Genomic DNA, 72089 nt, shown 5'->3' on the forward strand with positions numbered 1-72089 from the left:
TTTCCTGAGGGTATGGGGTGTTCCATGGAAGTGACTTTTAAAACTAACAGGAACTCAGTGTATATTTCTTTTGAATATCAGGCTCCAATATTCAAAAGAAATAACTTTCTCTTCAATGGAAGTCTTTGTGAAGACTGATCATCGTGGAATGCACTTTCTAAATAGCATCCTCAATACATAATGCCACTGGAAAAGGGAGGCAGTGAATTTATCTGAGTTTAGCTCTGCCAAACTCTCCAGGGACAAGGTAGGAAGATTTGGGAAGTTATTTCACTTCTCTGAGACTAAGTAGCTTCATCTGAAAAATGAGAGCTTTAGCTCCATGATGCATTTCTAAGATCTCTTCCAGCCTTGCTAGTCCGTGATTCAACTTTAACTTTTCTGTTTAAATTGTTCATGGTTATTATGAACATTAGTTACTATTATAGTGATACATTCAGGCCTGGGGTTTATGAAATAAAACTTTTCAATAAAGAAATAAATGGATACATGAACCTCCATAAATGAAACCAATATGCTACCCTATGTAAAATACTTGTATCTATCTTGGCAATTTTTTAACCTTCTTATTCTGCAATTATTTACATCTTTATATGTCTCTCAGCTCACTTTTTATAGCTTTTTTCTCTGTTTTCCAATTTGAGGTTTCTAACCTGCTATGTGTTGGAAAGTAAAAATCACCATACTTGCTATAAATGCGCACAAACTGTCAATGAGTTCTAGATAATGAAATGACTTAGTGTTATGAACAGCATGCTTTTGTATTGTACATTTAGTACCATTTCTGCTAATTTATTTGTACTAGAAATATTTCAGATAAATGAAGTTGCCAAGTAAGTAGATTCTTGTATTAAAATATTATAACACTCCCACATTTAAGAAGACTAATACATCCTGGCAAGCTTTACTGTTTCATTTTAAATAGAAGTTAGAACCAATTCTAAAAATAGAATCAAAGAATGTGTACAATATTTGTTTAAAAATAAGCATCATAGTCACAAAATATCATGTCTAAAATTCAATTCTAACCCCCTTGTGGTAGAAGGAGAAGAACACGGGCTCAGGAATCTAGCAAGAATATGTTGAATCCAGATATATGTTTGCAAAGGGGATTAATCCTAGGCAACTACCGAAGGCCTCTGGATTCCCAGACTTGCCTGTGGAGTGGGGATGAGAGCACCATCTCCCAGGTTGGTGGGTGAATTACCTCACTTATTAACACACACAATTTATTAAAAATATAGTATTTTCTTCTCATTGTCACTTATTATTCATCAAAGACATTTTGATTACCTTGAAATTGCTTGCAGAAAGCAATTTAATTTTTTTTATCAACTTTTATTTGCAAATCAGGATACACATGCGGGTTTGTTACAACGGGATATTGCATGGTGCTGAGATTTGGGGTATGACTGAATCCGTCACCCAGGTAGTGAGCATAGTACTCATAGGTAGTTTTTTTAGCCCTTCCCCCACCTCCTTTTCTCTTCGCTCTAGTAGTACCCAGGGTCTATTATTTCTGTCTTTATGTCCATGTGTACTCAATGCTTAGCTCCTACTTGGGAGAACATGTAGCATTTTGCTTTATCTTTCTGCATTATTTCCCTTAGGACAACAGCCTCCAGCTACATCTATGTTGCTGCACAGGGCAAGATTTCATTCTTTTTTATGGCTGCATAATATTTCATGGTGTATATGTACCACATTTTCTTTATCCAATCCACTGTTGATGGGCACTTGGGTTGATTCCATGTTTTTGCTATCGTGAATAGTACTGTGATAAACATATGGGTGCATGTGTCCTTTAGGTAGAACAATTTATTTTCCTTTGGGTGTATACTCAGTGATGGGATTGCTGAGTCAAACTGTAGTTCAACTCTTAGTTCTTTGAGAAATCTCCAAACTTCTCTTTACAGTGGCTAGACTAATTTACATTCCCACCAACAGTGTATAATTGTCTCTTTTTTTCTGTAGCCTCACCAATATCTGTTATTTTTTGACTTAAAAAAAAACTATTCTGACTAGTGTGAGATGGTGTCTCCTTGTGGTTTTGATTTGCATCTCTCTGATGACTAGAGATAATGAGCATTTTTCATATGTTTATGGGCTATTTGTATGTCTTCTTTTGAGAAGTGTCTGTTCTAAAATTCATATGGAACCAAAGAAGAGCAAAATAGCCAAAGCAATCCTCAGCAAAAGAACAAAGCCAGAAGCATCACATTACCCAACTTCAAACTATATTACTAAGCTGTGGTAACCAAAACAGCATGATACTGGTACAAAAACAGTCATATAGACAAATAGGACAAAATAGAGAATCCAGAAATAAAGCCACACATCTACAACCAACCTGATCTTTGACAAATTCAACAAAAATAAGCAATGGAGAAAAGAAAAGACTGTCTATTCAATAAATGGTGCTGGGATAACTGGCTATTCATATGCAGAAAGAATGAACTCCTATCTATCACCATATAAAAGAAACTCAAGATATTTGATTAAAGACTTAAATGTAATACCTCAAACTATAAAAATCCTAGAAGTAAACCTAAGAAGTATTCTTCTCAATATTGGCCTTGGCAAATAATTTATGGCTAGGTTCTCAAAAGCAATTGCAACAAAAACCAAACTTGACAAGGGGGACCTAATTAAAGAGGTTCTGCACAGAACTCACAAGTTCAGAAACTATCAAGGGAATAAACAGACAACTTACAGAATGGGAGAAAATATTCACAAACTATGTATCTGACAAAGGTCTAATATCCAGAGTCTATAAGAAACTTAAATCATCAAGCAAAGAGAAAATAACCCCATTAAAAAGTGAGCAAGAGACATGAATTTAAAATATTTTTACAGGTCATAAGGAAGTTTATGAAAATGAACATGCTAATTATGGATAATCCATTAATACAGACTTGAAAGTGAGTAGGTTAACCAATGTGAATGTAATCAACCCATCAGAAAATCTAAACAAGCTCAGAATCCAAAGTTACCTCATCCACCAAGAAAGCAGTGCAGTGCTTTGAGAGAAACTCAGATGTGGACTAATAGACATGGATTTGAATTCCAGCCAGACAACACTTTACTAATTGTGTGACTTGGAACAAGTCTCTTGATCTTTTGTGACTTAGTTTTCTCATTTACCAAGTAGAGGTATTAACATATTAATATTTTGTATCTAGGCTTCACTAGCCTATTGTAAGGGAGTAATCAGATGAAGTAAGTCATAGGTTTCAGAAACTAAAAGTGCTCTGAAAATGCAGCAAGTCATTATTACCACAATTACATTCTACCTTAGTCGACTAGTATCAGTATATTTTCTAAATATTTAGTCTTAAGAGTAAATATTCCCCTACTTTTACAACACTCTGAATAACTTACAAAAATAATTCACATATATATTTTTAAAATTTTTGTGGCTTCTCTTTAATGTCTAGTTCTATATTATACAGAGTGGATGATTCAGAATAATACAGGATGCAGATTTAAAACATAGATGGGAAAATAAAAAATAAACAGAAACAGAATAAACATTAGTCCCACATTTTGAATTTATGGTCTTCATCCTCATTTCACACCAAGAAAAATAGCTCTGTTGGGTCAAAGAACACATGCAACTCTAAATTATATATAACTTAGGTTTCTAATAGATATTCACTCTTTTCTAATAGATATTCATTCTTTTTTCTCAGTCTCTGTGGACCAGACATCTGAAAACTTTCTTCTTAAGGATTGCCCACCTTTTGGAAAGCCGAGGTCATCAGTTGAGGCAAAGAGGAAAGGTCACATACAGTGAATGGCTCAGGTCAGTTCTCCTCTTAGGGGGCAGCACAGCAGAGTGGTTGCAAAAGCACAGCTGTACAACCAGAGAGGCCTATGTTTTACTGCCTATATGTGAAATCTTGAGTAAATGCCTTAACAACTCTTAGCGTTGGCTTCCTAAGTGAAGATAAGTTTACGTGTATATCTCACCAGATGAGTGTTAGTATTAAATGAGATAATCATGAAAAACTCTTGATTGGCACACTCTAAACATTCAATAATGACAGCTGTTAATAACTGCTAAGCTTTAGAGAAATGAACTCTCCCTTTTTTAACTGTAAAATAAATAAAATATGAAGATACTAAGCAGGACTTGGTTAGACCCAATGAAAAAGGAAGCCTAGCCTAAATAAACTGAGTCAGTCTCTTTTCTAGGTCTTAAGCTAAAAAAGCTTAGACTCTTAGAGGTCCATACACTGTACAGTTCAGAGTCCAGTTGCAAATAATTTTATACATTTCTTATTTCTACCAGAGCATTTTTGGATATACTCCCTAATAGATAGTTACTACTTTTGCTTTAAGAAATCAATTATTTTTTCAAGAAATAAAAGTATTAATTTTTACCTCCAAAAATTTTTATACCTTCAATTTCTTTTTTAATTTCATGTTGTCTTTTATATTATTGAACTTGTGAGTCACACTTAAGAGTCTCTGTTTCAATATTCTTTTCTACTAATTCCATTGCTTCTACCATTTGGAGACATTTTTCTATGACTGATATTTTTTCCTGCTTTTGGTTCTTTTATTCAGCTCTTTGGTCTGCCTTGTAATTTTTTATTGAATAGCATATATTTTGAATTTTGCATTGTTGGGTGATAGATTTTGATATATTCCTTTAGGTAGTATTTGTCTCTGTTCTGGCACACAACTACTTGAAATCACTTGGGTCATTTATATATTTGCTTTTAAGTTATATTAGGGAAGTTGCAATGCAATCTTTCTTTTCAGGTTAATTTAGTCTCACTAGTGAGATGATACCTCTGTGGAGACTCTACCTGAAGCCCCTTATATTATGGGGTCTTTTTCTGTTGACCAGTCGGAACATGATTTATTTCCAGCCTTCTGAGAATTTCAAGACTTGTTTAGCCTGCTGCTTTTTGCTGTTTCCTTCCAAGACCTAATGTATGTGCATATCAGTACTCAAAGATGACTGAGGGGACATTTCTGCAGAGTCTGTGTAGCTTGCTGCTTTCTATGAAGCAACTTCCTCTCCACTGCCCCTCAATTTGAGCCTCCTTGGCCTCCACAAACTCTTATCTGTATCTTTTCAAATCACAAATACTACCAAGCACTTCTTGGGGCCACTTCTCCCTGCACTGTAGCCTAGAAACTGCCTCCAAGCAGAAAATGGGGCAGTTGTTAGGCTCCTCTCATTTGCTTTCCTTCTATAATACTAAGGATCCTAGTCCTGTGCTGCCTTTTGTGAAATGTCTGGAAACCATTATTTTATGTATTCTTTTTCTAACTTTGTTGTTGTTTAAGTCAAGAAGGTTAAGCCACTCTTCGTTACACCATCATGGTTGGGAGCAAACATCTACGACTCTGTCTTTACTCTTGAGTGACTAATTCACTGTTTTCTTTAATAATTTTTGCATGTATTATTTTATGAACTTACTGCTATTGTGAAATTTACTGTCAGTGCATTTGTCATTTTTTCATAGGTAATATGCCTCTTTTTTTCCCCCAACCCAAAGCAAGAGGGCAAGCGAGCTCGTTCATATAGTTCACACAGGTAGGAAAGAAAACCATCCAAGTTTGCCTGAGACTGCTCTAGTCTTTGCAATGAAAGTCCTGTGTCCAGGATAGGTGGTCATCCTACAATACAGGTCAGCATCTCAGGGTAAAAAAACATGGTGAAGAAGGGTGTAAAGCGGATTGAGAGGGACAAATAGAAGGTATCTAACACACATGGTCTTGATAATGTTTTCATATTAATTCTCCTAATTCTTAATCTTTAAAAATATCACTAATTCTCTAATTAGTAAAATTTTAAAATTTCACTACTTCTCCCTTTAGTTGTGTCTAGCATGCCATTTAACCTTTCCTAAATCTTTTTTTTTTTTTTTTTTTTTTTTTGAGACGGAGTCTCACTCTGTCGCCCAGGCTGGAGTGCAGTGGCCGGATCTCAGCTCACTGCAAGCTCCGCCTCCCGGGTTTACGCCATTCTCCTGCCTCAGCCTCCCGAGTAGCTGGGACTACAGGCGCCCGCCACCTCGCCCGGCTAGTTTTTTTGTATTTTTTTTTTAGAGACGGGGTTTCACTGTGTTAGCCAGGATGGTCTCGATCTCCTGACCTCGTGATCCGCCCGTCTCGGCCTCCCAAAGTGCTGGGATTACAGGCTTGAGCCACCGCGCCCGGCCTAACCTTTCATTTCTTTTTGTGCCATATTTTTCTTTTATACGATTTCTGTTTCATGATTTTTCAAATTGGCTAATGTATGTTCGTTTGTTCTTTTTTTATGGTTCTATGTTATCTCAGATTGGGTTCTCCAAGAAGCAGACTCTTGGAAGTACATGAGCAAGCAGGACATATGCTAAGTAGTGATTGGGACCGACATCTGCGAAAGGGATAGAGACAAAACAGGGTTTGAAAAGAGTGAGAAGATGAACTGCATGACAGTCCCAATGAAAGCTTAGCTGAAGCCAGGTGGAGCTCTGGAGATGGAATGGCCTTTCAGATTTATACTGAATTGGACCGGGGGTTAGGTTATCATCTGTCTCATTAATCACTGGAAGTGGGGTGCCCCTAGAAGGTGGTGTGACCTCGAGTGAAGCAGTTTCTTTATTTGAGGCAACCTGCAAAGAGGACTCATAGCTGAAAGGCCTATCCTGGAAGCCCTCACAGCAGCTGGGGAAATAAACATGTTACTTCCAAAGGAGAATCTGAGTCGTCTCTCACAGCAACCACCACACATGTTATTTTTTCTTCTCTTTCTTGCATGCCTCTACTTATTTTGATCATAAATGGTTAGTAAGCTTTATCTGTAAAGTTTTTGAATGTCTGTGTGGTTTATTGTGTCTACTGACTTCAGCTGATGTGAATGACACAAGAACTGCTTTTCTTGGTGTATTTTGTAAGTGTGCACGAGTAATTCTTTCCCTGTGGGAATTTAACTGTGGAAATTCTCTGTAGCTTATATTTAAGGTTTGTCTTTCTAGAGTGTTTATAATTTACTCTCCTGTAGGTTTTCTTAGGTTTTTCTTTTATGTTAACTTTTAACTGGCATATTCCTGTACCACAGGGTTACATTTTAACTCCAAACCCATGTGAGATTCAGACCCAGGATATCAAAGTTTAGAGAAAGCCTCTGATGTTTTTGTTGTTATTCCTCCAGCCACAGCTCAGGTGGAGAACAAAAAGCTTCATTATTGTCTCCTTGTGATGAACTTTTGTTAATCTCTACCTTTTCTAGATTATATGAACATTATTCGGGGATTATAGCTTGGCATCACTTTCTTACAAAGGCTCAGAGTCTCAACTCCTATTTCTGTGGGATAATTAAATTGCAAATTTAGGTAACCTTATATATTAGTAGTTAATGTCAGCTGATGTAACAAATGACCCCAATATCTTAGAGGCTTAACACAACATAAGTTGATTGTTCACGTATCATTCAATAAAGACTGAGCATCTCTCTTGGATACTTTTCTCTAAATAGCAGTTGGGGGTCTAGATGCCTCCCATGACATAGCTTCCCTATTTTCATTTGCTTCCAGATACATGGATGAAGGAGAGGGTGTGTAGAAGTTTGAATAGGCTATATTTAGGGAAAATCCCTCCTACCCACCATCCATTGGCCAGAACTCACTCACACGGTCAACTTAACTGCAAGGGAGGCTGAGAAAGATACAAAGACACATGATTATGGATAAACACTAACAGTTTCTGCCATATTTTGACAGAAAATTACCACAGTATAATTCTTGTATTACACATAAGCTCAGTGCTCTGTTCTAGTTTTCCATTCCCTCTTTTTTTTTTTTTTTTTTTTTCTCCTTGTGAGCTCAGCTAAGCATTTAATGGGTGTTAGCCTATATTTCTAAGTATTTTGCTCTTGCAAAGCTTTGAGGTTGTCTGGTTCTCCATATTGCAGAGAACAGAAGTCCAAATTTGCCAGTCTAAATGCAGCTGTCCTAAATATGCTGTTCAGACAGGATATTGTCTGAACAATAATTGAAAATTTCCAGAATGTAACACAGTGCCTGACACATAGGAGGTGATCAGTAAATGTTGGTTACATTGTAAAATTATAAAATGTAGCACTCTACAGAAATCTCTATGCAAAATATCAAGAATCCATGAGTTGCAAAATCCAACAAGGAAGTGTTCCTGAGTTATCATTGGAATTGCTTGCATGTTACAGCAAATGGAGATATCCTCTTTCTCATTCTATGAAAATTAGGCCTCTGCTCTCATAATGCCATCAGTGCTAAACAGACCTTAACTTTCTTTAATGTTCATAGCTTCCTAACATAATTTTGAGTGAGGGGACTTTGCCTTACTCATCTTGCCTAGCACCATATAAATAAAGTGGTTTTAGTGCTTATGGGTTTTCCATTCTCCTTGTTTTTTATTTGAGGGTTAAAGCACATAGAGCTTGGTGCTCTGTGTCTGGATGTAATGACCTAGGAGTCCCCTCATCATCTGCCATTATCTTTTTCAGCAAGTAAATGCTGTATTTTCACCTTAGTCTACCCCAATATTTTACTGCATCTAGAGATTTATAAAGGATACAAGGTTGAGGGTAAAAGACAACAGAGGCCTACTCTGCAACTCTGCAACACTGTTTGCACACACAGATTGTGCAGTCAGTATTTACGTACCTTGGAAAACCAGGTTGGATGACAGCACCTACAGAACAGCTTTGTCTTTCATTTTGGTTTCATTTCCTGGTGTCATGGAAGATGAGTGCATGTTTCCTTTGCTCTTGGCAGGTGTCGTACCCAAATTCAGCTGCATTTTCCTTGTAATTTACTTCTTCTATTCTTCCTGTAGTAAATGTCACTCATAGTTTCTTGTAGCTCCCATTGGCCTAATGTATATAAAATGCAACCCTCAGTCCTGAACTGATAGCTAATGTATGGATGTTACAAAAACCAGATCAGTAAGATCATGCCATGGAACTGAGGGCAAACCTTGGGAATAACCATAGACAAGTCCATTAACCTGTTTTGGCCTCAGCTTCTTTATTGGTAGAGCACACATGTTAATCTATATCATCCTTTCCACTATGACATCTTGGCATTCTAGCTTTTGTGGATGTTTTTTATTAATGGTTAGTTTCTGCATTTCTTAGTGAATTGTTTAAAACGTTTTCTTACATGTACACTTAATTATTGGTCTAGGCCATTAATTGCCATTTTGTGAATCTATGTATTAAATATTAAATGTGGATGCATCGCTGTGAGTGCAATTTCAGATGGTGTTGCCTTGAAGAAAACATAGATTACAAGTAACTCAAATGTTTTCTTGAAATCCTCAAGACTAAAAAAATTCTCCAAATAGTGTACAGAAATATTTTTTAACATCCCTTGCTCTTTCTACACTTCTCTATCTTCATAAACTCTCTGCAGACTCATCCCTCCTCCAAGTGCAGAAGAACCTCTTAATCCCTCATTTCCTCTCTTCTTTCTATCAATTTCTCTTAAATTATTTCATTTCTTACAGAGATTCATGCTGCCTTTCTTAGTCCCCAGAGAATTATAGTTTATCTTCTGTCCTCAGTCTATTCTTACCCTTCTCTTCATCATCTGTCTCCATCCACTTCTTGGGCAAAGGATAAAAGACAGGGAAGCAGATAGGGAATGTTTTCCTTTTTGCCATATTCATCTCTAAGTGATGATTTTTTTTTTTTTTGGAAATGGTTATGAAAGGGCAGGAATGATAATTCAAGGAAATAATGATGAGAAACATGAGAAGGGTGTATTTCAGCTCCTTACCTGTGGTGTAGGAGAGACCTGAAGAAGAAAAAGAATAAACTTCCCAGTAACAATCCCTTCTCTTCTCTTCTCTTACATTGAGTTTATTAAAATGCAGGGGGTCATGAGTCCTTGGAATATGAATCTGGGCACACTACCCATTATTACCTTTCCTCCCAAATACTAGGAAACTGTGGGATCTTTGTGGGCCAGTTCCAAAATTATATAATATTCAAGTGCTCACTTCAGGCAATAATTACCTCTGAAAGCCCATTATAAGACAAGTTAATTATGGGATAGAAAAATAGACAGGTAATTCATTTTTCATTTTTTTAAATTCAAACTTTCTTGAGTTGATTCTGAGTTGGTCAGTTTCTGATCAAGTTTACTCTTATCTAATCTAAATGTCCACAAATTGGTATAAATTATTGAATATCTGGACTGGCCTCCCAACTGCTGACCCTGTAAGAGAAGGTATCTTATATGATTTAGAAACCATTGACTGCTAGCATTAAATAATAAAGGTTGTTTCTATATACAAAATGTCTCAAGAGATGCAGCTGTTTGCACTATTTTGGTGACCTATGACATCAGAGCTGGCATCTCTGTGATTAATCTGGCCATCCTTTTATCTTTCCACATCATGACCACAAGATGACTTCTGTAGACTTCGCTTTATGTCTGCACTCAAGCAGAAAGAAGGGGAAGAGAGAACTTTTCCTCCCTTTAATTAGGAAACTATAAGCAAGCACTTTCCCCAAACAACCCTACCCCACCCCTACCCACTGTCATCCCAGTAGGCATGTCATTTGATAGAACTAGATTTTGTGGCCATTCCTGACTGCAATGGAGGCTAGAAAAGAAGAGAAGGAGATGGATGCATGAGCCACTGCCCAGGGCTGTGAATACCGTGGCTCTGAAGTGATTGGGGTGCTTCTCTCAAGGAAAATGGGGCAGGGGCTGTGACAGAGCCAGTCCTCACTTGTTCCAAGATACCTCTCAAATAAGTGGACATCATCTTTTAGAGACCTTTTTAAAAGAAAAGGGCCAGTAAGGTTTTGTAGAAGTTTACTAGTAAGTGTTGATCAAATAATCTTCAATATATGGAGACTTGTTCCATTACACCTCTCAAAGAAGTAGAGCATCATCTTTTAGATAACTTTACCTTAAAAAAAGAGTAGTAAGCTTTTGCAGAGGGTTTTCTAATACATGTTGATAAAATATCCTTCAATATATGGGAGCAGGAAAGAGAAAGAGGAAAGGGAAAAGAAAGCAAGAATATCCATGGGGAAAGTCATGGAACTGAGGCATTTTTCCTGGTGAACCCAGAGTGTAAATTTATATTTCTCTGTAGAATTCATCATCCATTCTACCTTGCATTTTGCTTCTATGAAATTATTCGTCCACCCCACCTTGGTGCTTCTAGATATTCTACTTTAATCTGAGTTCCTCAGTACTAGCATGACTGAGTGGTACCCAGTGACTATGGGTATATCCCCTTCCTTTAGTTTTGTGAAGATAAATGAAAACCTGAATGTATAACTCCTGAGAACCTGGCAGGCACAGTGGTATGCAGAAATCACACAGTCAACACGTGCATGTGGGAGAGTTTTTCCTCTCTTGGGGAAAGAGAGTTTCCCCAGTGCTGAAGAACTGGAGGCATAGGTATATTCAGAAATACTTGCACACTGAATCTGTGTTTACAACTCAGCTCTAGATAAAGCCTTGCTGCCTTTGGATGTGTCTGAAGAACCGTAAGAACCCAATGTTTAAAAACATTTCTTTAGATGTAGTGAATAAATGTATTTCATAATTTCTTCTGGATGGAGATGCAAACCTCAAGTATAAAAGACTGGGGAATCAACAGCAGAGTGTTTCAGGTCTGGTAAGACACTATGTGTGTGCAATGCTACTGCAGCCTTGCATCCCCTGAAGTTGAAATCCCTTAGGACTCTGAGGTTGAGGAACACTTTGCTGAAATATGGTTTTCAGTTCCAGCCCTATGTGCCCTCTCACATCCATTAAAATACTTTACCGTGAGGACTTAAATGACAAAGTAAATCTCACCTTATGGTAGATCTATGCATGTGGTTCTTTCTCTCTTGCTAGCCTCCAGGAAAGCAGGTTTCACAAGTTAAGACTGATGACATGGAAGACCGTGGTCCTGTTTGCTCTTCCCAGTGCTGGGTTTTCCTGCCACATGACAACAGGGCTGTCTGGGGAAAGACTGCACTAATGTGGAACAGGTTGCAACTATTGGAAATATACCAGAAAGAATCTTGTTGACTAAAATTACCTGTTACACCAGCCTCAGCTAGTGCATTAAATGAGTTCCAAGGAAAAAGAAAACTGAAAAAAATTTAGGAGGCACCTGACAAGGCACTGATAGCACATTTATTCCTATCAATTACCAAAATCCTAATAAGAATTGGTAGTCTGCTCACCTTATTGAAGCACTGGGAGAAATCTGGGAAACATTACACCAAATACACGTCTGCAGAGGTATACTCCTGAACCCCCAAAGGCAGGCCTATGTAGAGAAGTAATTTCTGAATTCGAAGGTTGCAGCATCTGTGGCTGATATATGGAGAGAATGGTTATTGAATCCCAGCAAAGTCACCCTGTTCTTCCAGTGTGGTTTCCTCCTGATAATAAAGGAGCAGCCTGTCTCTATATGAATGACTTCGCACCCACTTAGCTGTGAATTTGGAGCAGAAATAACTTGGAAGAATCCAAGAAATGTGGGCTTTAACCATGAGATGCCAAAAACCTGTGGGGATAACACAAGATCAGGAACCTAACCAAGCAAAAAGCTACAATTTTTATTATAAAGCAAGTAGCAGCCACAAATTGAAAGGCATGAGCTATATCAACCAGTTATAGATACAGCAGAAAAAGAAGCCACACAGAAGGATGCCATGTGGAAAATGTTCTGTGAGCTTCTTAAGGAAACACAGAGCAGAGAGCACGGTGCGGAACTAACATCCCACAGGCTAATTCTTGCTGTCAGATTACAATGCCTTGATTTGCAGTGATTGTCAAAAACGTGAGTCACTAGAGTTCATCCCCACCCCCACACTTCAATACAGATTTCCTAGTAACTTCACTGACAGTAAATATAGCAATAGCTGCCATAATCTAAGTCCACTGCACTGGGAGTAGGCGCTGCTTCCAGCCACTGAGGGTCTGAGGCTTTGCTGTTCCACACGGTGACTTACAAGATTTCCTTTGCTCTTCTATCTGTGGCAATAGCACATACTTAAGCACAAGCAAGCATAGAGTATCTGGGAAAGGAGCACTAAGGAAAGCCTTTAATTACTTCATACATTTGCATGTGGCCAATGTTATAGTCATGAAGAAGAGCAGAACAGGTATTTTGCTAAATATTTTATTTTGGTGTCAAGAACAAAACAGACTCTAGACATTGGACTGCTGAATAGCTGTGCTTTTTCCTAAAGAAATGATATCTGAAAACAAACAGCCCTAAATACAATTAGCAGTTTACAAATCACTCTAGGCCTTGGTTTGAATGACTTTGCTCTGCCTGGCTATAGTTAAATAGAGTTCCAATTACATGTAAGTACCATGGGGCAGAGCTGCTGCAGCTACATGGAAGACTAGAACTGTTCTGTACAGAGTGGCTTTCTGACTTGATTAAAATTCTTTTCTCAATTGAAATGTTATTAGAAACCCAAATATATAATACATTAAAAAGCTGAGTTTTTTAAACTTACTATTTTAAAATCATTATAGACTCATAGAAATTTGTAAAAATAGTACAGATAGGTCTCACATATCCTGCACCTAGCTTCCCTCAAATGTACTATCTTACATAAAACTCTAGTATGACATCACATATCCAAACAGACCTTCTCCATTATTACATTGTCATGAGACTTTGTAAACACTAGCTTGAGTAAAAAAAAAAAAATCTCAAAACATAATTGTATGTATTACATTCTGGTTGCTTGGCTTTTAAATGTTTTGATTACTGATGCCTAGATACTACCCCTTAGTTAATCAGCCAATAGAAAATATGCTCTTAAAACAAGGTTCTTCATTTATAATAATAATTACAAATCTATCTTTCAAAGGATCTCATTGATAATTTTGTGTTTTTAGGCTGCCATCTTATGCAATCTGATTAGATGACAATTTTTTTTAAAAAAAATTGAGATCTAACACTTTCTTAGAATAAATTTTTGCTATCTATCCATTTGACAAAGGGCTAATATGCAGAATCTACAAGGAACTCAAACAAATTTACAAGAAAAAAAAAAAGCAACCCCATCAAAAAGTGGGCAAAGGATATGAAGAGATACTTCACAAAAGAAGACATTTATGTGGCTAACAAATGTATGAAAACAAGCTCATCATCACTGGTCATTAGAGAAATGCAAGTCAAAACCACAATGAGATACCGTCTCATGCTAGTTAGAATGGCGATCATTAAAAAGTCAGGAAACAACAGATGCTGGAGAGGATGTGGAGAAATAGGAATGCTTTTACACTGTTGGTGGGAGTGTAATTAGGCTTTTACACTGTTGGTGGGAGTGTAATTAGTTCAACTATTGTGGAAGACAGTGTGGAGACTCCTCAAGGATCTAGAACTAGAAATACCATTTGATCCAGCAATCCCATTACTGCATATATATCCAAAGGATTATAAATCATTCTACCTTAAAGACACATGCACACGTGTGTTTATTGTGGCACTATTCACCATAGCAAAGACTTGGAGCCAACCCAAATGCCCATCAATGATAGACTGGATAAAGAAAATGTGGCACATATACACCATAGAATACTATGTAGCCATAAAAAAGGATAAGTTCATGTCCTTTGCAGGGACATGGATGAAGCTGGAAACCATCATTCTCAGCAAACTATCACAGGAACAGAAAACCAAACACCGCATGTTCTCACTCATAAGTGGGAGTTGAACAAGGAGAACACATGGACACAGGGAGGGGAATATCATACACTGGGACCAGTTGTGGGGTGGGGGCCTAGAAGAGGGACAGCATTACGAGAAATACATAATGTAGATGATGGGTTACTGGGTGCAGCAAATCACCATGGCATATGTATATCTATGTAACGAAATGGCACCTTCTGAACATGTACTCCAAAACTTAAAAGTATAATAATTAAAAAAAAAGAATTGTAAGTAATCGCAGTGCTTCCCTTTTAGTGTTTTACTTGAGTGCATGCATCGTTAGTATCATCTTCAACCGGTGAGGGACTTTCAGAATCCAAGAAGGTAGATTTCTGGAGCACTGCTGTCTATGGGATGCTACCTAATGTACTCAGTCATGAACCAGAATGGTCACTACAAGTAATTTTCTCCACACTGTAGTGTCCTCTCATTCCAAATCCCTGGAAGTTTGCCTCTATCTTTGTTTTTTACAAAACATTCAAAAAATTGTTAATACAAATTAATTCTTTACATTGTGGTGTGTACTAAGCACAGATTACATAAAGCCAAATATAAACATAAATATATTCAGTGAGTGACAGAGGCCACACAGAAATAGCTCTATTGTTAGACAGCCTTAAACATGCCATCATAAACATTCCTTAGGGATTTTCCATGTGTCATATATTACCTCATTTAGTCTTCCTAACCTTTCATTGGGGTAGGTGTTATGACTTTCTGTCATAACTTTGTAACTTTTCAGATGAGAAAATTGAAGCTTTAAGAAATTAAGTTGTGCTATATCACAAAGCTAAGTGGAAGATTCAAGATCTGAACTTCAGTTGAATACTAAACCAGTGCTTTTAAGTGCTATACAATGTGTTCTCATAGGACATTGTGGAAACCCTTATTCTGGAGGGACTAACGATCTCTCTAAGGCCCACACAGGATCTTGCTGATCAGGGAACATCTAGGTGCTGATACTGTCAGACTAATCATAGAATTATGATTAATGAAGCTTTTGACAACTGTTATTGTTCAAAAGTCAGACTTTAACTTCAACCTTCTTCCCCAGCTATAAATAACTTACCTGTATTTTTTATTCGGTTTCCAAATGCTATTGCATGTAACAACAGCTGACAGGGATTTCAGGAAATATGAATTATTTCATGTTTCCTTCAATCTGGAATGCCCCCAGTAAATACTGTCTACCTAGAAATGCTGATTTTTTCAGCTTTGTGGGACTTACCATCTTCCTAGTAAGGCACTATCGGCATTAATTCGTCTGAAAGGAAGACATTCTCCCGTACACTAAAATGGGCTCTTCTTCCTGTCATTTCCAATATTCTAGTGACAAGCAGCTTAGGGGAAAGCCTGGGTGTTTTCCTCTTTTATGAACATTCTCTGCTACATGAGGGTATATCCAGCTTTTTTGGGTCTTAAAACTCATACAACTTGGCAATCCCTTTTTAAGAAATGTAATACAGAAATAGCTTCCATTTTTACAACAGGTACACATTGCTAAGGCCCCTTCCAGATCTTAGGAAGTGGCCCATGCAGGCACCCCTGGGAAACTTAAACTCCAATAGCTTCATGATGCAGACAATCTCAGCCTCTGTGGGGTAATGCTAGTCTTCTGAAGCCATAGAAGAAAGACATCACGACACAGGTATACTAACATCTGCTTCAGAACCAGAGAGAACTTGAGACACCCTCAGAGTGCTGGGAGGGAGGTGGGTAAATGGAAGGGCATAGGAATCTCCCGGGGAAGGCAACACTCAGACTCTATCATATACCTGGCATCTGGCAGCAAATTTTGTGTGTTATTGACTAAGAAAATGAGTATAGAGGATGTCCTCGACAGGTCTCACAGGTGGATTTTTCTGATCTAATGAGCCAATGAATTGGTTCTGCTTTAGTAAAATTAGGATATTTTAAATTAAGATCTCTTTAAAAACTCTCTATTTATTTTAAATATGAGGCTAGGACTTTGACTCTGTGATCATACTTGGTATCCAGCATGCCAGATCAGTTTTCCTTGCCACTCCAGAGCAATCGAGTTCATGACAGAAACGTGCAAATCCATGTCCACATATGGTCAGACAAGCCTTGTACGCAGAAGGACATGGCGAATTAAGAAGTGCATCTGTCCCAGGCAAAATGCGTGCCCGGAAAAAGTGGATTATGTCCGAGCTTTAAGATACTGTGATGTCCAATTTATTTATAATGTGTTTTCAAGGCAAAAATCCAAGGATGTGTAAATGTAAGGAAGGGAAGGAATAAAAGCAACATTTGAAACTCAACGAGCTCCAGATCATTTTCATCAAACTTATTTCCAGTCACTGTCACTCCCCCGAGCAGACATTTTTGTCATAAGGCACCAGGCCAATGCAGTCAGGTTCCTGACAGATTTCTTCATCAATCCAGGAAATATATAGTGGGCTATTTGTGCCATCTGTCACCCAGGTGTCAGTCATTGAAAGGCAGCGTGGAACCCAGGAATGGCATTTGGAAGATTGCTCAATGCTGCTCTGAGAGAGACTGGGAGCACATCAAGCATGATAACGAAAACGACCACATCAGAAGAGCACACAGGAGACAAAGACTTATGTTGAAGCTCTGACAAATGAGAGGAAATTCTACTGTCTCTCAGCCAATTGGATAAGAGTCTTGTTTTAGAAATCATAAAAATTTCAATATTTCTCAGGCATTTTGTAGTGGTTATAAACACTCTTTTTGTGTATACATATCTCCCTTGTAATAATATTTGCACACCCTTCTTTTTGGAGAGTGAGAACATGAGGGAAGAAATTTCTGTTAGAGACATCCTAATCGGGACCTCATCTCAGCCTGTAATAAAAAAGCTTCACTGTATTTATGATCCTGAAATAATTATGATTTTCACTTGGAAACGTATTAAAGTCACAGCAGTAGTCCTCTCTTAACCATGAGGGATATGTTTCAATACTCCCAATGGAGGCTTAAAGCCACACATAGTATCAAACTCTAGAGATACCATGGCTTTTTTTTTTTTTTTTTTTTAAATCAGATAGCCAAGATGGTTACTAAATGACTAACAGGCAGGAAGGGAGCAAATGCCCTGTGGATCCACGAGACAATGGGAGGATTCACATCCCTGGAGGGACAGAGTGGGGCAGTGGGAGATTTCATCACACTACTCAGTGCAGTGTGAAATTTGAAGCTCATGAATTATTTCTAGAATTTTCCATTTGATATTTTCAGATCATGGTTGCCCATGTGTAACTGAAACCACAGATATAGGGAGGTGCCATTGTACTGCAACTCTTGCACAGTTGGTGTTTTAAGCACTGGAGTCTTGGGTTCTAAGAGGCATCCATTTTATTTGCCTCAAGATGAGACTGTCTTAATTCTCAGTTTGGAAGGCTTAATACAGGCCACTGAGTTTTCACGCAAGGTGGGCCTATAATGGAACTGCACCCAATGTCATCGAAATGGTCACTGTTTTGTCTGTCTTTGTATACTGCTCAAGTATCTGTGTGACTGGTGCCGTTGTAGGTCTCAATTATACTTATCCTGTCTTCAACACTGGATCATGACGAAAGAGTGTAGTTGGTAAAACTTCCCATTGGTATCATTCTACCTTTTTAGTGCTACTTCTGCTTTTGAAGGGGTTCTGTGTTTCCTTCCCTCCCTAACCCCTTTACCTGCCTCTTGCCTTCCACTCAAGTTGCTACCTGTTGCTTGATTCCAACAAAACCTAACCCGGGGCTTAGGAGCATTCATAAGGACTTGGGTTGTGTTTCTCAAACTTGAGTAATATGTGTTTCCTTTTAAAGAGTAAAACAAAATACTTCTAGATCTTGAAAATTAACTAATGATTTTTGCTACTTAAGTATGTATGAGCATAAAGCTAGGTATAATCTCCATCTGTTTAAAACGGTTATACAAGAATACAACTAAAACAAATTTATATATTAAATACAAAGAAAAGCTATAAAATCAATAAAAAGTGAAATTCACAACATTAATTTAATGTCATGGAGAAATCTGTTTTGCTAAAATCCAATCGACTGTCATATTATGAATACTCTGTGCTATGGCTCAGGCTCTTGAGTTTGACATGCATATAACTATTATATGTCCTATGGTGACTATATAGGTGTGCAGGACAATTGTCATTTTGACATCAGGACAGGCCAGTATAAGGACATTCCCATACATTAGAAGAATTACAAGATTCTACTATTTTTAGATGTCTTCTTTAATTTTATAAATAATCTTCGAATTTTTAAGAATTCCATTCAAAACAATGACTATATTGGTGGTTAATTATAACAAGTTTTCCTATTGTGTACTACTGTTATTTCTATTAAATAAAAAATCTCTTGAGAATTTATATGCCCTAGTTTGAGTTTCTTTTGTATCTAATTTTTTTCATGTATTTAATTATCGAAATAGAATTCAACAAATGCCAAATCTGAGACTTGTTAGAAACATCCACATTTTTTTGCAACTCTACAGGAAACCTTACTCACTGCATAATTTATTGCCATTTTTTTCCTTCAAACCTTCAGCAATATTTTGTCTGTGTCTTCCCAACATCTTTGCTGATAGAGGAACATGTTTTAGTTTATTTTCATATGCTTTTCATGTTTTATTTCAGTCATTTTTACTACAAAGAGAAAAACAGCTATTTACTCCAATGGTAAATGGCTTGTTTTGTTTTTGTTTTTTTGTCATTAAGAAAACTTAAAGTCCGCTTTCATATATACATAAATCATATTATAGATATATACAGATATAAAAATCACATACATACACATATAAATCATATTATATATACACACATATAAATCATATTTTTATATATATACACGCATATATATATACACCAAGCATTAGAAAATTAGTATTGAAAAAGTTATAGCCTCGCAGGCATTTACAAAATTAGTCTAAAGAGGTTCCAGGTACCTTTCACCTGGCTTCCCTCAGAGGTAACATCTAACATAACTCTAGTATAGCATAAAATATCAAAACTGGGAAATTGGCATCAGTATACAACCCACAGGCCTTATTCATTATGAAATGTTAGTAAAACTTTGTAAATACTGGCTTGAGTGTAAATGACTTCTATTACCAAGAAAACAAGCATAATGTGTCCCATGATCCAGGTGCTTAGTCAATGTTTTGGTGCCTATCATGATGTTTTCATAGTATCCATGAGCTAATCCTGTGAGGGAAAACAGGTAGTTGGGATGAGGCTCTTCATTTATAATAATGTAAATCCATGTTTCAAATCCTTTTGAGGCAGGAGAATAGGGTCTGGAGGCAGGGAACCTAAGGCTGTTTCATGCTGACTTCCTAGAACTAAATTGAAAGGAAAAACCTAATTTTGCATGCCTAAGTAACAAAAAGACCAGGGGCATTCAGGTCCTTTTGACCTTTTTCTGGTTGTGGATGGGAAATTGGCTGTCTGCAACAAATCATACCGAGTGTGCGTGGAATCTTTGTTTGCAACTTTGTAACTTTACTGCAGCCTCTGAATGGTTGTTGTCCACAACCAGTCAGACTGATTGATCACAGAGTCTTCATTTGCATAGAAGTATAAATTCGTAACTTCACTTCAGCCTGTGGTTGGCTGCTTTCTGCAACCAATCACTGATTGCGGGCTGTCACTTCATTTACATGAAGTGAGCATGAAGGTGGCCAATGGAAAAGTTCTTGAGGATATTTGGACCCAAGAAGATTCTGTATCTGGGCTCTTGAGCTGCTGCTGGGGTCCACTCCCACACTGTGGAGTGTACTTTCATTTTCAATAAATCCCTGCTTTCGTTCTTGTGTTGCTTCCTTCTTTCTTTGCTTTTCTGGGTCTTTTGTCCAATTCTTTGTTCAAAATGCCAAGAACCTGGACAGCTTGCAGTCATGACCCTCTACCGGTGACACTTTTATTGATAATTGTTGTTTCTAGGCCCTATTTTGTGCGATCTGATTCAAATACGCTTTTTCAATTTAATATATGGCTGATAGTTTTTTTAGAAATAGAAAATGTCAGTTCTCTCCTTTTATTGTTTCGTACAAGTACATGCATGATTATTATCTTCAACCTAGTTTCTCTACAGGAATCTTCTTTCTAATCACTTCATTTTTTAAGTATTTCACTAAAATCAGATATTTATGTAGTAAATCTACCTAACTAGGTACATGTAAGTTACATAATCACTTAAGATAAAAGAAGGACAGAGGCACCAATTCCTCTCGCCCGACCTTTATGTTTAGGAGCACTGTCTCTTCATTCAGGGTTACTTTATATACTTCATGTGACACCTGACCTATGACTTCCTTGTGAATATTTAGAAAACATGAGTTGAAGTTTAAACACTCAACTGATCCTTGTATCCCCTCCTGGAGGTTATAAATTCCATTTAAACTAAACTGACCGACAGGATATAAATCCTTCCTGGTTTGTTCCTTTCTAGCCTCAGCTTTGAGTTTACATGCTCACAATACCAAACTACCGATAACTCATCACATACATCTTGGTATTTCACAGATCCTCTCCTGTATAAATGCTTTTCCATCCATCTGGAGTTTTCTTCCTTCTTTTACTGATTGAGAGGACTTCTCTTCTTTGAAAGCCCAGTTCAGGTGTCTTTTCTTCCACTAAGATGTACCACACTCTGGGAAGCTGAGGTGGGCGGATCACTTGAGGTCAAGAGATTGAATATCCTGGCCAACATGGAGAAACTCCGTCTCTACTAAAAATACAAAAATTAGCTGGGTGTGGTGGCACACACCTGTAGTCCCAGCTACTCGGGAGGCTGAGGCAGAAGAATTGCTTGAACCTGGGAGGTAGAGGTTGCAGTGAGCTGAGATCGCTCCTCTGCACTCCAGTTTGGCGACAGGGCAAGACCCCGTCTCAAAAAAAAAAAAAAAAAAAAAAAAAAAAACACACACACACACACAAAGATTTTCCTCTTTCCTTCTTTGTATTTCATGCCTGTTCCATGTGAATCAACCTGTGTCCTAATAGCTCATTAGGCTGCAATTTCTTTCATTATATCTCTACTTTTTGAAGACCAAGAGTTAAGGTGTATTCTTCTTCTCAGTGTTTAGTATTTTGGACTACATTTATTTTAGACTGGGTCTTTCCCCCGCCCCATCCCCCAAAAAACAATGGCTTGTCTTTATCATGTCTTGATCATTTGGATCACAGGGAACCACTAGAAGAATCACAATGATGGTGAGGTCAGAATATTTGCCAATACAATTTTTAACTGTGATTTTCAGAACTGATGCAGCTGGAGAAAGGAATTACCTGTAAAATAAATAACAAATTTTTCTAGGATGGGTTCAGTTTTCTGACTATTGTGAAATAATTTGGAGGACAATACACATTATTTCCCTGTAACATTTAGGATTATTATTTCAATTGTGAATTAACTTATTATTTTCTTATTCATAAAGGTACAATGAATATTTCCTAGGTATTTTGTGACCTTGCCTCCATAATCCCTCAGATTCTAACCTGTATTGCAGCCTTCAGGACTGTAAATTATATTGTGTGGGGTAAGGGGAGGGAGGTGTCTCAAACTAGACTTTAAAACCCGGTCTTTATGGTCTCATGACCTTTAGGAAATGAACCGCAGCTTATACATTTCTAATTTCTGTCCCTTCAGGAGGATGCGAAACTCTTGTTTAGGCAAAGGGGAGAGAGGCTGCTTTGGGCTCTGCTTTTCTTCTCTGAGACTTGCTTTATAAAGGAACTATTAACAGGCTGAAGGTAAAATTTCTCTATTGCATAAGCCTGAGTATGTAATAGCCACCCATTGTACCCTCTATCAAGTGTAAAATCAGATGCCAAGTTTTATGGTTAACTGTTATCTTTTCATTGGTTGGGATTTATAAAGTGTTTGTCTCTGGTGCTCATAGGGGAGACAGTATCTCAGATATCCCAGTGATCAAAAGAGTATAGTCAGAGGCAATGGGGAGTTAGAACAAGAGAGGAAGGCAGGACTTAGCATATCAGACACATGAGGAGTTATGGTAGATGAAGCCTTGATTTGTTTTTCTTCATATAACCTGGTCCATACTTGAACCAAAAAAAAAAAAAATAAACAAAAATAAAACAGGAAGATAAAACAGGAAAGCCAAAACCGGCATGGCATGGCATTGCCAAAAAAGATAAGACCACAGATGGGACTAGGCCCCAAAGAGCTGGAGTTGGCAGTTTGCTCTTGTCAGGTTGTGAGAAACAGCATTGCATATCTGTTCCCAACTCTCCTTCAGAAACTTATTTTGGTAAACTGAAACTCACCATAGTAGGAATATTTACACCACTGCAAGTGGGAACTCTGTTACAAATCAGGGCTTTTTTTTTTTTCCTTAAGAGCTGATTGTGGAACATTTGCCAGGTCACCCCTGGGAGTAGATTAAATTCAGATAAGCACAAAGATACACATCGGATCATCGGGTCTATAAGAAGGACTTTTTCTTTTAGGTTGCTGTGCCTAGTATACATACAATTGCTTACTACTTGCATAATAATTCCACATTTCTTAACAGCATCAGCTAGAGTCCTGGCCAAAACAAAAAAATAGTTCATTCAAAAACTATTGAGTGAACTATGTGTATTCTGATCAAGGTTTAGGGCATGATGAATAAAAACCAAAAGGATTAGTACAAATAACAATGAGGATCCTTTACTATTTTTTAGCCTGAAGAAGAGAGAACAAGAAGCCATTATCAGAATCTGGGGACACAGCAGCTGTGTACAGAAGTGTACCTGATGGGACCTGTGACCTTTGGAAGAAAGATGTAATTAGCCTAAGGGAACCCCTGGGAAGGAGTCATGGGAATACTATGATCTCACTCTTCTCCCTAAGAAATCTTGTCACTTTCACCATTGGCCCAACCCAATGGTAAGCCAGAGAGCAACGGAGCCTGTCGGTGGAGTTCATACAGGTCCGAGTCATAGGGAGAGAAGAGAGGTAGAGTGACTCTGGAGATATAAATGGAAGATATCCAGTATAATACCCATGGATGTTGGTTTTATGTATCTTTCCGGTGTGTGGGTTTGCAACATGAAAGATGCTAGGTTTCCGAGAATTGTTTTTGCTGATTCATTACAAAGAGGCAGCTAGCAGTAAACTGTAGGTTGCCCTGTCAAGGACTGAACCAGACATTGGTAGTATGGCTGTGCTGGGTCCAAGAACTCAGGTCACTTGTGTTGCTCTTTTCTCTAATTTGCAGGATAAGTGGCTACAATTGGATAAAGTGAATACTAGATATAGATGTTTTCCTCCTGAAGGAACTATCCACAGTAAATGGCTGATGGGAAGAACTGGTGCACTTTTCTAACCGGGGCTTCTCTGTGCTCAGTCTCTATTTCATGGTGGTCTCTGCCCAGTGGTGTGGTAAAGCAGGTTTCTACCAACTTTGTGAGAGACCAATGCTTCTAAGTCTTCCTAACTTCAGTTCAGTGACATCATGATGATAGCTTGAGATCTGCCATGATGCGAGAGTTTACACGATGGAAATCAGCAAACAGTATAAATAATTTTATTTTCTTCTCCACAAAGTTTGTTTTTAAACACTGAGCAGCATACCACTGCCTCTGTATATGGAAATTCTGTATAACAAGTTACTGAGTTCTATGAAACAATTTTTTCTTAGGTCTCAGATCTGAGTTTCTGCCCTTCTTGTTTTCTTATTCTTCTCTCAAAATTTGATTTTAAGTTTCCCCCAAAATTTGAATTCTTTCCCCATGCAGAACTACCCGCTCACTAGAGTATCAGGAAATTTATGGAGTGAAAAACCATCACATATGAATAATTGTTCCTTTTTAAATACTTACTCCAAAATATGAAGGATTGTTGAGGCAAAGCCAATTAACAAGCAAATACAAAAAAGGCCCCCATTCTCCTTCTATTTTTCTGAAAGCAGGACATAGATTTAAAAATAAAAAAGAGGCCGGGCGCGGTGGCTCAAGCCTGTAATCCCAGCACTTTGGGAGGCCGAGACGGGCGGATCACGAGGTCAGGAGATCGAGACCATCCTGGCTAACACGGTGAAACCCCGTCTCTACTAAAAAATACAAAAAACTAGCCGGGCGAGGTGGCGGGCGCCTGTAGTCCCAGCTACTCGGGAGGCTGAGGCAGGAGAATGGCGTGAACCCGGGAGGCGGAGCTTGCAGTGAGCTGAGATCTGGCCACTGCACTACTCCAGCCTGGGCGACAGAGCGAGACTCCGTCTCCAAAAAAAAAATAAATAAATAAAAAAATAAAAAATAAAAAAATAGAAAAGGTGTCCTGTCCCTTCACCTCAATCCCTACCAAGAAGAATAAAGGTTAACCACTGAAGACAACTTTAGGCCCTTATCATCCTAGCGATGGTACCAGAGGAATCTGTATCAGCAAGCTTTGCTACGTAGCCTCTACCTGCCATTGATTTGCCTTCTCGCAAGTTGCTGCCCCGAGATACTTGGCCCATGACTTCTTTTCTTCTGTTTATTGCATCCGAATTTCATTGCCATGCTCTTCATTGTTGCTCTCAAATAAAACAGTTATTTCACATACCCCGTTAAGAGTAGCAATTTCTTCTGTTTCGGGAGTATTCCTGCAGTTGAATGTATACTCACATAATTGTTCAAAGCATTTGGAAATATCACTATGGCTATAAATATCTCCAATATTTCCAGAATATGGAAAGGCTACCAACAAATCTGGCAGAGTACAGTCTGTTAACAGCCCAAAGACTAGCACTTTCACATCTGTTAAATGCTCATAATTTTTAAACTAATACATTCATTCCAGAAACAGCAGAACAAAAAGATATCCTGCTAGGAGATCTATTTTCATATCAATATTTAAAATGCTTTCAATATTCACCATTTCACACTCACTAAATCTCCAGTGACTTTTTGCTTCCAAGAAATCCATCAATTACAAACCAAAGAGAACATCTAAAAGGACCCATAAAATGGAATACACGTTGGCAGGAAGGGAGTCCAACGCTCACCAGAGAATGCAATTAGCAAATTTTTTTCCTAATTAATGCAACTGAATAAAACGTGTCACCATCTAGAAAATCCATATTTATTATTACCTCAAAGAGAGTCACTCAATATCTAATTTTAGAATCTAGCCTTCAGAGGAAAGTATTCCTCATAATTAAATGATGAAGACACCAAGGGACATAAATAAAAAATTCACATGAAATATCCAAAATATTAAAAAAATTAAAAATGAAAAAATAAAACGAAAAAATATTGGCCTCATTAATAAAATTATGTAAAGTAAAAACAATAACTTTTTCACATTAACAAAAACATTTTAGTGGAGTATACTGATGAAAGCTATGGAAAAATAATACTGTGTTGTGGTGAGAATCACAATTTATGGAAGTCACACTGCCTGGGGATTTACATCCCAACTTTATTACTAATTGTGGAACCTTGGACTTAATCTGGTTAAGCCACAGCTTCTTAACCTGTAAAACAGGAATGATTAGAATATGCCTTATGGTGTTGTTGAGAAGATATAAAAATATAATGTCTACAGAGCAGTTAGAATAGGGCCTGCCACAGGGTAAGTCCCTAGTGGCTGTCAATAATTATTATTAGAGCTATGATGAATGAAGATGAGCTGTGGTATGGAGGACAGTGAGTTAGGCAAAAAACACTTGCTTATCCAGTAATGACAGAACTGGCATAAATTTTCTGGAGAGAGGCTTACCTGTATGCATACAATTTATTTTCAAGAATGTTTATTTTAGCATTATTTACAGAAAATCATGAGAAATGATGTATAAAAATGTCAGTATCAAAATCATTCAATGGGATATTATGTAATCAATTGTACTTTTGAGTATTATTTAATATCTAAGTATATAATATATAAAAAAGCAGAATATAAAATGTATTTCTGCAGCTGAATTCCTTAATGTTTGTTTAAAATATGAATTTTATAAGTTATATATGTGCACAAAAATTATACATGTATGCACAGGAAAAATATCAACGTTAATTCATCAAAATTGTTGATTTTGAATACTGTTATAATTGATTTTTGTTGACTTCTTTATATTTTTGTGTTTTCTAAGATTTTTATTATGAGCATTAATTAGTTTCAGGATTAGAGAAAAAAATCTAGTGAAAGTCTCAAGTGCTTTATATGTAATTAACAGATGTTCAAGTTAGAGCAATTCTTGATAGTCTGCTACTCATCTTCCTTTCCTGACAGATGCATGCTCAATTAGATGCATATCTAACTTCATGCACAACTGAAGGCCTTTGTCATAAGTGTGACTATAATTACCTGACCAACAATCCCAACACCAATTTAGTAGCCACACATGTACGTAAGTTATCTCCATTTTCAAGGCTCTTAATAACTAGCATTTACTGAGAATATACTTTATGCTAATTATTTTGCACGCATTAGCTACTTTAATCTTTGTAACTATCCCATGAATTAGGTACACCCTTTTTCTATTTAACAGAACAGAGATTTGAGGCTCACTTAGATTGACTTGCCCACAGTTGAGAAAGTCCTATTGAGAGGTGACAATGTGCTAGCAGCCCTTGCTCGCTCCTGGCACCTCCTTGGCCGCCGCATCCGCTCTAGCCGCGCTCCAGGACCCTTCAGCCCACCGCTGCGCTGTTAGTGCCCCTCCCCGGGGCTGACGGCCGGAGGCCCTCGCAGGCCAGCATGGTTCCGGGTGGCGCCTGCTGGGCTTGAGCTGGGGAAGAGCTCCCTCTGGGCTGCCGGAGCACTTGGCCTAGGTGCTGCAAAGTCCTGCCCTGGACTGCCAGTGAGAGGTGAAGCATGCTCGGCTTCTGGGACTGGTGGGGACTTGGAGAACTTTTCTGTCTAGCTAAAGGATTGTAAATGTATCAATCAGCACTGTCTAGCTAAAGGTTTGTAAATGCACCAATCAGCACTCTGCCAAAATGGACCAATCAGCTCTCTGTAAAACGGACCAATCAGCTCTCTGTAAAATGGACCAATCAGCTCTCTGCAAAATGGACCAATAGGTAGGATGTGGTTGGGTCCAGATAAGGGAATAAAAGCAGGCCACCTGAGCCAGCAGTGGCTTGCGGGTTGGGTGCCATTCCACCTTGTGGAAGCTTTGTTCTTTTACTCTTGGCAGTAACTCTTGCTGCTGCTCAGTCTTTGGGTCTACACTGCGTTTTATGAGCTGTAACACCCCCAAAATGGGCAGCTTCACTCCTGAAGCCAGTGAGACCACGAACCCACTGGGAGGGACAAACAACTCCAGAGAGAAGGAACGAACAACTCCAGAGAGAAGGAACGAACAACTCCAGAGAGAAGGAACGAACAACTCCAGAGAGAAGGAACGAACAACTCCAGACTCACTGCCTTTAAGAGCTGTAACACTGAACTGCGAAGATCTGCAGCTTCACTCCTGAAGCCAGTGAGACCACAAGCCCAACAGAAGGAATAAACTCTGGACACATCCAAACATCAGAAGGAACAAACTCTGGACACACCATCTGTAAGAACTGTAACACTGCGAAGGTCTGTGGCTTCAATCTTGAAGTTAGCGAGACCAAGAACCCACCAATCCCAGACACACTATGACTGGAATTTGACACCAAATCAGTCTGACTTCAAGAGATTAAGCTCTTAATCGCTATGTATACTGGCTCTCAATAAAATACGTCATACTTAGCTTCTTTGCTTTGCTTTCACTATTGAGCTGAAAGAAAAAAATACAACTTATTACAAAGTATAACCTAAGTTCCTGATGTCTGTAAAGTCAGTATAAAATAACTTGGAATGTGACAATTGTAACTAATAAATAAACCAGGCAAGCACACAGTAAAGATTAGTTGTACACATTTTGCCAAGATAATGCACTTAAAAACATAAAATAAAAAGTTCTTAACCATATATAGGAAATGCACATCACAGTATTCTTTTTTCAAGAAAACAAGTTTTTAAAAGTCTGCTGAATAGGAGTTAATTTCTTAAGAATGAAAATATTTCCTGTTTTCTTTCATTTTGTCTTCAGGGTGATAGTTCTGGTGGATGAAAAACACAAGGGCAAGGCAAATGATGCGGTTTTCATATAGAAATACTGAGCTGGGGTAGAAACTAGATACTGTTTCCGGTTCTATCACAATTTGCTACAAGTGCCTACCCAGAGAGGGTAAGGGTCAGACAGCATTTCTTTAATTGTGTAATGAAAGAAGTATTCTATTATCTCAAACACGCCTTTTGACTATATCAATCTATGTTTCTTGTAGTGTCAGAACACCATAGATATACAATAAATATTTATCAAATGAATACATATTTTTAAGTTACTACCTAATTCTATGTACAAGGCCTAGCTGCAGCTTCACCTCCTTAATGAAGTCTCTGTTAATTATTCAAACTGCTTCAACTCATACATAGTTTGTGCAGTAATTACATATTATTTTTAAACATGGCTTAACAATGGCACATGTAAAACTCTTTCTTAAAATAAGCTGTAAATCAATTTGGCAAAGATAGATGTTTGATACATAATTTTAGGTACTCCTTGCGTTCTGTCACAGTGCTCCTTGGGTCTCACAGTTGATGCCTAACAAAGTCTTGTTGAATGAATGCAGAGTAAATTTGAATCAGCAACTAGATTCAGAATTTTTGACGTGAGGACATTTATTTCATCAAAATGAGGTTCCTCCAGTTGCAGTCCGGGTCTTCTTTAAGCCTGTTGTGGTTTTGTCATCACAAACATCATCATCTTCATGATAAAGAAACGTTTATTCAGTCCTTCTGCAGTGAATGGCAGCAGCCCAAGCTCTATCCTTGAGTGAGATGGGAAGCAGCTGGCCATCATTCTCTTTGTAATAATCTTTCATATGTTTGAAGACTATTTCCAGAGTCTAAGATCATTAACCTTAAAAGAGCTTTGAATATTGGACAAGGTCAATTGCTACAAAAGAGGGAATCAGAGGAATGATAGGGAACTTGTTATGGGGAGAGGAGGCATCGTGTGTGTTACCAGCTTGCTAGCCAGCTCTTCAGTGTAGTGAAGGCAGCAAGCGTGGGAGAAGATGAGCTGTCAGTCTTTTGGTGCACATCATTTGTCATGGGTCCTCTTATGTCTGCAGTGGCAGGGACAACCTTGTTAGTATGCAGAGCTTGTCATGGGACCAGGAGTATCTATACACACTGAGTGCACTTCTATTCTTGCCAGTTAATGTAGCTGAGAATGGTTGTACTGCAGGATTGCAATTTTGCCAGTGCTTTTGGCAGTTGAAATTAAAATCAAATTCCTGAATATAGAATTTTAAAAAGATAGATGGCTGTCCTCATTCTCCAAAGAGGTGAGGAATAAATTTACCACACTCTTTCAGCAGTTATTGTTTACATTTAACAACTCTCCTAAAGTCCAGAGTATGACTTTGGTGTAGAACTACATTTTGACATGGGAATTGGACAAAGATTAGAGATCAGCCTGAAGAATATTCATGTGACTTCCACACTGAACTGCATAATTCTAAGGATAAACATTTTGTGTCCTCACTCACACATCACCTCACAAAGCAGTAGTTGTTTAGGGAAGTTAGCATAGAAAATCTAAAGGACAATTTCAATAAAAATCCAAATTTGGCCAGGATCCTCCTCTGAAAGGAAGGAAAACCATATAACTTCAGCTTGCAAAATCTCTTTTATTTTCTAGTTTATTTGCCCAAAGTCTAAGCTATATACTTCTTACTGTATCTCATCTTTAGTTCTTTCTATGTCCTCTTTTCATTTGACTCAGGAAAGCATCTTTCTATTTGTGAAATCTTCCTAGAATTTTGCTTTTTAGCTCAGGGAATTCAATTAAATTAATCTGAAATATGAAAAGCTGAGGGCCATAAGGCCACCAACACATACGAAAAATAATGAGAAAGATGTAAAGATATTCTGATTTGGGGAATGGGTAGTATAATTGTACTAAGAGGTTTTAATTATTATTATTATTATTTTTTCCTGGCAGCCATTGCTTTTATTTTTCTAACCCCTTCACTCAGGCACTGATAAACATTCTTTGGCCAGAATGCTGATGCTGAACCAAGCAGGCTATGAGGGGTTCTCCCTCATGGGTGAGACTAATGTCATTATAAAAGTGGCCCTCTTTTACCTTTTTGATTTGTGCTCTTCTGTCATGTGAGGACACAAAGATTGTCCCTGCATCCCCTTCCACCTTCCGCCATGTGATGATATGACAAGAAGGCCCTTGTCAGATACCAGAGCCTTGATCTTTGACTCTCCAACCTCCAGAACCATAAGCCAACAAATTTCTGTTCATTATAAATTATCCCATCCTAGGCATTCTGTTCTAGCAGCACAAATGGACTAAAACAGGTATCATAACTAAGAAATCATAGACTAATCAAGGTCATGAAGATTTACACCTATGTTTCCTTCAAATAATTACAACATTTTGCCTTTTACATTTAGATCTTTGATCCATTTATTTTTTATATGACATGAGTAGAGGGCCCAAATTTATTCTTTCACATCTGGGTATACATTTGTCCCTGAGTAATCTTTTTTATATGCTCCTGGAATCAATTTGCTAGTATTTGTTGAGGATTGTTTCACCTGTGTTCATAAGGGATATAGTGTTCTACAGTTTTCTTTTTTAAATGTCTTTGTCTGGTAGGTACTATGGCAATAATAACAATATGAGTTGGGAAGTGCTCCTTTATCTATTTTGCAGGAGTTGTTTACATATTTGTATTCATTCTTAAATATTTGCTAGAATTTATCATTGAAGCCCATCTGGGCCTGGGGTTTTTGGAGAAAAGTTTCTAAATTACTAATTCATTCTTTTCACTTGTTATATGCATTCTGATTTTCTATTTTTATTTAAGCCAATTTTGGAGTTTGTGTCTTTCTAGAAATTGTAAAGTTTCATCCACATAAATTGACGTGCTGCCATACAACGTAAGTCATTTCTTATAATTCTTTTTTACTTTATAAAGTTGGTAGTGATACTCCCTCTTTCATTCCTCAGATTAGTGTTTGGGTGTCTTACTCTTTTTTCATGCTTATTTTAGCTAAAGATGCTACCATTTTGTTATTCTTTTCAAAGAGTCAACTTTTGGCTTCATTGATTTTATTTTTGTGTCTATTCTCTATTGCATATATTTTCTGGCTTTTATGATGCCTAAAAGGCTTTCCATTTTCTTATTCCAAACAGACCTTGTTTCATGTATTAAAAAAATATATTTTAATCTTCAATTGAGCACTAGGAGCTGTATGAGGCTCTGCATATATTATGGTGAGCAAAAACAGACACGGTGTCCAATCTATAGATATTATAGTCTAGATAGAAGATAATCACATTATGAGACCAACAAATGCTTAATTTAACACCAACAATATTCTTAAGAAAAACAGCATGCTTTAAAGAGAAGATATAAAAAAGATACTGGACTTAGAGAAAGGACAAAGATTACTCTCTAGTGGAAGAAAAGAGAGGGAGAAGTTAAGATCAGATCTGAGCAGGTAGATAAATAGCATCATAAACAGAAGATACAGTATTTGCAAAAGCTTTGATTGTGCAAGGATCTGGAAGGCGAAAATTGCGGCTGGAATATGGAGAAGGTAAGGAGTCTTTGAGAGGCAGGCTAATACCTAACATACCACACTACTGCTATCATAATGGATTGTCTATCGTGGTGAGGATTCATGAGAGAGAAGAGAGGATCAAAAATATCTGGTGCTATTCATGGAACTAGGAGCATGTGGAATGTTTATTGGGAAATTTCATAAATTCAGCCAGTATATGTTGCCTTGAGTTTAATCTACCTGACAATAGAAATATAGAGTAAGCAACTGTATATAATCATGGTAGTAGTCTTAACAACAAGTAACACAATGTAGCACTTATTTTTTCTGGGTAATTTTCTCAAAGCTTCATGTAACAATTCACTTAATTCTTCCAAGAAACCTAAGAAGAACTATTATTATTTCCATTTTACCAATAACACACAAAAAGGTGTGTTTGTGCATGTGGGTGTGTGCATGCATGCATGTGTTTATATGGTGTGCAGAGGGAAGACTGCAGAGAATTGAGACAGCAAGAGATCAGAGAACTGGGTAATATTGCCAAACAGCTTTGATGGTTCCTTTGAGGCTACTGAACTAAAATTTATAATAATATCAATAGGCTGCGTTGTGGGGCACTTGATTGCTTGAGTAGAGACAGAAAGCAAAGTGTGGGCTGCCTAAGGGATAAAGTTTTGCCTTACAAAGTGTGATGAAGTGTGATGAAAAGGCAAACTCAACAGTGTTTATGGTGTGGCTAAGAATAGGATTGAAATAATGCAAAAGAGGAAAATTGGGAAACAGTGGAGCTAGAAATTGGCAGAAAATTGAGGAGTCAGTGAATTTCCTTTCAGCCAATTTTCAGCCCCCACAGCATCCTTGAAAGTCCAGAAATATGATCTTTTTATGTGATGCTAGCCTATGAATTACCTTGGCTTAACCCTCATAAAAATACTGTCAGTGTTCTCAAAGTCCAGAATGTTGTGCTTGTTCTCCCTGAGTTAATCCTGACTCAGCGTTTTTCTTAAAGTGCCACGGATAATCTCCATGGCATCCAATCTGCAGAGGTCTGTTCCTTTAAATTCAATAAATCTGAACACAATAAATCTATCCACAATAAGATAATTTCTCACATTTATTAGACTTTCACTTTAGAGGTTTATTTCTGATTTTGTTTTTTAAGTTGAAGTTGAGACGACAAATCTAAACCTTAAAGAACAAACCTTTTCTGTAGGCTCATATGTTGGAAAAATTATTGCTGAGGTAGCTTGGAGGTAGCTTAAACAATCAATGCTTACTATTAACAAATAATTTTGGACAACACAATCTTGGGGCATATATTTTAAGCATCAGTGGCTCTTCACTATTGAGACATCTAGAAAAATGGGGATGAAGGGATAATGAGATACACTGGAACCTTCAGGCAGAATGACACTGAATGAAAAAATGTCTCACAATTGTGTGACTGTTCTGTTATTTGGATTTTCTTGGGCTCACCAAATCAATGTGAGGAATTACATTTCTGTATAATCCAAGTTATTTACTTGCACATTTTTGGGACTGTAAATGATTCTGACCTTTCCGGAAGTATTGTGAGCAGAAAAGACAACTGTCCCTTTAAAACTTGCCTCTTGATGTTAATAAATTAGTGACCTCTCACAGCTCCATGCCAGACTCTATTTGTTGTAATGTTGAATTGAAGTCTCCAGGTGAAATGAACAACTGCCAAGCTAGCCTTTCAAGAAGTTGCCTTTGGGAACATAATACTTTATTGTCTGTGTTGTGCCATTCTATGCTGAGTAGTAGTTAAAGTAATGAGAGATCTGACTAAGTGATCTATTTCAAGGTCTATTTTCTCCTTGGCCAGTGGAACACCTTTAGACTGTTCCATCCATCTGTTCTTCCTCAGGGCACAAGAAGTGAGCCAGTTGGCTGGAACTAAAGTCTTTCATCTGTTTTTCAAAAATCTAAATGTGTAAACTGAATTCAGTCCCTAATATGTTTTTCTAAAGCTAAGCTTTTGACTTCCCTAAAATTAGCATCGTTTTTCACTAGTTTTTTTAAAAAATATTTTTTCATTTGTTGGAGTTTAAAAGACCCTGCAAGTTCCTATAACCAGTAATAAAGGGCAGGTTTTTTTTTTTTTTTTTGGTATTATCTTTAACCCCCTCAATTCTCTCGTTCTTGAGAGATAATAGAACCAAATTGACCTTTATTCAACAGTCCAGTTCTATCTTGTTCTGACAGAACAAAATTTCCTCTTAAAAGCTTTTTGAGGAAAAATACAATAATCTTCAAAATTTGGCTTGGACATGAAGTGGCTTTTATAAGCAACATGTTGAGTATAAATAAATTAAAAACATATTTTAAGTAATAGAGGAAATGCATTTGGAAAACTTTATGTGGGATCTTTCCAAAAGCAAAATAATTGAAAATTTATTATGATACTTGGTAAAATTGAGGAAAAGTATTCATTTTTTCTGAGTTTGCTGGGAAGAACTGTAAGGAATTCAGTGGTTTGAGATGTGGAGCTCTGTCTTGTCTTGAACCAGGATAATCTGTTAATATATTTCTTATCTCCAGGAATAGTAACAGAGAAGGTTATAGGAACCTACCATCCTACATATGGAATTATACTAATAAACTGCACTGAAATTGATTTTTTAAAATAAGTTTTCTACGGTGTCACACAGAACTAGGGAGAATGAAATAATGCTAAAATTCTAGACACTATGACAGGCACTGAGCAGCCTGATCTGTATCAGGGGGCCTATTTGGCACTCCTAGACACTATTTAATGGCATCCTATATTTGTCCCTGCAGCTGGAAAAAGGTTGTAACCTTGCACATCCTGCTTCCTCTCATAGCTTATAGATTGTAAACTGGAAGAGCCTTTTGATGACCTCTGTCACTATCGTAATTTGACCTCAGGGTACAGGCTGGTTTCTCAGCAAGGTCTTTTTCTGACTTTTTCCATCAAAATTAGGTCTCCTTCTCTTGTAGTTTCTTTCTCATAGAACCTATTTATTTTCCTTTCTAACCTTTATTGCAATTGGTGATTTCAAATTTATTTAAGTTTGTCTAATGTCTACTCTCCCATTAAACTGTTAGCTGTGGCTTCATGGTACACTTCCCACGTCCAGACAAATATCCTGACAGCTCCCCTCTGATTTCAGCCACTCTCTTCATGATGACAGTGTCTTCCCTCTAGGGGTATTTAATTTTATCCCTGATCTTCTCCCATGCTGCAGTCTTGTGGTACCCATCCATCAAACAGGCATTTACAACCTGGAATACAGGGAGTTAATGTCTCTGGGGATGACTTTCATCCATTGGGGTCCAGAGCTAATGAATAAATCCTTTGGTCTATCCTTGATGGTTGAACTACTGAACTCACTCATATACAGAGTGCACCACTGGCTCCAGTAAGCACTATACAATTGTGAATGTAGCCCATTTTCCTAGCTGTCTTGACCAAGGTGTTCACATTCACATTGAAAAGGCCCAATACTTCCTAAATGCAATTAACCGGGTCTGTAGAAAATTAACTGTAGTAGTGAATGCTGCATCCTCAGATATAGAGTGTGCCAGAATGGTTTATCCTGCACTGCACTGAGGATCCTTTTGCCCTTTGTCAACTAATCAGCTGACCTCCACACTTCATTCTCACCTTTCATTGGACTCTGTCTCCAGATTCATTCCCAGAATTCTTTTTCAAACAATGACAGGGCTAGTTCTTACTCCTCACTCCCAGGTAGAGTCTGTGGAGACCCAGGAATGTCAGTGTTGTTCTGGACCTTGGTGGCATCCACCACCTCTTCTCTATGAGTTCTGACAAGGACATCAGAATAATCCACAGCCATCTTTTTTATAATCCTCTTTCTAAAGGATCTTTGTTTTATCTCAAAATTTCACAGCAATCTGGCATCTAAGTTTATACATAGCTCTCTAGTAATTGTTGTGCCTTCAGTGATTGGACATTCAAACCAGCTGACTTTTGAAATTAGTATTTCAATCCCAGGACTTAAATTACTTAGAGATTTTCAAAACCAACCCTACCCTTTGAATTACGATTTGAAGATTGGGAGGAAAGCTTGGTTTTAGAATCTAAGGGTTACTTGCTAGAGCCAGATAGAGCTCTGAGGAAGACAAATAGTCCACTGGTGGTCTCAGGTGCAGAGCCATATGGGAAATGGGAAGCCATATGAGTTTGAGGTTCCAGTCTAAAGCTTCCACATAAGCTTAGAAGGAAAAACTGTTCACCAGTTCTTAAGTATAACATTTACATTAAAATGTGTAACATGTAGATGGTAACCACAATGTACTTTTATTTCTACTTTGCATTATCTCTTTAGAATTTTATTTAGAGGTATATAATCTAGCCCTTCCTCTAGATGAAAATTTGGGCAGGCCTATGACTTTACTTTTCCCATTTATATTAAGGATGAACAAACAAAACAAAAAATCTAGCCATTTTTAGTCATAAAAGTCAAAATGCAGGAGTTAAATAAAGTTAATATCCAGTCTCACATAAAAGTTAAAATTTGAAACTTGACTTAGTGTTAAAGATTTGATTGAACCCATTTCAGGCTGAAAGTCTCCAAGGGCAGGAGTGTAAGGTACTTCTGTTCTCTACTTTCTTCATGTTCACATTCTCTATTTTCCTTCCAGGGAGGTAGTTGAGGCAGGTGAGTCAGTAGGCTGGTTCTTACTTGTCAAGAACATTCATTAAATATTTATATAATATTTAGCCTGGCAAATGCCTAAAGTTAGTGACCCTGGGTGTGCCCAGCCAATGATAATCTTTATCTTGTGGGTGCTTTTGTGGCACTGCCATGGTAGCCTGCTTGGTCCCCCTTGCTGTAGCTGCCATGATCAGCCAGATGTATCTGTCTCTCAGAGGGCCTCTTGTAACCTCGAATTCAGTCCCTGAGCATTCAGCAGCACAACGTCAGCCTTTCTCCTAATGCCCCTTAGCCCATCCAGAAAATTATATGGTCAGAACCAAGAGGATGCTGCACTTACTCATTCCACCACCACAAGGCCAACTCTAGATGGTAGAAATCACATCTGCAGCACTTGGGGGTTGAGGACCCTCTTAGTGCAGTAGCACTAAACTGGTTCTGCCAGTTAGTCTACCCGATGATTGCCTTCTGGATTTCCAGAGACGGGATCAAACCCTATCCCTAATTCACTTCAGCTTTGTCAGGCAGGAATCAGACACTATCTTTTAACTGTAGGGAATATATCACAAAGCACTCTGAGTGATCATCTTATCAAGGAATGTTATCCAAAACTTACAAACAAGGCAAAAAGATTACCATGTGCCCTTTCAAATTTTTATCAGAGGAATGTCTGACAAGCCTGTCCAAAGGTCATCTGTCACTCTAGATAAAGATAACATTTTTGACTTACCATTTGCTGATAAGTAGGACTCAGGCTCTAAAAAGTCAGATAGTAACTTATAGAATATTGATCAGTTGCAAATTATTTTTAATCAGTAGGAATGCAAATGAGATTTTTCAGTAGAGAAGATGATTTATGATTATGACACTTTTGCCCTATAGGACACTATATAATGTTCCACCTAACTTTAGAGTATTATTCTGGCATTTGTTTCTCTACTGAAAAAATATATGTGTGTGTGTTTTATATGTATAGAGATATATATGTTTTTTTCTTTGAATCAGGTTTGTCATTAGGCGGGTTTACTCATTAATGAGTTAAATAAATTATTGACACACACTATACATTTGAGAGTTAATTTTCTGCAAATTATATTTTGATGCCCTCGAGGCCCCCTTTCTAAGCTTGAAGTTAGAAAGCGACACCTTGCTTCTCCTACATTGAAGGTGGCCATTTGAGAGTTCACCAAGGCAACTGGTCCTGTAAAGAACTGTATTCACAAATCTCTTTCACTAACTCCTTTCCTAACACTCTGATCTCTTATTATATTCATGAAGTGCATGAAATGGTTCAGGATTTCTGGAACATATTTTGAATCATTTTCATTGAAAATCAGCATACAGATGGGTTTTGTCTCATTCATGTTTGGCTCCCTGATAAACCATAATATTTACACCTCAGTCAATCTGAGACTCATTAAGTCATGTTCTGGCATTTTGTTTTACTGCTACTATTAAAATGAAAGAACAAATTGAAAGAACAAAGGCATACATGACCATTTTTAACTTCTGACTCACTTGCAGGAAACTAAGGTTTTACATCTGCAACCACCTTTTATATAATACTTCCCTTTTCTATGTGGATTGAGCCATAGTATTCTTTGGACCTCACCTTTTCACAATATTAGTGTCTAGAAATTTGGATTGGCCCAGCCTCTATTACCTAGGAAGCTAAAAAATGTTCTCTGTAAATGTTGAGCTGGTACAAGATGCATGCTAAGGAAGGGACTATATTAGAGAAAGTGACTTCACCTCAACTGTTGCCTTCTTAAATATATCACATAATCACCGCGAAGCTAGTATGATCTTTTGAAGATGTTAGAGAACCCCATTTTGTAATATTATCAGAATTACTTTTCTAGTTCCTTCTCATTTGAATAGTGTATTTCTTCAAATTGTTCTTGAATTTATTTTTGATTGGACTGTGTTTTTTTTTTCTTTTTCTTTTTGAGATGGAGTATCACTCTATCGCCCAGGCTGGAGTGCAGTGATGTGATCTCGGCTCATTGCAACCTCCGCCTCATTCTTCTGCCTCAGCCTCCAGAGTAGCTGGGAATACAGGCGCACACCACCACATCCAGCTAATTTTTGTATTTTTAGTAGAGACGGGATTTCACCGTATTGGCCAGGCTGGTCTTGAACTCCTGACCTCGTGATCCGCCTGCCTCGGCCTCCCAAAGGGCTGGGATTACAGGTGTGAGCCACCACACCCGGCCCCTATTAAGGATATTTAATGTTTATTTTAGCCTAACTTTATTCTTGGTCCTTGTAGGGCTGAAGTCTCTATATAAGTTCCTTAGTTATAGAGAGTCTCTGTGTACTGGTATCCCCCAGTAATGGTTGTAGCAGTTATGCTCTTGGTATGTGGGTGAGTTAACGGTCTCCTATGAAGTTGGAATGACAGGAGTCTCTTGAAGTTTATCTCATTCTCTCATGGTGTATGCTTTGTCTATTTACTTAATTTTTTCCCAGTGTCTTATTTACTGAGTTGACAATTCAGACTTCAGGCCAATAGGGGAGGTATCCCTGGGTAGGCACCGGTTATAGCTAAGGCAGGTGGGTAGAGTGATACTCAGTGATGGGCCAAGGTCCCAGCCTTAATGAGGGTGTCTGGGGGAGCTCTCAATTAGATGTGCAAAGTTTTATCAAGTTTAAGAGTGGGAGTTACCTCATCTCCCCTGCCAGGACAGCAGGAAGAAGAAATCTCTGAATTGTGAGAAAAATAATTCTTGGAAGGCTGATAATTAAGCCACTTGAGGAGAAACCAGAGAAAGGTGATAACCAACTTAAAGGAATTCAAAAAACCAATACAAGATGCAGAAATTCAAAAAACAATACAAAAAGAAAAACTTTTCAGAGATACAGATATCATGAAGAAAAAACAATCACAACTTTAAGAAATGAAAGACACACTTAGGGAAATGCAAAATACAGTGAAAAGTTTCAACAACAGGCTAGAAAAAGTAGAAGAAAGAACTTCAGAGCTAGAAGACAAGGCTTTCAAAGTAACCCAGTCAGGCAAAGACAAAGAAAAAAATTTTTTAAATGAACAAAGTCTTCAAGAAATATGGAATTATGTTAAAAACCTAAGAATAATTGGTGTTCCTGAGGAAGAAGAGAAAGCTAAAAGTTTGGAAAACCTATTTGAGGGAATAATTGAGGAAAACTTTCCTAGCCTTGCTAGAGATCTAGATATCCAAATACAAGAAGCTCAAAGCTCACATCTCAATAATTACATTGAATGTAAATGGCCTAAATGCTCCATTTAAAAGATACAGAAAAGCAGAATGGATAAAAATCCACCAACCAAGTATGTGTTATCTTCAATAGACCCACCTAACACGTAAAGAGTCATGCAAACAAATGGAAACCAAAACAGACCTTAAAGCAAAAACAGTAATGACAAAAAACAACAGTATCAACAAAACAGGCTTTAAAGCAAAAACATTAACGACAAAAAAAGGACATTATGTAATGACAAAAGGGTTAGTCCAATAGGAGGATATTACAATCCTAAATATATATGCACCTAACATTGGAGTTCCTAAATTTATAAAACAATTATTACTAGACATAAAAAATGAAATAGCAACACAATAATAGCAGGGGATTTCAATATTCCACTCATAGCACTAGACAGATCAAGACAAAAAAATCAACAAAGAAATAATGGACTTAAATATACCCTAGACCAAATGGACTTCACAGATATTTACAGAACATTCTGTCTAACAACTGCAGAATACACATTCTTCTCAGCAGCATATGGAACATTCTCCAAGAGAGACCATATCATGGGCCACAAAACAAATCTCAATAAATTTAAGAGATTTAAATTAAGTATCTTTTCAGACCACAGTGGAATAAAATTGGAAATTAACTCCAAAAGTAACCCTCAAAACTATGCAAATACATGGAAATTAAATAATCTGCTCTTGAATAATCTTTGCATTAACAGTGAAGCCAAGATGGAAATTTTAAAAATTATTTGAATTCGATGATAATAGTGACACAGCTTATCAAAACCTCTTGGAGACAGCAAAAGTGGTGCTAAGAAGAAAGTTCATAGCATTAAATGCCTACATCAAAAAGTCTGAAAGAGCACAAATAAACAATTCCATGTAACACTTCAAGGGACTAGAGAAACAATAACAAACTAAACCAAACCAGCAGAAGAAAAGTAATGACAAAGATCAGAGCAGAACTTAATGAAATTGAAACAGAGAAATACAAAAGATAAATGAAACAAAAATCTGGTTCTTTGAAAAGATAAACAAGACTGGGCATGGTGGCTTATGCCTGTAATCTCAGCACTTTGGGAGGCCAAGGTGGGCAGATCACAACGTCAGGAGTTTGAGACCAGCCTGGCCAATATGGTGAAACTCCGACTACTAAAAATACAAAAATTAGCTGGGCATGGTGGTGCGCACCGGTAGTTCCAGCTACTTGGGAGGCTGAGGCAGAAGAATCGCTTGAACCCAGGAGGTGGAGGTTGCAGTGAGCCGAGATCATGCCACTGCACTCCTACACTCCACCCTGGGTGACAAAGCGAGACTCTGTCTCAGAAAAAAAAAAAAAAAAAAAGAAAGAAAGAAAAAAAAGAAGGAAAAGAAAAGATAAATAATACTGATAAATCACCAGTGAGATTAATCAAGACAAGAGAAGTTTCAAATAAGCTCAATTAGAAATGAAATGGGAGATATTATAACCAATACCACAGAAATACAAAAGATCATTCAAGGCTACTATAAACACCTTTATGTGCACAAAATAGAAAATCTATAGGAGATGAACAAATCCGTGGAAATATGCAACCCTCCTAGATTAAATTAGGAAGAAATACAAACTGTGAACAGACCAATAACAAGCAGCAAGATTGAATCAGTAATTAAAAAAATAAAAGCCAACAAAAAGTTCCTGGGCCAGATAGATTCACAGCTGAATTACATCAGACATTAAAAAAAAAAAAAAAAAAATTGGTACCAATCCTACTGGAACTACTTCAAAATATAGAGAAAGAAGGAATTATTCTTAAATCATTCTATGAAGCCAGTATCACCCTAATACCCAAATGAGGGAAGGACATAATAAAACAAAAGAAAAAAAAAAGGAAACTACAGATCAATATCCCTGATGAACATAGATGCAAAAATCTTCAACAAAATACTAGCTAACTGTAACCAGCAGCGTATCAAAAAGACAATGCATCATGATCCAGTGGGTTTAATATCGGGGATGCAAGGATGGTTTAACATACACAGGTCAATAAATGGAATCTATCCCATAAACAGAATTAAAAACAAGAATCATATGATCATCTTAATTGACATGGAAAAAGCATTTGACAAAATTCAGCATTTAAAAAATAAAAACTCTCAAAAAAATTGTCACAGAAAGGACATATTTCAAAGTAATAAAAGCCATTTATGACAAATCACAATGAACATCATACTGAATGGGAAAATTTGAAAGCATTCTGCCTGAGAACTGGAACAAGACAAGGATACCGACTTTCACTATTTCTATTAAACATATTACTGGAAGTCCTAGCCAGAGCAATCAGACAAGAGAAAGAAATAAAGAGCATCCAAACTGGAAAAGTCAATGTGTTTCTATTTGACAATGATATAATTATATACCTAGAAAACCCTAAAGACTCATCCAAAAAGCTTCTAGACCTGATAAATGAATTCAGTAAAGTTTCAGGATACCAAATCAATGTATAAAATGAGTAGCACTGCTATACACCAACAATGACCAAGCTGACAATCAATTAACAACCCAATCTCTTTCACAACAGCTGCAAAAAAATATAAAGAAATACTTAGAAACATACTTAGTCAAGGAGGTCAAAGATCTCTACAAGGACAACTACAAAAGACTGCTGAAAGAAATCTTAGATGACGCAAACAAACACAAACATATCCCACGCTCATGGATGGGTAGAATAAATATTGTGAAAATGACCATACTGCCAAAAGCAAGCTATAGATTCATTGCAGTTCATATCAAAATGCCATCATCATTCTTCACAGAACGAGATAAAACAATCCTAAAATCCGTTTGGAACCAACAAAGGGTCCACACAGACAAAGCAATACTAAGCAAAAATAACAAATCTGGGCCAGCCACAGTGGCTCACACCTGTAATCCCAACACTTTAGGAGGCCAAGATGGGCAGATCAGGAGGTCTGGAGATCGAGACCATCCTGGCTTATACAGTAAAACCCCGTCTCTACTAAAAATATGAAAAATTAGCCGGGCGTGGTGGCCCACACCTGCAGTTCCAGCTACTCGAGAGACTGAGGCAGGAGAATGGCGTGAACCTGGGAGACGGAGGTTTCAGTGAGCCGAGATGGCCCACTGCACTCCAGCCTAGGCAACAGAGCGAGACTCCCTCTCAAAATAAAAAAAAATTAAAAAAAAAAAAAATCTGGAGGCATCACATTACCCAACTTCAAATTATTCTACAAGACTACAGTTACCAAAACAATATGGTACTGGTATAAAAATAGGAATATAGACCAATGGAACAGAACAGAGACCCCAGAAATAAAGCCAAATACAGCCAACTGATCTTCGATAAAGCATACAAAAATATAAAGGGAGGAAAGGACACCCTATTCAATAAATGGTGCTGGGATAACGGTAAGTCACACGTAGAAGAACGAAACTGGATGCTCATCTCTCACCTTATAGACAAATCAACTCAAGATGGATCAAATCTAGGACCTGAAACCATAAATATTCTAGAAGATAACATCAGAAAAACTCTTCTAGACATTGACTTAGGCAAAGAATTCATGACAAAACCCAAAAGCAAAAGTAACAAAAACAAAAATAAATAGATGGGATACAACTAAACTAAACAACTTCTTCACAGCAAATAATAATAATAATCAGCAGCAGAGTAAACAGACGTCCCAGGAAATGGGAGAAAATGTTCACAAACTATGTATCTGACAAAGGACTAATATCCAGAATCTACAGGGAATTCAAACAAGTTAGTATGAAAAAAAAAACAAATAATCCCATCAAGAAGTGGGCAAAGAACATGAATAGACAATTATCAAGAGAAGATATACAAATGGCCAACAAATGTGAAAAAATGCTCAACATCACTAATTATCAGATAAATGCAAAGTAAAACCACAATGAGATACCACCTTGCTCTTGCAAGGATGACTGTAACTTAAAAATAAAAAAATAATAGATGTCGACATGGATGTGGTAAAAAGGAAACTCTTTTACATTGCTGGTGGGAATGTATGGTGATTCCTTAAAGAACTAAAAGGAGAACTGTCATTCAATCCAGCAATCCCACTACAAGGTGTCTACCCAAAGAAAAAGAAGTTATACGGAAAAAACACATGCACACACGTTTGCAGCAGCACAATTCCTAATTGAAAAAATATAGAATCAACCCAAATGCCCATCAACCAACCAGTAGATAAAGAAAATGTGGTATATATACACCATGGAATACTACTCGATCAAAAAACGGAACAAAATAATGGCCTTTGCAGCAACTTGGATGGAGCTGGAGGTCATTATTCTAAGTGAAGTAACTCAGGAATGGAAAATCAAATATTGTATGTTTTCTCTCACTTATAAGTGGGAGTTAAGCTATGAGGATGCAAAGGCATAAGAATGACATAATGGACTTTGGGGACTTGGGGGGAAGAGTGGGAGTGGGATGAGAAATAAAAAACTACATATTGGGTACACTTAATGCTGCTCAGGTGATGGGTACACCAAAATATCAGAAATCAACAGTAAAGAACTTATTCATGTAATCAAAAATCACCTCTTCCCTGAAGACTATTGAAATACATATATATATATGCAATAAAATATATATAACATCACTTTGTTGAAAGTGAATTTGTAGAATACTAGATTTCCTACATAAAGCCTATATTCAAAAATATTAACTGAAATGGTTTAAAAATTATCAACTAGGGAATGATTGCCTGATTAGGGTTATGTAAATTTTGGCAGAATTACCTCCACTTTGCTCCAGTGTCTATTATGACAATAGACTCTAGCAACATCTGTTGAATTTTCTTTTCAAGTGTTCAGGTCATAGACAGACACATTCTTTATGACTTGAACACTTGAAGATAATAAATATAAGATATTTCACTTAACACAGCCTCCCAAGAGGGAAGCAGTATTTGCAACTATTGACTAAATGGAACTGACAAGAACTTTCAGGTTGGGATTTTCCTTGCTAATTGTATTTCACTTTCAGATGATTGAAACTTTGGAAAATGATGAGGTCAGCATAGGCAAGCACAAAGTGGTTGAGATTTTTATTATCCTCTTAGACGCATAACATGATGCCATCTTAACAATGAAATTTCTCTAAAGTTTCAGACTTCTCTTAAAAGTGAAAAAGATCTGTTAATTGCAAACATTAAGATCCCAAGTTGATTATTATTATAGTGCTGCATTTTCTAGGAAAAATGTTTAATGGAAAATGGTCACCCATCCTACCATTTTATGTTCAGGTCCTGTTATCTTTGAAATGCTTAAAATGCAAGTTGTATGGAAACTCTAAAAAAGAATTCATTGTGCCAGAATTGACAGAGGGCAGCAGAAAACTTACAAGCTGTCCTCTAGTTGATTCAAAAAAGTAATTAATTGCAGCTGCTGTTTTGCAGCAAGCTAGGGAAATGTCATCAAATACAGAAAACTCCAGAAAGAGTGACAAGGCCTTCCTGTAATTCTCCCAGTCTAAACAGAAATGAGATGAATACTTTGTGACTGCTGTAGGTAATGAGACTTTGTAAGATTATTATAAATAGGGTACATAATTAGCATTCTACAATTCAGTAAGCACTTTGTGTTGTTTTTGTGAATTTGGAGTTGGCCCCAATGGCTTGACAAAACATTCACTCTCCCTAAATCAGGCAAACATTTTGGCTTCAGACACTGATTTCAGATACATGGACCGTCAATTATTTCTGAAGAAAGATTTAAAAAGGAATCAAGACATTAACTACAGAGAGAGGTACTAACAGTAAGAAGGTGGCTATCATGTGTCAACCTGGGGTCCTCTGCTCTACAAAGCACACATTACCTGAATTAGGTCATTTAATCTGCATAAGGTACTATTGCTTTTCTCTTTCACAGATAAGACGCTGAGGTCTAGAGAGGTAAACCTGATCTATATTCATAGATAATAAGTGATATTTAAACACAGATCTGTCAAATTTAAAATACTCGAGTCTCTGAATTCCATACCCTACCTTCCACAGTTTCTGCACTGCCTGGAAATTTATATTGTAGATTTTTTCCCTTTGGGATTCTCTTTGGAAAGGTGTTTGCTATGCATTGTAGTGAAAAATGTTACAGAAGAGCACATGTATTTACCATAGAGAAACTGATGAAGGCAGCCACGACAAACAAATAAAAAAAAAAGTTCAAATTATTAATGGATGAGAGTTAAGTACCATCCATCACTCTGTACTTTTATTTGCAAAGGTGAACTCATAAATATCCAGATGATTTTCTTTACTTTTGGGAAGGATTAAAAATAAAGAGACTAAAATTGAATATGAGTATCTCTGTTTTTATAATGATGGGAAGGCATCACCAGCTTAGAAGAACATCAATAAAGAGGAAGGGATACATATCTCTTTATGCCTAGATATAAAATGGGATTTGCCCTCAGATCGTATCATGGTGAAAAGCATCTTGAAAACTATGATGTGAACTAGAATCTGTGTAATGTGGCACTGGGGTAAAGGAAATGCAAGGAAAGAGAGTAGGCCAGGTTACTGAAGAACCCCTTTACTTGTACTAGTTGGGGTAGACTCCAAACTAATGCAACGAAAACAAACAACAAAACACACACACACACACACACACACACACACACACACACACACACACACACACGACACAATGACTTAAAGATTATAAAAACTTACTTTTTTCATATAATATTTAACCATAAGAAGTTCAAGGCTGCCAGGGAAGCTCTGTTATTCTCAAAATACACCTTGATCTCTAGTTCCCAGTCACCTCCCTCTGCCATCATACCTGCATGCCAGCCAGTGGCAGAGGAAAGTGACAAGGAGAAAGCAGACTTGCTCCACATAAGAGCAAGATCCAGAAGTGGCCCATATGCCATAGGGCTCCATCACCTGGCCACAGCGGGGCTGAAAGAGATGGTGTCTCTAGTTGACTGGACAGGGGTCAGCTAAGATTTGGAGAGCAAAGACTTTGGTGTCACATCTGTCACCAAATATCTGTCACATCTGCCAAGGGAAGGAAGGAACCTGGGTGGCTGAGCTGAAGGAAACATCTTGGTTCAAAGGCTGAGTTGAGAATTACCTTCTGTCTCTTCAAATCCCTGCCTGTTTTCTGAATACCTTTCCTCTTCACTCTATCTCTGTAGTATTACAAGGTAGAGAAAAGAAATATGAGTTGTTATGCATGCAAAGGTGGAATTTTGACATTGAAATCCTATTAAACATCATTACAACTTTCTGGGGTTGATAGTCACACACACACCACCAGCACCACCAATAACAAAAGAAAATGAAAAATAAGCAAGTGAGAAATAAACGACCAACCTTATTTTTTACCAGCCACACACCTTCTATTTTTATTTTTTTGTAGAGACTCAAAAGATTCCTCTGTCTTAGCTTCCCAAAGTACTGGCATTACAGGCATAAGCCACTGCGCCTGGCCCAGATATCTTTTATACAAACAAGTATAGGTATAGGACTTTTCTATATATATATACATATTTTTTTTTCCTTTAGAGACAGTGAGTCTGTAAGCCAAAGTAGACGGCCCTATTCCTTTCCATTTTTGCAGTTTGTGGAGACAACTCCGAATCTACTTCCCCTACAGGTCACATGGACAAGACTGGGAAGTATGCATCACATACCATCCCACAATCTGAGATGGAATTTCAAGTGTGAGGAGGCTGGTGGCTCTGCTCAGGGTATGCCTGCACCTGCATCACTGACACAGAAGAGTGAATGCTGCACCCAGAGCCAAAAGCTGGAAGCAAAAACCCACTGATGATTGGATGTCTTTCAAATGACATTCAATACTGAGTTCTGACCAGTTGCTTCAGCCTGTCCTTCCATTGGGGAGGTAGTAAAGGATAGAGAAAGAAAGAAGTAGTAAAGGCATATTTTTTCCTTCTCTTCAGGTTGAAGTGTTAAAACAAGACTAGAAAATAATACTGTATAGAAAAGAGTACAACAAAACCGAGCCATTCATCCACTGGTTGATTGGTCCTTCTCTGCTAAAGTGGTAATCCAAAGAGAAACGTTTAAAACCAAAAGACCTTATGACAACATAAAACAGACAGGCCCAGATATGATTCTACACATGGTAGCAATCTAAAGACAACATGACACAAAGATGGAAACACATCTTTCATACCTTCTCTGTTCTGCCACATAGCAAGAAGAAGAGACATTATAAAGTAGCAAAAACAATCTGGATGTTAAGAATTTGTGGTCCGAGTATACTGCTTTTTAAGAGGGATGAAGAGCTCCCTGCTGCAAGCCACCATCGTGGTCAGGGCTTTTTTGATATCCTACAGCTCAAGAGAGGCTGGTGCTCAAGTCACAAATACATTACTTGACCTGCTGATGAGTATTTAACCCTAAGGATTATATGTGGGGACACTCATGAGACCCTGAGTCTTTCCTTCTATTTATGTCTCAGTACTGCTGCTGCTGGAATTGGAGGGAAGCTAACATAGGCTTTTTTTTTTTTCTTCTTTTTATTTATTTATTTATTTATTTATTTATTTATTTATTTATTTTTATTATACTTTAAGTTCTAGGGTACATGTGCATAACGTGCAGGTTTGTTACATATGTATACTTATGCCATGTTGGTGTGCTGCACCCATCAACTCGTCAGCACCCATCAATTCATCATTTATATCATGTATAACTCCCCAATGCAATCCCTCCCTCCTCCCCCCTCCCCATGATAAGCCCCAGTGTGTGATGTTCCCCTTCCCGAGTCCAAGTGATCTCATTGTTCAGTTCCCACCTGTGAGTGAGAACATGCGGTGTTTGCTTTTCTCTTCTTGTGATAGTTTGCTAAGAATGATGGTTTCCAGCTGCATCCATGTCCCTACAAAGGACGCAAACTCATCCTTTTTAATGGCTGCATAGTATTCCATGGTGTATATGTGCCACATTTTCTTAATCCAGTCTGTCACAGATGGACATTTGGGTTGATTCCAAGTCTTTGCTATTGTAAATAGTGCTGCAATAAACATACGTGTACATGTGTCTTTGTAGTAGAATAATTTATAATCCTTTGGGTATATACCCAGTAGTAGGATGGCTGGGTCGTATGGTACATCTAGTTCTAGATCCTTGAGGAATTGCCATACTGTTTTCCATAATGGTTGAACTAGTTTACAATCCCACCAACAGTGTAAAAGTGTTCCTATTTCTCCACATCCTCTCCAACACCTGTTGTTTCCTGACTTCTTAATGATTGCCATTCTAACTGGTGTGAGATGGTATCTCATTGTGGTTTTGATTTGCATTTCTCTGATGGCGAGTGATGATGAGCATTTTTTCATGTGTCTGTTGGCTGTATGAGTATCTTCTTTTGAGAAATGTCTGTTCACATCCTTTCCCCACTTTTTGATGGGGTTGTTTGTTTTTTTCTTGTATATTTGTTTGAGTTCTTTGTAGATTCTGGATATTAGGCCTTTGTCAGATGAGTAGGTTGCAAAAATTTTCTCCCATTCTGTAGGTTGCCTGTTCACTCTGATGGTAGTTTCTTTTGCTGTGCAAAAGCTCTTGAGTTTAATTAGATCCCATTTGTCAATTTTGGCTTTTGCTGCTGTTGCTTTTGGTGTTTTAGACATGAAGTCCTTGCCCATGCCTATGTCCTGAATGGTACTACCTAGATTTTCTTCTAGGGTTTTTATGGTATTAGGTCTAACATTTAAGTCTCTAATCCATCTTGAATTAATCTTCGTATAAGGGGTAAGGAAAGGATCCAGTTTCAGCTTTCTACTTATGGCTAGCCAATTTTCCCAGCACCATTTATTAAATAGGGAATCCTTTCCCCATTTCTTGTTTCTCTCAGGTTTGTCAAAGATCAGATGGCTGTAGATGTGTGGTATTATTTCTGAGGACTCTGTTCTGTTCCATTGGTCTATATCTCTGTTTTGGTACCAGTACCATGCTGTTTTGGTTACTGTAGCCTTGTAGTATAGTTTGAAGTCAGGTAGCGTGATGCCTCCAGCTTTGTCCTTTTGACTTAGGATTGTCTTGGCAACGCAGGCTCTTTTTTGGTTCCATATGAACTTTAAAGCAGTTTTTTCCAATTCTGTGAAGAAACTCATTGGTAGCTTGATGGGGATGGCATTGAATCTATAAATAACCTTGGGCAGTATGGCCATTTTCACGATATTGATTCTTCCTATCCATGAGCATGGTATGTTCTTCCATTTGTTTGTGTCCTCTTTGATTTCACTGAGCAGTGGTTTGTACTTCTCCTTGAAGAGGTCCTTTACATCCCTTGTAAGCTGGATTCCTAGGTATTTTATTCTCTTTGAAGCAATTGTGAATGGAAGTTCATTCATGATTTGGCTCTCTGCTTGTCTGTTACTGGTGTATAAGAATGCTTGTGATTTTTGCACATTAATTTTGTATCCTGAGACTCTGCTGAAGTTGCTTATCAGCTTAAGGAGATTTTGGGCTGAGACAATGGGGTTTTCTAAATATACAATCATGTCATCTGCAAACAGGGACAATTTGACTTCTTCTTTTCCTAACTGGATACCCTTGATTTCTTTCTCTTGCCTGATTGCCCTAGCCAGAACTTCCAACACTATGTTGAATAGGAGTGGTGAGAGAGGGCATCCCTGTCTTGTGCCAGTTTTCAAAGGGAACTTTTCCAGTTTTTGCCCATTCAGTATGATATTAGCTGTGGGTTTGTCATAAACAGCTCTTATTGAGGTACGTTCCATCAACACCGAATTTATTGAGCGTTTTTAGCATGAAGGGCTGTTGAATTTTGTCAAAAGATCATAAACGAAATGACAGAGATGAAAACCATGACATGAGAAATACGTGACAAATGCACAAGCTTCAGTAACCGACTCGATCAACTGGAAGAAAGAGTATCAGCGATTGAAGATCAAATGAATGAAATGAAGCGAGAAGAGAAACCAAAAGAAAAAAGAAGAAAAAGAAATGAGCAAAGCCTGCAAGAAGTATGGGATTACGTAAAAAGACCAAATCTACGTCTGATTGGGGTGCCTGAAAGTGAGGGGGAAAATGGAACCAAGTTGGAAAACACTCTTCAGGATATCATCCAGGAGAACTTCCCCAACCTAGTAGGGCAGGCCAACATTCAAATTCAGGAAATACAGAGAACGCCACAAAGATACTCCTCCAGAAGAGCAACTCCAAGACACATAATTGCCAGATTCACCAAAGTTGAAATGAAGGAAAAAATCTGAAGGGCAGCCAGAGAGAAAGGTCGGGTTACTCACAAAGGGAAGCCCATCAGACTAACAGAAGATCTCTCGGCAGAAACTCTACAAGCCAGAAGAGAGTGGGGACCAATATTCAACGTTCTTAAAGAAAAGAATTTTCAACCCAGAATTTCATATCCAGCCAAACTAAGTTTCATAAGTGAAGGAGAAATAAAATCCTTTACAGATAAGCGAATGCTTAGAGATTTTGTCACCACCAGGCCCGCCTTACAAGAGACCCTGAAGGAAGCCCTAAACATGGAAAGGAACAACCGGTACCAGCCATTGCAAAAACATGCCAAAATGTAAAGACCATCGAGGCTAGGAAGAAACTGCATCAACTAACGAGCAAAATAACCAGTTAATATCATAATGGCAGGATCAAGTTCACACATAACAATATTAACCTTAAATGTCAATGGACTAAATGCTCCAATTAAAAGACACAGACTGGCAAACTGGATAAAGAGTCAAGACCCATCAGTCTGCTGTATTCAGGAGACCCATCTCACATGCAGAGACATACATAGGCTCAAAATAAAGGGATGGAGGAAGATCTACCAAGCAAATGGAGAACAAAAAAAAGCAGGGGTTGCAATCCTAGTCTCTAATAAAACAGACTTTAAACCATCAAAGATCAAAAGAGACAAAGAAGGCCATTACATAATGGTAAAGGGATCAATTCAACAGGAAGAGCTAACTCTCCTAAATATATATGCACCCAATACAGGAGCACCCAGATTCATAAAGCAAGTCCTTAGAGACTTACAAAGAGACTTAGACTCCCATACAATAATAATGGGAGACTTCAACACTCCACTGTCAACATTAGACAGATCAACGAGACAGAAAGTTAACAAGGATATCCGGGAATTGAACTCATCTCTGCACCAAGCGGACCTAATAGACATCTATAGAACTCTGCACCCCAAATCAACAGAATATACATTCTTCTCAGCACCACATTGCACTTATTCCAAAATTGACCACATAATTGGAAGTAAAGCACTCCTCAGCAAATGTAAAAGAACAGAAATTATAACAAACTGTCTCTCAGACCACAGTGCAATCAAACTAGAACTCAGGACCAAGAAACTCAATCAAAACCGCTCAACTACATGGAAACTGAACAACCTGCTCCTGAATGACTACTGGGTATATAACGAAATGAAAGTGGAAATAAAGATGTTCTTTGAAACCAATGAGAACAAAGATACAACATACCAGAATCTCTGGGACACATTTAAAGCAGTGTGTAGAGGGAAATTTATAGCACTAAATGCCCACAAGAGAAAGCAGGAAAGATCTAAAATTGACACTCTAACATCACAATTAAAAGAACTAGAGAGGCAAGAGCAAACACATTCAAAAGCTAGCAGAAGGCAAGAAATAACTAAGATCAGAGCAGAACTGAAGGAGATAGAGACACAAAAAACCCTCCAAAAAATCAATGAATCCAGGAGTTGGTTTTTTGAAAAGATCAACAAAATTGACAGACCGCTAGCAAGACTAATAAGGAAGAAAAGAGAGAGGAATCAAATAGATGCAATAAAAAATGATAAAGGGGATATCACCACTGACCCCACAGAAATACAAACTACCATCAGAGAATACTATAAACGCGTCTACGCAAATCAACTAGAAAATCTAGAAGAAATGGATAATTTCATGGACACTTACATTCTCCCAAGGCTAAACCAGGAAGAAGTTGAATCCCTGAATAAACCAATAGCAGGCTCTGAAATTGAGGCAACAATTAATAGCCTACCCACCAAAAAAAGTCCAGGACCAGATGGATTCACAGCTGAATTCTACCAGAGGTACAAGGAGGAGCTGGTACCATTCCTTCTGAAACTATTCCAATCAATAGAAAAAGAGGGAATCCTCCCTAACTCATTTTATGAGGCCAACATCATCCTGATACCAAAGCCTGGCAGAGACACAACAAAAAAAGAGAATTTTAGACCAATATCCCTGATGAACATCGATGCAAAAATCCTCAATAAAATACTGGCAAACCGGATTCAGCAGCACATCAAAAAGCTTATCCACCATGATCAAGTGGGCTTCATCCCTGGGATGCAAGGCTGGTTCAACATTAGCAAATCAACATAGGCTTTTAAAGGGAAGGTGCTTCTGAAGGTTTATCAGTCCAGAAAGCAGAGCCTAAATTTAGTGTGCACGTAATTGTAAGTCTCAGTTTTCCCACTAGTAAAGTGAAAATAATAATAAGTATTCAAACCACTGGGTTATGATGAAGATGAATTAGCATTATAAATGCCAAGAGGGAATACAATGTCTAATATGATGTGAGAATTCAACACATTTTTGATAAAATTTACCATTCCTTTATGTTAAAAACTCTCAGTAAACTGGGTATTGAAGGAACATATTCTAAATAATAAGAGCCATCTCTGACAAACCCACAGCCAACTCCATACTGAATGGACAAAAACTGGAAGCATTTTGCTTGAAAACCAGCACTAGACAAGAATGCCTTCTGTCACTACTCCTATTCAACATAGTATTGGAAGCCCCGGCCAGAGCAATCAGGCGAGAGAGAGAAGTAAAGGGCATCCAAGAAGGAGAAGAGGAAATCAAACTATCCCTTTCTGAAGATGACTTGATTATATATCTAGAAAACCCCATAATCTCAGCCCCCAAAATACTTCAGCTGATAAACAATATCAGCAAAGTTTCAGGACATAAAATCAATGTACAAAAATCACTAGTATTGCTATACACCAACAACAGCTAAGCTGGGAGTCAAATCAGAAATGCAAACTCATTCACAATTGTCAAGAAAAGAATAAAATGCCTAGGTATACAGCTAACCAGGGAGGTGAAATATCTCCACAACAAGAATTAGAAAACGCTGCTGAAAAGAATCAGAGATGACACAAGAAAATGAAAAAACATCCCATACTCATGGATAGAATCAATATCATTAATATGGCCATACTGCCTAAAGCAATTTACAGATTCAGTGCGATTTTTATCAAACTACCAATGACATTCTTCACAGAACTTAAAAAAACTATTTTAAAACAATATGGAACCAAAAAAGCCAAAACAATCCTAAGCAAAAAGAGCAAAGCTGGAGGAATCACATTAGCCAACTTCAGACTATACTACAGGGCTAAAGTAACCAAAGCAGCATGGTACTGGTACAATAACAGACACACAGACCAATGGAACAGAGTAGAGAGCACAGAATAAGGCCACACACCTACAATTATCTGATCTTCAATAAAGCTGACAAAAACACGCAATGGACAAAGGACTCCCTATTCAATAAATGATGCTGGGATAGCTGGCAAGCCATAGGCAGAAGATTGAAGCTGGACTCCTTTCTTACACCATATACAAAAATCAGCTCAAGATGGACTAAAGACTTAAATGTAAAACCCAAAATTATAAAAACCCTAGAAGACAACCTAGGTAATACCATCCTTGACATAGGAACTAGCAAAGATTTCATGGTGAAGACATTGAAAGCAATCGCAACAAAAGTGAAAGTTCACAAATGGGATCTAATTAACCTGAATAGCTTCTGCACAGCAAAAGAAACTATCAGCAGAGTAAACAGAAAACTAAATAATGGGATAAAATATTTGCAAACTATATATCTGACAAAGGTCTAATATCCAGCATCTATAAGGAACTTAAACTATTTTACAGGAAAAAAATCGATTAAAAAGTGGGCAAAGGACATGAACAAACACTTTTCAAAAGAAGACATACATACAGCCAACAAACATATGAAAAAAATTCACTATCACTGATCATTAGAGAAATAAAAATCAAAACTACAATGAGATACCATCTGACACTGATCAGAATGGCTACTATTAAAAAGTCAAAAATAACAGATGCTGGCAGAATTGTTGAGAAAAGGGAATGCATATATATACACTGTTGGTGAGAGTGTAAACTAGTTCAACCATTGTGGAAGGCAGTGTGGAAATTTCTCAAAGACCTAAAGACAGATCTACCATTCACCCTGACAATCCCATTACTGGGAATATACCCCAAAGAATATAAATTGTTCTGTCATAAAGACACATGCATGGGTATGTTCATTGCAGCACTATGCATGATAGCAATGACACAGAATCAACCTAAATAGTACATTTTATCCAGCCATAAATAGTACATTTAGGTTGGATTTAAAAAAGTACATATACATAATGGAATACTATACAGCCATAAAAAAGTATAAAGTATAAGATCATGCCCTTTTCAGGACATAGATGGAACCTGAGGTCATTATCCTTAGCAAACTAAGGCAGGAATAGAAAACCAAATACCACATGTTCTCACTTATAAGTAGCAGCTAAATTATGAAAACACATGGACAGAAAGATGGAAACAACAGATCCTGGGGCCTACCAGAGGTTGGAGAGTAGAAAGAGGGAGAGGACCAGGGAAAGCACCTATTGGGTACTAGGCTTAATAACTGAGTGAGAAAATAATCTGTATAACAAATCCCCGTGACACTAGTTGATAACCTGCACACATACTCCTGAATCTAAAAGTTTTTTTTTTAATAAAGAAGTCAGCACATTATTAAAATTGCTATTGTTATTGTTATGGATTTGATCAGCCATACAATATGCTTGGTTTCAGGCACAAAACAAGAATTAGTATATGCTTTTACAGCAAAAGATATACAGCCTAGTAGAAGACAGACATAAAATGAAATTAGAACAATAGAATAATACTTCTTCAGTAATTGACATCTTTACTGAGTACGTTACCTGTCAGGAGATGTTTTATAGAGGAAGTCATAAATTTTACCTAATTTAACTCAATAAGAAAAAATTAACAATTTTGAAATTCTATTTTAATCTCTAAATCTGTATGCATAAAAAGAGTCTCACCTATAATTTCACCCATCCAAGAAACGACACTGACAATTCAGGTTTTTCCCCCAAGCTGCAAAACATACCTGTTGTTTCACATCTTTATGTTCAAAGTCTATCTCTATCCCCACCTAGCTTTTGAAGAATGAATGACATTTCCGTGTGTGCTGTTTGTAAACATCCAGAAATAATGTACATAAAGCACCTAGCTGGTGTTCCATACACTGAGGACTGAAGGAACAACATCAAACTAATAGGCTCTCTGAATGACAAAGAGATATTTCCAACTGGAAAGGCTTGGTTAGACATGCTTGTGCTTCAGCAAATGCCCTTCCTGTCTTTCAGTCAAGAGGATAGAGGGTGTAGCTGGGGGTTGGGCAACCAGCTTGGTTACGGGCAGTAGATACAAGGGGTGGAGAATGTGGGAGCTTTCTGTTGGCTACTTTAACCCTTTTCCTGTTTAGAAAAAGAAAGTGCAGCTTGCTACTAGAGCTCATTCAATTTTAGATAAACACGCTCACTGAGGCTGAAGCAAATCAGACTGATTTTCAATGTGAAAATAAAATGTAAAAACTGTTTCTGAAGTGATTTCTTTACTTCTTAACAGAGATAGCATAAAATCATCTGAATCATCAGAATCATCTATTTAGGATGAATCTTCGGCCAAGAACTCTTCGATAATGATGTTAACATCATGCGTAGAAATGCTACGTTTTCTAGGATTTGACATTTTCAGCTATCAAGAATTACTATATTTTATAAATGGAAAGACCACTACCGAAACCAAAAGGCTTAAATAGAATGATGTCTTGTTTCCAAAGTCGATATACTAGAGTGATGTGAAAATAATAATGAAAGCAAGATTATTTGTGGCAAAATTGTCTCAGCATAAACACCACAGCAGCAAGCACCACCGGCTAGTATTCTTGGGGCAAACAGGTCAAGGATGAAATGAATGCTTGCTGAGTATCAAAAAGAATGTGACTTACATGTCAAGAAATCTTCCCTTTCTAATGAGTATCTGTCAAGAAAAAACTCTTGACTAGCAGTTTTAACTTGCTGGTAAGATTAATGAAAGACAAAATTTGCAGAGATAGCACATGAAGTAACATGATAATTGCATTCAGTTTATACCCATGTACAATGAATCAGATGACTTTTATCATAAAAGTCTGTGTGGCTAAGTAGCTGATCTGACACATAAATATTTGCTGATATATGAAAGAAAGAATGAGGAATGGATAGCATCCTGGGTAGTTTCCAGGAAACTGATACTTTCTTTTTTTTTTTTTTTTTTTTTTTTTTTTGAGACGGAGTCTCGCTCTGTCGCCCAGGCTGGAGTGCAGTGGCCGGATCTCAGCTCACTGCAAGCTCCGCCTCCCGGGGTTACCGCCATTCTCCTGCCTCAGCCTCCCAGTAGCTGGGACTACAGGCGCCCGCCATCTCGCCCGGCTAGTTTTTTGTATTTTTTAGTAGAGACGGGGTTTCACAGTGTTAGCCAGGATGGTCTCGATCTCCTGACCTCGTGATCCGCCCGCCTCGGCCTCCCAAAGTGCTGGGATTACAGGCTTGAGCCACCGCGCCCGGCCACTGATACTTTCAATAGCTTGGACTTTCTTGTAATGTTGTCTATACTTAGCATATGTTCAAGTTCTTCCCCAGGTATGGGTGCTTTTCTACTTTCTTGTCACTCCAAGAATGACATCCCAAGCCAGATCACCTTTATTGCTCAAAGAAATGTGTATGGCATTCCTATTTCCTCTGACATTTATGTTTCCTACAGTATCCCTTTCCAGCATGTCCTGAAATAGGACATGTTCAGTAGCATGAAATTTGTTGTCTGACAATGTTATCAATAGCACAGAAACCTTCCTCAAGATCCTCTGAGACCTGTGTCTCATATTCATAAAAGTAGTTATTACTTTAGGTGCTGCTAGACTGTGAGCCTCTCCATACTTATTAATTACATCTCTCAGCCGCACTGGATAGAAAAGAGCTGCTGCTTTATGAGTTTTCTCATTTCCCCAATCCTGCAATGTTTTGGACTCTGAATGGGGCAAAAAGTAATTCACAAAAGCAACAGTTGTTGTTTGTCTCATACAATTACATTCTTGGAATTGACTCCAGAGGTGATGTTTTGAGGGGAAACAGAGTATATTGGTCATAAAATGTCTTTGCCATTTGTTGAAATTGGAGTTCGATTTGGAGATGAAATCTGATAAAGTAAACAGAAAGTTGCACTGGTGTTTGGAGACCTAGGTTATTGTCTGAGTACTTTTGCTGACTTTCTGGGAAGCTTTAGCTAAACATATTATGCTCTTCTGTGCTATAATTTCTTCATGTGCAAATGTCAGTAGCTGTGTCTACTTTTCTATCAGATGAAAGATTTTTACTAGTAATTACATGTATATAGCAAGGCACTAAACTCTAAATTACAGTCATGGCATGCTAACTGTAGAGTCACACAGTGCCCTGTGTTTGGTTTAAGAGTCAGCTGCCACTGCATTGAAACTTAATAATTTTTGAATAAGGAACCCAAAATTTTTATTTTGCCAGACCCCATAAATTGTGTATCTGGTACTGATTCTATTATTGTGATTACATTCACTTGTAACTAAGAAAACTTTATATATGTAGACATCCACACTAAATTTGTTTTTTTCAGTAATATATGTTAACAATTTATCCAATGTTTTAAAAGAGAAGTATTTTATTAGGTTGGTGCAAAAGTAATTGAAAGTAATGGTAAAAACCGCAAATACTTCTGCACTAACTCTAATAGTTCCCATCCCATAATGGCATTCAATGTTAACAAGTTTAACATACTACTAATATGAGTAATTTCTACTTGATTTTTTATAAGATACAGCCATCATTGTCTTATGGGAAAACAAATTAAATCCTTGGGGACAAATTGATGAACTTTTGAAAAATACACCTTGGGCCAAGGTCACATATTCTATACATTTTTATTACTTTTGAAAATACTGAAAGGTTAGGTAAAAACTGCCTTCTATCACCTAGAGTCCCTGAGCATCTGACAGCTGTCAAGTAGAACCCTAGACACAAGTCAACTCAACAATACCTAGGAGACCGGTGGCCACTGCTGTGTCTGTCATTATAAGCTATAATTAATCAATATTTTTCTTGAAAATATATTACTGAATATGATAAGTAATATTTACAATATTTATGGGGGTGAGGAGTCACCCAGTTTAGTTAATAAGACATATTTTTGGTAGAACCATCCATATTTTTTCCTTGTGACTTACTTTCCCCTATCATACAGAACTAATAAGTTGGAAGTTCCTATTTCTCAGGAATTGGAACTTTTTCCTTACTTTTTTTTTTCTTTTGGAGGAGGGGAAGGGAAGGTGGGTCATAGGGTTGTTATTTGCTCACGTTCATATACATATAATCGACACATGAACCGATCACAAATAGGTGTCCTTGTTGCATTTGTAGTTTGGGGCTTATCAGCTTTCACTGATTCAGTCTGCCAATCACAAAACTCATGATGTTAAAACGGTGTTTGGAAGAAACTCCCCTCTCATATTATATGTGTGCTGCCGTTATGTTCCTTTTGTCATATATGAAAACATTTCTGCTTGAGGGAGCTTATAGTTTTGTTTGAAATGTAAACATGTAACTGTTGATTTAAAAAATTATGTCCAATTTAAAGATGACACCTGATAAAGAGTTAGGTTAGAATTAGGAGACTTAGGTTATTGCCTGTGTACCCCAGCTGATTTCTTGGGAGGCTTTAGACACACCATACCTTTCTCTGTTACTACAGGAAAGTATAGAAGGACCACCTAGTTTGAACTGGAAGAGTAAGAAAGGAAACTACATTTCAGCTTATACCTGGATGACACTGGTACCTAGTCTGAACTCCCCTGCTTGACTTTAAAGACAGCTTGTAAGCAGAAGGTATGAATCAAAGAGAATGGATAAGTAGAAGGTATATGATGAAAACTACAGTCTGGCCCAATATGAGGAAATAAAGTAATTGAAGTTAAGGAGAGACTTAATTTTTTTTAAAGAGGTAAGAAACAGTAGTTAGTGGGATATTATTTGTATTAAAGGCCAGCAGTTTATGGTTGCAGAATCTGAGGATGAGTCAAATTTAGAGTATGCAGTGCTTCTGGGGAATGTTTTCTTTCTTTTAAAACGTGCTATGTGAAAGCTCTATGAGGAAGTGGGTCCATCTTATTTTCTGCCATGTCACAAGGCATATAGACGGTGTTCTCAAGAATAAGCCCCCTATATCATGTGTTGGATATTTGAATGAATTGTCCACCCAGTATTTAAGTAAATAAGTTGAAACTGAGAAGACATGTTTGTCTGATTCATACTATGCTAAAATCTGTAACTAAGTTGTATACCTGTAAATTGTCTCCCTGGATAGCTTCCTTACACTTCAGTAAAACACTTTGTGCACGTAAATAAGGGCTATGCTTATTTCAGATGAACAGACAGAAAAGGAAAAGCCCATCATGGATTATGAATGGAGTGAAAATGAAGAGTAATTGGACCTCTTACTTTACCATTAAAAATAAGTTTTAAGAGCTATTTCAAAGTCTTAAATATAATTTTTAACTCTTACTTCTGTGTGTGTGAATATACTAACCTCTCTGTTGGCAGAGTGTAAGGGGTTCTAGGGGTTCAAGGACTTCTTAATGACAACCTAGAAACATTTGTCTCAGTGCTGAATAGGCAGACAGCTTCCAGAATTTTCATCTAGGTCACTTAAAGGACTCATAACCAAGTCTAGGGCCCAATATATTTTCTGACAGTGAATTTTTTTGGGTAAAGTTATAAACTATTGATAAATGTTCTATAAATTTCCATTTGCTTTTCTTATATTGACTATTTTAAAAATACCTAATCCTGAACACTGAAAAGGGTGCATTTATGGATGTGATTTTAACTACAGAAAAACAAACCGTACCAAAGAGAAGCTATTTATTTAGCTAATGACAGAATGTTAATATAAACCAGAGACATGCATCATGTGAGAAACCATTAAAACTAGATCTATTAAAAAATACCTTGAAGAAATAATAGAATTCAAATGAAAATATTTTTAATGAAAACATTATAGGAGAAGATCAATATAATTAGTTTTTAAAAATATTTTGAGCATTGGTTTTTACAATATTTTTAGGGTATTTATTTACCATGAGGAAAAAAGAGTAATTAGTGAGTGATTCTTCAGGCAGGGTAAAATCTATTGTTACAGAGAATATTTTAAAAATCTAATGAAGGAATGTGAGCTAGAGTCCCTTATGTTAAGATGATTAAATGAATCATGTTTCATGTATTTAATCAAGCAAAATTATGTCAGTGAAGTAAAGGGCACTATTGTAAATCACAAGGGCTAATACTGTATGGCCTCAGATTGTTCTACCAATTACAGTCTCACAAAGATTTGCAGCCCTGTGCTGTGGGGTTCAAGAGAAGGCATGTGGGTCATTGTCAGAACCACATAGGAAGAAAAGTTCCTTGGAAGGTGGGCCAATGTTTTATTTTTCCTGTATGGACAGCACATTTAGCAGAAATGAGGAAAGGCAGTGAAGAACTAACAAATAAAAGGGACTTAATCTATTCTATTTTTCTTTCTTAAAATTTTTATTCTACTTCTCCACAAAGAAAAAACTGTAATTCTACCAAGGTGTGAGTGACATAATGTGAGATATCTACTTAATCAGAGTCCCCTGAGCAGGAAACTTCAAAATTTCAAAAATTTGAAAGTAAGTTCTGTGCTAGAATGTGAAATTTGACAGGAAAACAGTCAGGACCTGTGATTAGTCAATAGGGTTTGGGTGTCTCAGTACCAGTAGGGTCCATGCTGTGTGGAGTCCCTGGGTTTCTGTTGACCATAATGTGATTAAACACAAGAGCTATTCCTCAGAGATGTGGGGAACCTTTGATGGATCTCATTATTCTTGGTTTGGATATGACTGACTTGTTTGTTTGTCTGTTTGTTTGTTTGTTTATTGGGACAGAGTCTCACTTTGTTGCCCAGGCTGGACTGCAATGGCACAATCTCAGCTCACTGCAACCTCTGCCTCCTGGGTTCAAGTGATTCTCATGCCTCAGCCTCCCAAGTAGCTGGGATTACAGGTGCCCGCCACCACACCCAGCTAATTTTTTGTATTTTTAATAGAGACAGGGTTTTGCCATGTTGGCCAGGCTGGTCTCGAACTCCTGATATCAGGTGATCCACCTGCCTCAGTCTCCCAAAGTGCTGGGATTACAGGCATGAGTCATTGCGTGACTTGCTTATTTTTATGATTCCTGAAGAACATGAGCTCTGAGGTCTCTATTAGGGATATACAAACCTGTCTCTCCCAGGTCCATCCTACCTCAACAATAGTGTCTTTGGGGAGTTTAAAGTATTGCTTTGTTCCCCTTTTTACAGCTGGACTTCTTTCACCTTTAGCTGGAGCTCTTCTGTAGTTCATTTTCAAATCCATGTATCATATATACATCATGTTTACCCTTTTTAGGATTTGTGAAAACAAAACAAAACATCTGTGGTCGATTAAAGATGGTTGCAAATACTTTGCTATTCCTCCAATTTAGGTGTGGAGTCTAATCATGCTCCCCTTGAATCTGGCCTAGCTTATGGACTTACTAACCAGTGGATACTGCAGAAGTAATTTTATGAAGTCCTGAGGGTAGATCATAATAAGTCTTGCAGCTTCTGCCTGGATCTCTTAAAACATTCCTTCTTGGACCCTTGAGTCTCCATATAAGAAATCTGACTACTCACCTGGAGAGAACTTGTGCAGAGGGCCTGAAACCAAATGGAGAGGGTCAGGTCACACAGGAGTTTACGTTTTCAGCCCTCCCAAGCAAGGGACCAACCATGTAAGTAGCTATATTGGACCTTTGGACCTTTGGTCTAAGTTGGATACTGGATCTCTCAGACTGAAAGAAGGGAAGAAAAGCAGTATGGGGACCTCCCTCCAGCAAAAGACTGAACATGCCATTGCAGTTGAGGACCACGGAGAAAATAGGAGTTCAGGAAACAATGTAATCATAACAAAAGAAGATAATTCAACAACAGAGAGAATTACAACCTGAGTAGGAAAACTGCAATAGGGGGAGCAGATCTGAAAACTGATGAATAAAAGTGCTAGTTACTCAAGAATCCAAAGGAAGATAATTAAAGCTAGCCACAAATAGGGGGGAATTATTAATTTTTTTTTTTTTTTTTTTTTTTTTTTTTGAGATGGAGTCTTTCTCTGTCTCCCAGGCTGGAGTACAATGGCGCGATCTCGACTCAGTGTAAGCTCCACCTCCCAGGTTCACACCATTCTCCTGCCTCAGCCTCCAGAGTAGCTGGGATTACAGGCGCCCGCCACCATGCCTGGCTAATTTTTTTGTGTTTTAGTAGAGACGGGGTTTCACCGTGTTAGCCAGGATGGTCTAGATCTCCTGATGTCATGATCCCCCCACCTCGGCCTCCCAAAGTGCTGGGATTACAGGCTTGAGCCACCGCGCCCGGCCAATGCTCTTCATATTTTTGACTAGCCTTTTAGCTCTGCATTAACAAAAACTGGAAGACTGGCATATAAATAAATAATCTTTGAAGAGCTTTCTTAGTAAATGTTCTCAATGACTACTGCTTGTATTTTACTGACCACTTTAAACAAGAATAAAGCTGCTAATATGCAGTAGTTTTTTTTTTTTTTTAACTTGTGGTTTATTGTCAGCAAAAAATAAAATAGGATTTCTCTCTATAAAGAGGAATGGAATACTGAAACCAGGTTGCTAACTAGAATTATTTGTCAAAAAAAGATAAGGACTGTCTAAGAACAAGAATGCTAAGAATGACATTATGATTGTGATCATGACCTAATCCCTACTCCCTCATTTTGTCTTTGAGGAAGACACGAATGATATTATCTGCACCGATTTTTTGAAAAATATTTAATTAAAGCAGCAAGAACATCTTTGGGAAGAAATGTAATGGTTATTACCTGTGCTAAGATGCTAGTGACAAACAGTGAAATTGGAATAGATTCTTTGGATTATGTGATTACAAGAATGATATTGCCACAAGGATCTTTGGCCATGGCTAATGGATTAGGAGGTCTCTTGGACTGAAATGATTGGGCAGATGATTAATAAATTATTTGATATGTATTTTTAAATAGCACCCGAACTAGTGAACAGAAAATGACTTTCTATCATTTCTTCACTCCTTTCCCCATTTTCCCACTTGGGTCATTTCAGTTTCTTTTCCAAGTATACAACTTTTCTGTTAGTTCCACTTATTTGATTATTTGTCATATTGCCTCTTAAACTTTTGTGTTATTAATTCATATTAATATATAACTTTTTTGAATACTTTATTTCCAAAACTCATCTGTAATTTTTCTCAAGAAGGAGCCATGTTCTGTGCTTCTCATTTCCCAAAGTGCCTGTCCTAGCTCAACAATGAACATATGCTATCCATCTGTAATTACTTTCTTGAATTGACTGGATACAACATCTAGAAAGGAAATAGCTATTTATTTTTGCAAACACTACCTTCAATCAGAAATCCTTCCCCTATCCCTGGGATGATATATTTGAAAAACAGTGGTTCCTATATTTCTCTTAAACATTTAAATAATCCACTTTGGACATCTGGACATTTAAATAACCCACTTTCAAGTATTTTCTACATGTGATGCTATTTTTATGTAGTATAAAAACAGCTAAATATGTTTAGACCAGGATTGGCTTATGCTTGTAATCCCAAAATTTTAGGAGGCCAAGGTGGGTGGATTACTTGAGGTCAGGAGTTTGAGGCCAGCCTGGTCAACATGGTGAAACCCCATCTCCACTAAAAATACAAAAAGCCGGGTGTGGTAGTGGGTGCCTGTAATCCCAGCTACTTGGGAGGCTGAGGCAGGAGAATCACTTGAACTCAGGCAGCAGAGGTTGCAGTGAGCCGAGATCGTGCTCATGCACTCCAGCCTGGGTGAGAGAGTGAGACTCCTTCCCAAAAACAAACAAACAAAGACAAAAAGAGGTATAAAAGATAATTTGAAAAAAATTCGACAAAATATTCCTAAGTGAAGAAAAGTCATCAATTCAAACATCCAGGAAATTCGTCAAAACTTGAGCAGGATAAATTCAAAGGAAAACACATGTATGCATGTCAAATAAAAATGCTGACAATTGAAGATAAAGAGGAAATTCTGTTTCTTTTTAAATTTTTTAGAGTTTTATTTTAATTAAAGAAGGACAATTGTGTCTACTTATAGGACACAAGGTAATATTTCAATACATGCATACATTTTGGAATGATCAAAAATCCTTTCTTTAGCTTTTTGGAAATATACATTATCTTAACTATTGTTGCCTTACTGTGCAAAAGAACATTTGAACCTACTTCTCCTAACTGTAACGTTATACCCATTGAGCAACGTTTTCCCTTTCACCTCCACCTCCCTGTTTCCTCCAGCTTCTATTAGCCATAAATGTACTCTCTACTTTGTGTCAGTTTGACTTTTTATGATTGATATGGTTTGGCTCTGTGTCCAAACACAGTGGGGACACTCAAATCTCATCTCAAATTGTAATTCCCATAATCCCCACATCAAGGGAGAGACCAGGTGGGAGGTAATTGGATCATGGGGATGGTTTCCCCCATGCTGTTCTTGTGAGAGCGAGTGAGTTCTCAGGAGACCTGGTGGTTGTATAAGTGTTTGACAGTTCCTCCTTCACACACTCTCTCTCTTAGTTGCCACCATGTAAGATGTCCCTGCTTCCCCTTCTGCCACGATTGTAAGTTTCCTGAGGCCTCCCCAGCCATGTGGAACTGTGAGTAAATGAAACCTCTCTTCTTTATAAATTACCCAGGCTTGAGCAGTTCTTACAGTAGTGTGAGACTGGACTAATACATATGGTATTTCTCTCTCTGTGCCTGGCCTCTCGCACTTAATGTAATGACCTCTGGATCTACCCATGTTGTTGCAAATGACGGAATTTTCTGTTTTGATTAAGGCTGAATAATATTCCGTTTTGTATATATACCACATTTAAAAAACCAGTTTATCCACTGATAGACACTTAGGTTTCTTCCATATATTAGCTATGGTGAATAATGCCACAATACGCATGGGAGTGTAGTATGTCTTCAGCATATTGATTTCAGTTTCTTTGGGCATATACCCAGTACTGGGATTGCTAGATCAAACGGCAATTCTATTTTTAGTTTTTTTGTGGAATCTTCATACTGCTTTGCAAAATGACTATAATAATTCACAATACCAACAAAAGCCTATGAGGGTTTCTTTCTCTTCACATCCTTGCCAACATTTATTTTTCATTTTTTGATAATAGCCAATATAACAGATATGAGGTGATATATCTCATTGTTGTTTTAATTTGCATTTATTTGATGATTAGAATAAGGTTTTTTTCATATCTGTTGGTCATTTGTGTATCTTCTTTTAAGAAATCTCTATTCAAGTCCTTTGCCCATTATTTAATAGGGTTATTTGTTTTCTTGTTATTGAGAAGTTAGGGTCCCTTGAATATTTTGGATATTCACCCTTTAATATAACATTTTCAAATATTTTTCTCTTCATTCTGTTAATATGATGAATCACATTTGATTTGTATATGTCAACCCAAACTTGCTTCCTGGGGTAAATTTCACTTGATCATCGTGAATGATTCTTTTTAAAATTTCTTGCCTTTTAAAAAAATTATGATACATAATAATTTTATGTATTTATGGGGTCATTTTAATGTACTTTTGAACAGGTTTGCTAGTATTTTGTTGAGAATTTTTGCATCTATTTTCATGAGAGACATTGGCCTATAGTTTTCTTTTCTTGTAACGTCTTTGTCTAGCTTTGGTGGCAGAGTGATACTGACCTTGTAAAATGAGTTTGAAAGTATTCCCTCCTAATTTTTCATAATAGTTTGATAAGAATTGGTACTAGTTTTTCTTTAAATGCTTGATAGAATTCAGTCATGAAGTCATCTAGTCCTGGGCTTTTCTTTGATAGGAGACTTTTAATTACTGATTCAATCTCCTTACTTGTTATTGATCTGCTTAGATTTCCAGTTTCTTCTTGCTACAGACTGGTAGCTTATATGTTTCTAAGAATTTATTTATTTTTTCTAGGCTGTCCAATATGTTGGTGTGTAATGGTTCATAGTTGTCTCTTATCATCCTTTGCATTTCTGTGTTATTTGTAATGTCTTCTGTTTCTTTTTAAATTTTATTTATTTGAGCCTGCTCTGTTTTTTTTTTTCTTTAACTAAAGGTTTGTCATTTTTTTTCAGCTTTACAAAAAACACAATCTTTTCTATTTTGTTTTAGGGTGTCGATTTTTTTTTTTTTTCCTGCGTGAATCTTTGCTTTTTCCTTCCTTATGTTAGCATTTCACTCAGCTTGTTCTTCTTCTAGTTCCGTGAGGTATAACATGAGGTTATTAGAGATCTTATTTTTTATGTAAGTGTTTATTGCTATAACCTTCACTCTAGAACTGCTTTTGTTACATCCCATAAGTTTTGGTATGTTGTGTGTCATTTTCATTTGACTCAAGTTATTTTTTAAGTTTCCCTAATTTCTTCTTTGACCTAATCGTTGTTCAGGAGCATGCTGTTTAATTTCCACGTTTGTTTTCTTTTCCATGATTCCTTCTGTTACTGGTTTCTAGGTTGTATTAAGCGAAATAACTAGAGAACTAAGACAAATCAATAACATTGTTTTTGGAAAAGATATCTGATATGATTTCCATCTTCTTATAGTTGGACTTGTTTTGTGACCTAACAAATGGTTTATCCTGGAGAAGTTTTGTGTACACTTGAGAAGAATGTGCATTATGCTGCTGTTGAGTATAATGGATCCTTATATATCTATCAGATCCGTTTGTTCTAAAGTGTAGTTCAAGTCCAATGTTTTCTTTGTTTTTTTGTTTGTTTGTTTGTCTGTTTGAGATGGGCTGTCACCCAGGGTGGAGTGCAGTGGTGCAATCTCTGCTTACTGCATACTCTGCCACCCAGGTTCTAGCAATTCCCTTGCCTCAGCCTCTCAATTAGCTGGGATTACAGATGGGAGCCACCACACCCAGCTTTTTTTTTGTATTTGTAGTAGAGACAGGATTTTACCATGTTGGCCAGGCTGGTCTCCAACTCCTGGTCTCAAGTGATCTGCCCACCTCAGCTTCCCAAAGTGCTGGAACTACAGGCAGGAGTCACACACCTGGTCTAAGCCCAGTGTTTTCTTAGTGATTTTCTATCTGGATAATATGCCTAGTGTTGAAAGTGGGCATTGAAATCTCCTACTATTATTGCATTGCAGTCTGTGCCTCCCTTCAGATCTCTTAATTTAAAAAATATATTTAGGTGCTTACATTTTGGATACACATATATATTTACGTTATTATGTCCTAAAGAGAAAATTTTAAACATAACCAGGGGAAAATACAAAAATAGACACATTACAATAAAAGGTCAATGATCAAAATAGCAATGGACTTATCCTCAGAAATAATGAGAAACAGAAAGCAAAAGAATTATATATTTAAAATACATAATTTAGAAAAAATATCTATCAACTTAGAATTTTATATCTAGAAATATATTTCAAAAGCTAAGGTGAAATAAGGATATTTTTAGATAAATAAAGGTCAAGATAATTTGTTATTAGATCAATACAACAAGAATGTTAAAGCATTTTTGGCAGAAGAAATAAAAAGTTAATGAAATTAAAGGTCTATGGATAGAAATGTAGATTAATGGAAACGGTAATTGGTAATGGTTGAAGATGAGACATAATTTTTTGGTTTTAAATATTTTTCAATCTATTGACTATAGCTATATATATGTGTAACTATATGGTCAAATATTATTTATTTGTAAAATATATTTATATATCTATAGGTATCTAGATATATAACAGATATGCAATTTATATATCTATATATTTTAGATATATAGACTACATGTTCTATATATTGTGGAATTCAAAACATGTAGAATTATGACATAAACAAGAATAGCACAAGGGATGGGAGAGAAACTGAATTATAATATTACAAGGTTCTTGTATTAAGTATATATATTCTATAATAATAATTTAAAATAGAGATGGTAAGTTAAAGAAGAAAACATTTTAACCATTACAGTTACTGTATACTAAAAACAAAACATCAAATACCAAAGATTATCTAAAGAAAGCTAATAGTGGAAAGGAAACAGAATATCAAAAATTCATCAAAAAAGATAGGAAATGAGACTTAAAAGAAGAGAGAAGCACTGAAAACAAATAAAAATAAATAGCTGGGGGCAGACTTAAACTCAATCACATAAGTCATTACATTAATCATTACATTAAATGTAACTATACCAAAAATTGTAATTAAAAATCAGAGATTGCTGTAAGGAATAAAATAGTAAAACACAAGTATATGCTGTTTACAAGACACATTAATTGCAAATGCACACCAAATGCATTTTGCTTCAGGCCATTTTGAGTAACAGGGGTTGGATATACCCTATGACCTTAAAATAACTAGATAACTAAGAGAAATATATAATACAATAGTTTTTAGACACCAGACAACAGGTAGAGCAAGATGGTGTCCAGAGATTTGAGCTTCAAATGGAAAGCTACACAATATATTAGTGACCCTAATCAGTGTAATACAGTGAGAAAAAGAAGTAACATTTTTTAAGATTGGAATGGAAGAAGTAAAACTGTCTTTAGTTGCCAATAGCATTACTGTTTGTTTAGAAAATCCTAAAAAATTCACAAAGAAGATATTAAATTAATAAGTGACATTAGTAGCATTTAAGGATATAAAGTTAATATACACAAAAACTTGATTAGACAAAAAAGAGGAGCAAGACAGCCAAAATTAACCTTCCAGTGATTGTCCCTCCCGTGGGAACAACTGAACAACTATCCACACAGGAAAGCTCCTTCCTATGGACCAAAAAATTAGGTGAGCAATCACAGCACCTGATTTTAATACAACAACAAGAAAAGAGGCATTGGAAAAGGTAGAAGCAATAGCCTTGCATTGCCTACACCACCCTTCCTCCAACCCTAGGCAGCGAAGTATCTAGAGAGAATCCGTGTGATTTGGAGACGCAGAGTGAAATGCAAATGTGGGACTTGGCATTGTACTTCATTGCTTCCCTGTTACAGTGGGACACAACAGAGGGCAGAATTCTGCTGATGCCCACAGAAGGAGCATTTAAATCAACCCTGGGCCAGAGAAGAATCCTCTACCTCAGCAGGAGGAAACTGGGTCCTAGCTACCATCATTACCAGTTGACTAAATTGGCCAAGGATCCTGAGTAAATCTGAGTGGCAGTCAGGGCCACAAGTATTACAGTCTTTGAGGAAGTGCTAGTGCTGCACTGGTCTTAAAGGCAATGAACTTGGGGTGCCACCCAATGTGACACAATCTGTGGTGGCCATGGGATTGCCTGTATCACCTCTCCCCCAACTCCAGGAAGTGCAGCTCTGGGAGACACTCCCTCTGCTTGGGGGAAGAAAAAGGAAGAGTTTAGAGAACTTTGTCTTGCAACTTGGGTATCCGCTCAGCCACAGTAAAATAGGACAGATTCCTTAAGCCACTGATTCTAGGTCTTTGCTCCTGGATGACCTTTCTAGACCCATCCTAGGCAAGAAGGAAATCCACTGCTTTGATGGCATGAGGCCAATCCTGGCAAGATTTGCCATCCACTACCTAAAGTGGCCCTGGACCTTAAATAAACATCAGCGGTAGCCAGACAGTAGCAGTCCAAAGAATTGGTTAGGCCCCAGTACTGTGGTGGTCTGAAAAGCCATTTGCCTCAGTTATGACCCAGTGCAGTACCAGCTGTGGTGACCACAGGAATGCTCACATTATCCCTCCCCCAACTCCAGGCAGCCCAATGCAGAGACTCCTGACTGCAGAAAAGAGAGGGAAGAGAGGAGGTAACCCAAGGAATTCTCTTGTTATGTGCTCCAAATCCACCAGGGCTGTGTATGTAGGACCCCGTATATCAAGAGTTGTAGTGTTCCTGGGTTTAGGGTGCCCCTAGTGCTAAAACAGCTGCGGTAACCAGAGCCTTAGGTCGCAACACTCAAACCACTTTGAATTCTTAGAAAGGCCTCTCAAAAAGGTGCACACAAACAAGCCCAGACAGAACAAATTGGAATAAATACACAAGTCTCTAGTGCCCAAACATTGACAAATATCCAAAAACATCAAGAAAATCTAGAGAAACATGACTTCACCAAAGGGACATAAGTGACCAGTCCTTGAGTGATGGATATATGTAAACTCTCTGACAGGGAATTCAAAAGAGCTGTCTGGAGGAAGCTCATCAAACTTCAAAATAACACAAAGAAGAAATTCAGAATTATATCAGAGAAATTTAACAGAGATTGAAATAATAAAAAGAAAGCAAGCAGAAATTCTGCCACTGAAAAACTCAGTTGACAAATGAAAAATGCATCAGAGTCTCTCACCAGCAGACTTGATTAAACAGAAGAATTAGTCAGCTCGAAGATAGGATATAAGAAAATACATAGTCATAGGAGAAAAAAGAAAAGCCAATAAAAAAAGAAGCATGCCTAAAAGATCCAGAAACTAATCTCAGAAGGACAAATCTAACAATTACTGGCCTTAAAAAGGATGTAGAGAGAGATTGAGGTAGAAAGTTTACTCAAAGAAAATAACAGGAACTTTCCAACCTAAAGAAAGATATGAATATCCAGGTACAAGAAAGTCAAAGAACATTAAGAAGATTCAACCCAAATAGTTACCTCAAAGTATATAATAATAAAACTCTCAAAGGTCGAATACATTTTTAAAGAATGATCTGAAAAGAAACA

The sequence above is a fragment of the Rhinopithecus roxellana genome, chromosome 5 (assembly GCF_007565055.1).
Source record: "Rhinopithecus roxellana isolate Shanxi Qingling chromosome 5, ASM756505v1, whole genome shotgun sequence".
NCBI classification, from domain to species: Eukaryota; Metazoa; Chordata; class Mammalia; order Primates; family Cercopithecidae; genus Rhinopithecus; species Rhinopithecus roxellana.